The sequence below is a fragment of the Tachypleus tridentatus genome, chromosome 9 (assembly GCF_004210375.1).
Source record: "Tachypleus tridentatus isolate NWPU-2018 chromosome 9, ASM421037v1, whole genome shotgun sequence".
Classification (NCBI taxonomy): domain Eukaryota; kingdom Metazoa; phylum Arthropoda; class Merostomata; order Xiphosura; family Limulidae; genus Tachypleus; species Tachypleus tridentatus.
The window spans coordinates 166,044,689-166,111,978 of NC_134833.1; the positions used below are offsets into that span (position 1 = coordinate 166,044,689).

Consider the following 67,290-nt stretch of genomic DNA (forward strand, 5'->3'; position numbering starts at 1 on the left):
GAAGTGTCTAATCTTCTAGTAACAACAATATTAAAAATAATGAGAAAAATTTAAAAGATATGTATAAGATGATATTAACAGTTACAAAGTTCATTATTTACACTACACATGTGTAAGATGATGTTAACAATATCACAAAGTTCAGTATTTACACTACATGTGTGTAAGATGATGTTAACAATATCACAAAGTTCAGTATTTACACTACATGTGTATAAGATGATGTTAACAATATCACAAAGTTCAGTATTTACACTACATATGTGTAAGATTATATTAACAATATCACAAAGTTCAGTATTTACACTACATATGTGTAAGATCATGTTAACAATATTACAAAGCTCAGTATTTACACTACATGTGTGTAAGATCATGTTAACAGTATCACAAACTTCAGTATTTACACTACATGTGTGCAAGATGATGTTAACAATATTACAAAGTTCAGTATTTACACTACATGTGTGTAAGATGATGTTAACAGTATCACAAACTTCAGTATTTACACTACATGTGTGCAAGATGATGTTAACAATATTACAAAGTTCAGTATTTACACTACATGTGTGTAAGATGATGTTAACAATATCACAAAGTTCAGTATTTACACTACATGTGTGTAAGATGATGTTAACAATATCACAAAGTTCAGTATTTACACTACATATGTGTAAGATTATATTAACAATATCACAAAGTTCAGTATTTACATTACATGTGTGTAAGATGATGTTAACAATATCACAAAGTTCAGTATTTACACTACATGTGTGTAAGATGATGTTAACAATATCACAAAGTTCAGTATTTACACTACATATGTGTAAGATGATGTTAACAGTATCACAAAGTTCAGTATTTACACTACATGTGTGTAAGATGATGTTAACAATATTACAAAGTTCAGTATTTACACTACATGTGTGTAAGATGATGTTAACAATATCACAAAGTTCAGTATTTACACTACATGTGTGTAAGATGATGTTAACAATATCACAAACTTCAGTATTTACACTACATGTGTGTAAGATGATGTTAACAATATCACAAAGTTCAGTATTTACACTACATGTGTGTAAGATGATGTTAACAATATCACAAAGTTCAGTATTTACACTACATGTGTGTAAGATGATGTTAACAATATCACAAACTTCAGTATTTACACTACATGTGTGTAAGATGATGTTAACAATATTACAAAGTTCAGTATTTACAGTACATGTGTGTAAGATGATGTTAACAATATTACAAAGTTCAATATTTACACTACATGTGTGTAAGATGATGTTAACAATATTACAAAGTTCAGTATTTACACTACATCTGCAGTGTTTGGATATCATGTATAAATCATACGTTTTGACAAACACTAGTTTGCATTAATCATAGTTCATTATAAATATGAACACAGCCATGTTTGCAACATGTAATGGTTTAGTTTTTAGACCACTTAACAGTCTCCAAACATGCTTGCTCTTTCTGCTAGTGTAGCAATATAATGTTAGAGTAATACAGATATTCATTCTGTAGGTTTCCATTCATTCTCATGGAAAGAAAGCTACATGTAACATAATGTAGTCATGAAAGACGTAATAACCCATATAACAAAACATTTTGCTTCTTATAATTATCGTGGCCTAGTAGTCTATATAGCTTGGCTTCAAGTACCATATGGTTAGTTTTGGTTATTTTTAGTAACAATGGTATTACAATGTGGTTGATGACAAAATCAAACCATTTTTTATTTCAGACTTTGTAAAATAAATAATCACTGTTATTATCCTGAGGAATTGATACTTTTAGATTAGAAGTTCATTTATCAAGGTTAACATTCACTTTAGTCTAGTGAACACCATGTAAAAAGTGGATTCTCTCATTGTCTCCAAATTTGACATGCATTTCACAAAATATAAAATTTACTTTCATATCTGTCGTGTTAGGACAGCATGACGTGTTTTAGTAGCTGTAGCAGAAAGTTAAAGTTTCCCTGTAACTGTATGTGACCTATTCAGTTAACAGTTAACTCTACACATGATGTTTTAAACTATGTTTTGTATCTTTCTGATAATAGAGAGTTTTCAGATGGATGTCAGGATACCTATATATCACAAAGTAAATTATACACCAGACCTGTTGATCTAAACACATTGTGTTGTATTTCAGTATAATGTAGTGAAGCATGATTTACATTCAGTGTTATTATAGACAAATAAACACTATTTATACTTCTACCAACAGGGGGAGCTGATTCATTACAACAAAGATCTTTACAAACTATTTTAAAGTTTGGTATATCACAAAGTAAATTGTACACCAGATCTGTTGATCTAAACACATTGTGTTGTATTTCAGTATAATGTAGTGAATCATGATTTACATTGTGTTATTATAGACAAATAAACACTATTTATACTTCTACCAACAGGGGGAGCTGATTCATTACAACAAAGATGTTTACAAACTATTTTAAAGTTTGGTATAGTGAAAGAGGAACGACAAGAGAACTGTGATGAAGGAAAAACTGAGGTAATTTTTGTTTGAAACTTTTACAGTTTTTATTAACAACTGTTATGAAACTTAAGAGATGTCTTTCTGGACTGTATGTAACTAAAACAGAATCAGTGTTGAAGTGTTTCAAATCATTAGACTTACATGTATTGTAATATTAAAAAACTGAGGTAATTTTTGTTTAGAACTTTTATAGTTTTTATTAACAACTGATATAAAACTGTAGAGATTATTTTAATATTTTATTCAATAAAACACAACTAAACTTGAAAAGTTAACTGGAGACTATGATCACTGTACTCAAGTGTACTAGTACATAATACTTATAATTAAAATAAAAGTTAGTCATACTGTTCGTTACACTGTTTTTATTGTATTGTAAGCATTAGATGTCCACAGATGTCACATTTTTCTTGTTTTATTAATAATGGCTGTGAACAGATGTTACACTGTACTCATTATATCATTAATATTAACTGTCCTTAGTTTTGTTATTTTTACTGTCATGTAATATCTGGAATTAAGGTCTTTAGTAAAATAAAAACATCAGAAAATGGAAGATGTTTTACATACATCATGTCATTTTATTTTTGTTGTCAGTAGGTTATTCTCATACAACTATTTTGTTTAGGTATTTCTTGAGAAAATGTTAGGTTATTAGATATTTCTTGTCGTCATTACTTGTACGTTTCTCTAAAAGTATACGTAACACATATGAAACAGCTTTTGTTTAAATTCTATAAACTTTGTTTCTGTACTTATTGAAAAAAAGATCAAAATAGGTTTAATTTTGTTTGTTATATATAACATGGTAGACTTTTATCATCATATTTTAAACTAGTTCACTGCAAATGATGTGTATATGTTTATATTAACCTGTTGAATGTGTTTTATTTTAGGATATCTTTGTCACAGTTAAAACAGAACAGCCTCATGACCTACCAAAAGATGAGGTCATTTCAAAATTTAGTGTCAACAGTGATGATGATTTGGATAATTCAGAATATGGTGTTATCAGTGTGAAAACTGAATTACAACAATGTACTGAATCTAGGTTGGAAAGTACATCTGGTATGTATATATGTCTCCTACAAACTGTAAATTCATTGTAACTTAAAAGACTATGTTAGATACTTGGTAATTTTTAAAAGTTACTGAACTATGTACACAGATTATTTGTTGTGTATTAGATCTGTGTTTATTGTGTTTATGTTACACCTTTATTTAATAATTATTGTCTGAAATGTTAGGAAGTGATCAAGTAACAAAATATGTCACTAGTAAGTTAGTGGAAATGGCTGTAGTGAACAGTCATTATTTCCATAAAATGAAATGGAAGGAAACTTTCTAGCTTTGCAGTTTTTCTTATAATTGTAGTTCTTTATGTATAGACTTTAATAGTAATGGTTTCCATGGGTTAATATTTCAATCTGTATATAAAATACATTGTGATGACTTAGTTCCTCAATATTTACACCATTTAGGTTCCAGGACTTTGTGGTGGTCATGAACCCTCTGTCTTTTACTTTTTTTATGTTGAAACACTTGCTTACACTGCATCTTGTAGAAGAGATGTGTCTCAAGCTTGCTGGACTGCTGGTTAAGGAGCTCGACTCATATTTTGTGGCTTTGAATCTATGTAACCAAACATTCTTCTTTTCTCAGCCTTTGGAGTGTTATATTGGGATGATAAATCTCTTATCATTGGTAAAAGTGTAGCCCATGAATTGGTGGTGGGTGGTGTTGAATAGCTGTCCTTTGTAGACTATCTGTGCTAAATTATGGATGGCTGGTGTAGATAGTCATCCTATAGGTTTATGTGAAATTCAAAAGGAACCAAACAAAACCCAAACTTGATAAAAGAACTACATATTTATGAGATATTTAATCTTTCAAGATCTATACATTTATAGTTATTTATTTAACTTAAATTTAGGTTTTTGAACAGGAACTTTAAAGAACTGATGTTGGTCAACATGTTTTAAACAAAACATTAGAAGATTTTGTGATATTCAACTTGTTACAGTTACGAGAGATCTTTTAAAATTAATCCTGCAATTACGAACTGAAAGTAAAGTAGTTTGTTGTAACACTGTATCATCATATCTCCACAATGAAGACTTAGTCTAACATAAACCTTTTGCTTGAACATGGTATATTAGTTCCATTTTATGTTTTTTAACAAATATTTAAAATTGGGAGGAAAGTATTTCTGAAGTGTTAAACTATGAAAATAGCATCATAATCATGAACCACAATAAGGTGGATCACAAAGAATTGACATATCTCTAATAAGAAAATTCAGGCAAAAAAACATTAAATATTTAGTTCAAACAACACTTTAAAACATATCTCAAGACAGAAAATGTCCTCATAAGGTCGAAACATTGTTCTCTGCTTTATTTTAATAAAAGTTTTAATACCCATATTAACCGTCCTGAGATACATTTTTACTTCAAGTGGGTTTCTTGTCATTACAAAACACTTTGGAACCTTTACTCTTGACTGCTAACACTGTACAAACATATAAAAATGTACCAAAGCTCGACTTAGAAAGAGAAGAAACTCTGCTAAAAACAATCTGTTTGTAATTATTATTTTTATTCTTTCCATCCTATGATAAAAACGTTATATTACAGCTAAACCTTTTGTAGAATACTAAATAATGTACAGTAAAGGTATTGAAAACGTAATTTATTCTTTCTACATTTTATGTAAGCTAAAACATCATCATAATTTTGGTGTAAATGATATTATAGTTTCACTTTGTACTTAGATTTGTTACAAATATCTGTTGTTCCTTTGACCATCCTTGCATGGATCAAAGTCCATCTTACTACATTTGTTGGCTCACGTTCAAAATTTTACTGAACTTTGATTGATGAAGGTCAATAGGTTTGTAGATTATAATTGAAATTTTAAAGTTTTGGTATTATAAATAATTTAGTTTTTTAATTTGAGAGTAAATATTTAAAAACACACACCTAAACATCAATTTTTGTTTGCCATGTGGTACATTAAATGTATTGCTGGTTTAAGTAAGATGTTCAAATAAAAAGTCTATAATATCTTACAAAATCATAACTCAGATCTGTGGTATTCATAGTAAGTTATTAGTTTTTGATATTCAAATGTAAAAATAAATCATTTAAAAAATTTTGTTTCACATATTCCACTTGTGAAATCTTATTAGGCTTAACAATCTACAGCAAGTAGCACAGAAGTATAAAGGTGATAGATATAATGATTAGCTATACTTAATTATTTACTGTTCTGTGTTTTAAGAAAAATAAGTTTAAAAACTTATAAATAGTACTGAGGTATGTACATAAATAATATATCATAACTAAAATATGACTGTATTTTATAAAATAATCGACTAAAACACAGCCAAAACAGGCCACTTTGCAAAGACTAAAGGTCAGTTTTATATTATTGGATAAGATAACATGTGCAAATGGGCCTCATCATTGTAACTTTTGTAATGTTAGCCAGACATGGCTGAAAGGTTAATAAAATGAAAATAATATATTTCTGTATTGATGTATACAGAATAAATATTTGTTCTTGACATATACTTTTTAGTCATTCTAGAGCAAAAAAGCATATTTTTTATGGTGGTTGTTTTATGGTGGTTTTTTATGGTCAGAATGTAAAAATTGGAAAGCCATGAGAAAAACATTTGGTAAAAAAACTGATATTTTACATATGAAAACCTTGTAATGTTTACTGATAATCTGAAAACTCTTTGTAAAGTATGATTTTTAATTTAAAAGTTATATCATGAAAACTATAACAGACAAAGAATGGTTACAAGGGATCGAGCCCGTGCTGAAAGAGTTAAAAAACTTAAGTACAAGGTAAAACAGAAATTACTAACCAATTATAAATGAACACTAGATGGCCATAATGTGTATGTATCAATGTTTTGTACACGTTACAGTTAATGTCAGTAAGGAACCAACCTCTACATTATGTGTGAAGTGATAATCAGTACACATAACAGTAAATTTTATTACACATTTGTAGATTTATTACTTTTAAATACACAAGGGTTTATTTAAATTGGTGATTTAGATGTATATACCTTACTTGAAATAGCTGTTCTTCTACAGGTAGTTTTATACATGCTTAGTTGGGACTATGTCTTAGTCTAGGTATTTATTTGATTATTTCTGTGCATTATATTACTAGAATTTATTTAAACAGAGACTATAAATGCTCACTATATTCTCCAACAAATATCCATGATGATCTGTAGCTGTAGCTTAACATTGTACATCTGGAATTAATGTGGTCAAATAGCTGATAACTACAGTAAATCATCATGTACTTTATCAGTTAGCTACTAGCTATGTTTATTATCATTACAATGTATATAGTTAGCATACAAGATAAATATAAAATTGGGAATTAAAGAAAAGAGGAAAGGTGAGAAAAAATGTGGAAACTGTCACACCAAACAGTGGAAACTGTCATACCAAATAGTGGAAACTGTCACACCAAACAGTGGAAACTGTCACACCAAACAGTGGAAACTGTCATACCAAATAGTGGAAACTGTCACACCAAACAGTGGAAACTGTCATACCAAACAGATATTTTAAAATATTTACTTAGGAAATTTAACATTCAAATAATATTAAGATTGAATGTAGTTTTATAAAATAATGTTACATACACACTTTAACCTACCAATAGAACTAGTTTAAATTATGTGTGTTGTATCAGATATTTTTATTTCAGATATAAAGACCTGTGTGAACTCCTGTTGTGGAAGCAGTTATCCTGATTATCATCTTTTAAAACAAGAAGATCTATTTAAAGATGTGAAATCTTCAAGATTAAACATTGATGTTTGTGGAAAAACAAATTTAAATGGAAGTAACATAAAACAACCTAATATACATGAAGATGATGAAAAAACATACAGTTATGTAACATGTGGAAAGGGAAGTGTAACATCTGATAATGTGAAACAACACAGGAGAATACTACGTGGAAAGAAACTGTATACATGTGAAATTAGTAGTAGACACATTAGGTTTGGTAGAAGTTTGAGAAACAACAAAGAAATACATAATGGGGAAAAACCATATAGTTGTGCAACTTGTGGAAAACAATTTGGATGTAATGGTAACTTAAAAAAGGCATGAACGAATACATACTGGGGAGAAACCTTTCAGTTGTGATGTTTGCGGGGAAACAACTTAGAAGTAATTTTAGCTTAAAAGTTCATGAACGAATACATACAGGGGAGAGACCCTACAGTTGTGTAGTGTGTGGAAAACAGTTCAGAACAAATAATGCATTAAAATATCATCATAGAATACACACTGGGGAGAAACCTTACTGTTGTTCAAGTTGTGGAAAATACTTTAGATCAACTAGTGATTTAAAAGTGCATCTAGAAAAACACACTATGGAAAAACATTATTGTTGTGCAGTTTGTCAAAAACAGTTTCAAACAAGTAGTCAATTAAAACGACACGAAAGAAGACATACAGAGGAGAAACCATACTGTTGTGACATTTGTGGAAAAGACTTTAAAACAAATAATGAATTAAAACAACATCAAAGAATACATACTGGGGAAAAACGTTATGGTTGTGACGTTTGTGGAAAACACTTTGGAACCAATGGTAATTTAAAAAGTCATGAACGAATACACTTTAAGGAGAAACCTTACTGTTGTGATGTTTGTGGAAAAGACTTCAGAACGAACGAGGAATTAAAAGTACATCAAAGAACACACACTGGAGAGAAACCTTATTGTTGTGCAGTGTGTGGGAAAGGCTTTAGAACAAGCAGTTCTTTAAGATATCATGAACAAATACACAATGAAGAGAAACCTTACAGTTGTGACTTTTGTGGGAAACTATTTGTAAAAAATTCTAGTTTAAGAAAACATGAAAAAATACATACGTGATTGTAATTTTACACTTTTGCGTTGTGTGATAAACAGTTTTCAATAAATGGTGAATAGGTATATCAGGAAGTGATGCGTAGAGTGAGAACCTTTACTTTTTACAATAAGTGAAAATTAATTCTTAAGTAATTATAACTGAAAAATGGATCAAAGAATACACTTTGGAGACAAATGATATAGTTTTACGGTTTATAGAAAACAAATTTGTTTACTGTGTTGGAAATATAGTTTGTAATGATCTGTAACTATTACTAAATGATATTATTGTTCAAAGTTTATTGAATCAGATGAGACATGATTAAGTTGTGCAGATCTGTGTATAGTTGATTATTAATATCTTTATATGGAATTATTTATGATTGATGTGATAGTGACAACAAAAGAAACATGAAGATAAAAATTACATCCAGATGGAGTCAACAGTCATTGATATTAAAGAAGAAAGTTAGTAGTTGAAGGTAAAGTTGTTTGTAATACTATACCATCATGTTTCCACAAGTTAATTTGTCTGTTGTAAACTTTTCTATTGAATACGATTTATACTTCCATTGTATAATTATAATACTATTTCAGTTCAGGCTGAAAAGTTTTATAAAGTGTGAAACCTGTATATAAAGATTGTGTCATAATTATTTTTACATTTTATATTTTAATATTTGTTGTGGTTTTATTAGACCATTAAAGTCAATTTAAAGATTTGTCAAAGAATGTCTGATACATTTGATTATATTACAGGAATGTCAAAATGTTTTGTTGTTTCTAATAAGGAAACACAAACTAACAAGAAAGTTTAAAACTAACAAGAAAGTTTAATAAAAGCAAATTTGGTGTGACTTTTGAACTTCAATCAGATGAGGATCTGAACTTTGAACAAACTATATTTGGTGAAATATATCAGATCTTTGGAATTAAAAAGAACAGGATAACAACCTTTCATTCATCTTCTAATGGTATGTTTGATAGCTACAATTATACACTGTTAAATCAGTTAGGTAATTTTGTGGATATGCATACTAAAATGTTGGATCAAGATAGTTATAATTTATTGGTTAAAAGTCCATGAAGCTACGGGACATTACACTTAGAAATGCCATTAGACCTTCTGTATCCTCATCCAGAGATTACTCACTCAGCAGAACTTTACAGAATATTTAGAAAGAATAAGGATTGCCATAAAGGTCACACTAGACGTTAACCTGAACCTCTTGAATTAAGTAGTGAAAGAATGATAATATTCTGTGTAATGCTGACAAGACTGGATGATGTCAAGGTGACTCGATATGGATGTACAAACATTGTCACAGTAAAGAACAAACTGAAACATTAATCAGGTGTTACTGGAGTACTGTATATTCTACTGAAAATAAATTGATGTGGTTTACAGTCTTGGGAGAGAGACAATCTGTGTTGTATGTTGTATACTGTGTTCAACTCTGGAAGTGCTTTTGTGAGAGAATGACCAGTTGGTTAAAGTATTTCTTACATCTACTGAAACATTAGGCTTCTGTCCTGTTCAGAACTACTTGTATGTTTGTACTATAGTATTTATGCTTCTAGTCTAGACCTGCTCATGTAATAGTCAGTTCCTACATGTTAGCTGCTTTGTAGAGATGTAACCAAGCCAACATGGCAAGTTACATAGCTTAGTGTGACTTTTGGCCATGTTGGATCTTTGAAAACACCATAGCAGCTGATCTGTCTCTAGTATAAACTATTAATCCTGTAAGTAAGTTTCAAACTTATGGATTACCAATATTACTTTCAACTTCGTGCTAAATTAGTGACTATGTCTTCTGGCACTTTGAAAATTGTTTGTTTCCTAAAGGAAAAGCAGATTTGTCCTAATGAAATTCCTTTAAAAGAAATCCATGATGCATTGGTACGTGGTATACATTCCTGTTGGAGGTAATGTAGATGTAAGATTGGAGATGTTGACAACTTTCTAAAGGGTAATGTAGATGTAAGATTGGACATGTTGACAACTTTCTCAAGGGTAATGTAGATGTAAGATTGGAGATGTTGACAACTTTCTCAGGGGTAATGTAGATGTAAGATTGGACATGTTGACAACTTTCTCAAGGGTAATGTAGATGTAAGATTGGAGATGTTGACAACTTTCTCGATGGTAATGTAGATGTAAGATCGGAGATGTTGACAACTTTCTAAAGGGTAATGTAGATGTAAGATCGGAGGTGTTGACAACTTTCTCAAGGGTAATATAGATGTAAGATTGGACATGTTGACAACTTTCTAAAGGGTAATGTAGATGTAAGGTTGGAAATGTTGACAACTTTCTCAAGGGTAATGTAGATGTGAGATTGGAGATGTTGACAACTTTCTCGATTGTAATGTAGATGTCAGATCGGAGATGTTGACAACTTTCTAAAGGGTAATGTAGATGTAAGATCGGAGGTGTTGACAACTTTCTCAAGGGTAATGTAGATGTAAGATTGGACATGTTGACAACTTTCTAAAGGGTAATGTAGATGTAAGATCGGAGGTGTTGACAACTTTCTCAAGGGTAATATAGATGTAAGATTGGACATGTTGACAACTTTCTAAAGGGTAATGTAGATGTAAGGTTGGAAATGTTGACAACTTTCTCAAGGGTAATGTAGATGTGAGATTGGAGATGTTGACAACTTTCTCGATTGTAATGTAGATGTCAGATCGGAGATGTTGACAACTTTCTAAAGGGTAATGTAGATGTAAGATCGGAGGTGTTGACAACTTTCTCAAGGGTAATGTAGATGTAAGATTGGACATGTTGACAACTTTCTAAATGGTAATGTAGATGTAAGATTGGACATGTTGACAACTTTCTAAAGGGTAATGTAGATGTAAGGTTGAAAATGTTGACAACTTTCTAAAGGGTAATGTAGATGTAAGATTGGAGATGTTGACAACTTTCTAAAGGGTAATGTAGATGTAAGATTGGACATGTTGACAACTTTCTAAAGGGTAGTGTAAATGTAAGATTGGAGATGTTGACAACTTTCTAAAGGGTAATGTAGATATAAGATTGGACATGTTGACAACTTTCTAAAGGGTAGTGTAGATGTAAGATTGGAGATGTTGACAACTTTCTCAAGGGTAATATAGATGTAAGATTGGACATGTTGACAACTTTCTAAAGGGTAATGTAGATGTAAGGTTGGAAATGTTGACAACTTTCTCAAGGGTAATGTAGATGTGAGATTGGAGATGTTGACAACTTTCTCGATTGTAATGTAGATGTCAGATCGAGAGATGTTGACAACTTTCTAAAGGGTAATGTAGATGTAAGATCGGAGGTGTTGACAACTTTCTCAAGGGTAATGTAGATGTAAGATTGGACATGTTGACAACTTTCTAAAGGGTAATGTAGATGTAAGATCGGAGGTGTTGACAACTTTCTCAAGGGTAATATAGATGTAAGATTGGACATGTTGACAACTTTCTAAAGGGTAATGTAGATGTAAGGTTGGAAATGTTGACAACTTTCTCAAGGGTAATGTAGATGTGAGATTGGAGATGTTGACAACTTTCTCGATTGTAATGTAGATGTCAGATCGGAGATGTTGACAACTTTCTAAAGGGTAATGTAGATGTAAGATCGGAGGTGTTGACAACTTTCTCAAGGGTAATGTAGATGTAAGATTGGACATGTTGACAACTTTCTAAATGGTAATGTAGATGTAAGATTGGACATGTTGACAACTTTCTAAAGGGTAATGTAGATGTAAGGTTGAAAATGTTGACAACTTTCTAAAGGGTAATGTAGATGTAAGATTGGAGATGTTGACAACTTTCTAAAGGGTAATGTAGATGTAAGATTGGACATGTTGACAACTTTCTAAAGGGTAGTGTAAATGTAAGATTGGAGATGTTGACAACTTTCTAAAGGGTAATGTAGATATGAGATTGGACATGTTGACAACTTTCTAAAGGGTAGTGTAGATGTAAGATTGGAGATGTTGACAACTTTCTCAAGGGTAATGTAGATGTAAGATTGGAGATGTTGACAACTTTCTCAAGGGTAATAAACACACCAATAAGGAAAAACATAAGAAAACCAGTAACATCCACATCACTGCTCTGAACTAGATAGTAATAAGAAGTTCAGTATTCATGTTCAACTCTTAAAAAAAAAAAAAGATTACGTATGCTACAATAGAAGGTCCTGTGCAAAGTGTAAAGAAGCCCACTTGCTGATACTGTAAAACCCTCATAAACCCAAGTAATGTAATGAAACGCTAAAATGATAAAATTCTAACTCTTATAAGATTTTTTACAAAACCTTTCATAGTTATCACAGTGTCTCAGATGTAGCCCCTTGTGTTAGGCGACACTATTATTCTTTTACTTTAATTAGGTGTTTGACAAAATTACACAGATGAAATAACATAAGTAAGGGCCAATCGGAAACAGACGTTAAAATCAATTTACGTTTCAAATTCTTATTTCCTCCACATCTGTGAAAGATCTTTGGCACAAACACAAAATAACACACAAGGTAAAATACAGTAATAGCAACTACAGTATACCAACAGATGACCATTGAAATGGTTAAACAGCGAGATTTCTGAAAGTGGTGATGAATAAATAAAACTTGGATTATATCATATATCCTTTCACATTCTATATAATTAAAGTTTGTATTCAAGCAAAGGAGTCTGAACAGACTGCAATACTGACAAAAATGGTTGGATTTTGATGTAATGTGTTCAGTTTCTACAAGTAAACGAGCGGACTTTTTAGCCGCGGCATAACGGCTCTGACTTTTTCAATTACGATTGTTTGTTTGTTTTTGAATTTCGCACAAAGCTACTCGAGGGCTATCTGCGCTAGCCGTCCCTAATTTAGCAGTGTAAGACTAGAGGGAAGGCAGCTAGTCATCACCACCCATCGCCAACTCTTGAGCTACTCTTTTATCAACGAATAGTGGGATTGACCGTCACTTTATATCGCCCCCACGGCTGGGAGGGCAAGCATGTTTGGCGCGACGGGGATGCGAACCCGCGACCCTCAGATTACGAATCACACGCCCTAACACGCTTCGCCATACCGGGCCTTCAAGTATGAACGTTTAGTTCATAGGTCCACCATTTCTTGACTGATTTAGGATCTAATTACAGTTTTGAACTCTGGGAGGCCAAACCCTTTCGACTGAGATATCTAACCATGCCTGAGGTATATATTAATTTATTCTAATCCTACCAAAAGGAATTTGAGGGTATGCTGGTAAGGATCCAGATGAGTAATGAAGTTGCACTTGCCTTATCCTTGCATACAAATACATGTCTAATAACAAAGAAATAAGGTCTCCAAGATTACTTTTCCCTAATCCCGTATAACGTAACGAGGTTATTGAGGATTCCTTGTTTCTACTGCATGCTGATGTTTCCTGTTATTTTACTTAGTTCATGAAAACAATTCCCATAGTGAGAACTTGTTAATAGTTATCATTTCTGTAGGGCAGATATTCAATTTGTTTAACATGATACAATAATATGCTCGTATAAAATGTCAACATGATTAAATGTAAATATAAATCGTATATATACTCAAACATTTTACTCTGTGGGATCCAGCATGGCCAGGTGGTTAAGGCATTTAACTCGTAATCTGAGAGTCACGGGTTCGAATCCCCATCACACCAAATATGGTTACCCTTTCAGCCGTGGGGGCTTTATAATGCGACAGTCAATCCCACTCTTCGTGGGTAAAAAGAGTTAGAGATGGTGGTGATGACCAGCTGCCTTCCATCTAGTCTTATACTGCTAAATTAGGAACAACTAACGCGGTTAGCCCTTGTGTAGCTTTGCGCGAAATTCAAAACAAACCAAACCCTCTGTGGTGTTTTTATTTTCTCTTCATGGTTTAATGGATGAAATCTCATTCTTTTCCTCACATACCAAACCTGACGGACCAATGTTCATACAAAATGTCTCGCATACCAAACCTGATGGACCAATGTTCATACAAAATGTCTCACATACCAAACCTGATGGACCAATGTTCATATAAAATGTCGAGAATTGCTTGTTTTGAATTTCGCACAAAACTACTCGAGGGCTATCTGTGCTAGCCGTCCCTAATTAGCAGAGTAAGACTAGAGGGAAGGCAGCTAGTCATTACCACCCACTGCCAACTCTTGGGCTACTCTTTTACCAAAGAATAGTGGGATTGATCGTCACATTATAACGTCCCCACGGCTGAAAGGGCGATCATATTTGGTGCAACCTGGATTCGAACCCGCGACCTTTGGATTATGAATCGAATGCCTTAACACACTTAGCCATGCCGGGCCCGTTGGGAATTGTAAAGTATTGATAATACAGGTGTTTTGATGTATATAGTTTTCTTTACGACAAACCATTGAGATAAGATGGGGTGTGATGGTCAGACATGTGGCTATTATATACGTATGCATGGATATACACTCACCCTGAATGTAATTGGAGCTTTGATTTGCTCAACATTGACTTTGCCCGTAGAGCTTCCAATATTGCTGTTATTTTTTATTAGCATCTGTGGATCTCTTGTCTACAGATGTTTTTACCATGACCTCCTTGGTTTCAACTACAATGTCTTGCAACTTCCAAATCTCTTCAAATTACTATGGGATAATGTTTGTTTGTTTGTGATGACGAAAAACCCACTTGAAGAAAAATGTGTCTCAGGACGGCTGGTGTGGGCATTAACACATTGCTAACCTTAATATGACATAAAAGGTCGAAACGTTGTTCTCCGCTTATCAATAAAAGTATTAATATTAATACCAGCCATCCTGAGGTACGCAATGTCTCGTCTTAGCTAATTTTCCTCCCTGTTGTGGAGAGACCTTACCTTCATCCATTCAGTTTCTATCTACTGGCAGTGTCATATGAGGACCAGAATATATTATAATGTGGATCAATTTGTGATCATCTGTCCACTAAAGATGGTGATTTCTCCCATGGTCTTTTTGCCAGTGGTACAATTGCGAGAATACCAGCTTAGAATATTTTAACCATATGACTGGTCATGGTATACGAAGGTGAAATTTTCATGCATCACTGTCGTCTTTATTGTATTTGACACCTTAATAGAAGTTCCATTCCGTGTCTTTGTCTTCTTAGGGTATAGATGCTCTTCAGAGATGCAAACACGTGTGTAGTGATATCTTCATTGTGCCACATGGCACCTGGCACTGATGCTGATGATCTGAAACTGTGTGTCCATGGTATTTCAGTGGAATCAAGGACTTTATTAGCTTGAAGAGACGACAGTACCAATCCCTTCACCAAATCTCAAGTCTCCCATGCTAGCCATATATCTTAATTTATGAGTTTGTTTATATTCAGAAAAAGTCAAACACTAAGTCTTCATGACAACTACATGTACCTTGGTGAAGACAAAGTCTTGTGTATACTGAAGTAGCCGTGATGCATCGAGATTGGCACGGGATTCCATTTTCTCACTGTCACTGGTGGAGGAATAAGTGAGGATTTTTGAAGTACCACTTTGAATCTTTTAGATTTAGTGAATCAAAGAGAAACTACTCATGACCAAACCTTGTCTTTAAAACTTGCAAACATGAGTTTCTGAACCAGTATTTCAGCGAATTATAATTATTCAAAGTATCAGCCATGTGCATATATTAAATGGGTGCATAATATCTGGTTATGCTTGTAGACTAGACACTTATAAAACCCTTCTGGGTTTACATTCAACCATCTACTACTAGCTGCTCTTGTTTCCATTACATGATTGGAACATGCACTATATATTCTACAGATAAGCTTCATCTATAGCTTACCACACAGATGTAACAAAGACAATACCCAGCTCTATAAGAAAGAAAGAAGCCGATATTTCTTAGATCATATACTGTCAAACTGACCAGGGTCAGGCATGCTAATCTTACGTTTGACCATTACCTCTTGACAGTATTCATTTTCCATTTAAATCATTTAACAATTACATTTTAAATCACAAGACTTCACCTCGTTCACGATGGCTTCTTATATTATACTTAAAGTCAGCATTTTCATGCGTCCCCAGTGGCTCAGTGGTATGTCTGCAGGCTAAAATATTCTAAAACTATATATTGATACCTGTGGTGGGCAGAGCACCACAGGTGAAACTTTGTGCTTAATTTCAACAAACAAAATGTTCATGTTTCAAAATTGCATATTGTAATAGAACAATGTTGTAGTGTGAAAGCAGATGATGAACCTAGTTTTGATCTCGGATATAATTTGTTTGTTTGGGAATTTCGCACAAAGCTACTCGAGGGCTATCTGTGCTAGCCGTCCCTAATTTAGCAGTGTAAGACTAGAGGGAAGGCAGCTAGTCATCACCACCCACCGCCAACTCTTGGGCTACTCTTTTACCAACGAATAGTGGGATTGTCCGTCACATTATACACCCCCACGGCTGGGAGGGCGAGCATGTTTAGCGCGACGCGGGCGCGAACCCGCGACCCTCGGATTACGAGTCACACGCCTTACGCGCTTGGCCATGCCAGGCCCTCGGATATAAACCAAATTCATTATGAAATCAAAAGATGAGAACCCAATTTTGACTTAAGGTATAAACCATACTTGAAAAATGCTAGTTTGCAGTAGCCACAATTGAATATAAATATGAATACAGCTTGTGGTTTCTACACGTAACGTAATATATACATAAAATAAACCAAAATGTAATATTGTTTGCTTATTTAAAATATCCCATCAGTCTGCCTGGCTGAGAATATTTTTACAAAAAGTCAATAAAACACTTAGTTTCCATTAGTGTATGTTTATTACGATATATCCATGCCATTACTTGCTAAAAACATCTTGGTAGGTCTCAATGTAATATTTCTAATGTGTATAACTTGATATGCTTGTATTTTTGTTTGCACATGTGTATGACAATGCACACTTTATCAAGCACTCTAGTAGTTTATATGCTTCTCTACAGCAGTCACTGTAATCGGCAACAAAACACATTTTATGAACAGAGAATATTCATTTTGTCCACTGCTCAGAGATTCATTGAAAAACTACAAGTATCTGCAAATTTGTCTTCACAGACAATGTAAAACAAGGCCTATACAGTATGAACTGAGATGTTAGGAATAGAGACAGCTCATCACATATTACACACTGGTTATGTCAAGTTTCCAGAAAGACATTTAACAGAGCTCCACTGGTTCCTCACACAAGTCTTTGACAACTTTCATTACTTACACGCTACGGCTTGTTTAGAGAGACTGGTGTTAGAGGGAAACTACCAATATATATTTTTAAGAACTGGTTGGTTCTGTGAAGCACATGTCTGTTCCAAATAATAGGGTTATGATCCTAAAGCTGATGTTGTTTACTAAAGAGTAACACTTTGTAACATGCTACGGTTTATTGGAGTATACTGACAAAAAGTCAAGATATCATTATGTCAAGTTGAACAACACAACGTAACCTGATAGTTAGCCAGTTAAATACACCTTTGTTTTACCCATCATTATGGAAAGTTGAACAACACAACGTAACCTGATAGTTAGCCAGTTAAATACACCTTTGTTTTACCCATCATTATGTCAAGTTGAACAACATAACGTAACCTGATAGTTAGCCACTTAGATACACCTTTGTTTTACCCATCATTACGTCAAGTGGAACAACATAACGTAACCTGATAGTTAGCCACTTAGATACACCTCTGTTTTACCCATCATTACGTCAAGTTGAACAACATAACGTAACCTGATAGTTAGCCACTTAGATACACCTTTGTTTTACCCATCATTATGTCAAGTTGATCAACACAACGTAACCTGATAGTTAGCCAGTTAGATACACCTTTGTTTTACCCATCATTATGGAAAGTTGAACAACACAACGTAACCTGATAGTTAGCCAGTTAGATACACCCTTGTTTTACGCATCATTATGGAAAGTTGAACAACACAACGTAATCTGATAGTTAGCCAGTTAGATACACCTTTGTTTTACGCATCATTATGGAAAGTTGAACAACACAACGTAACCTGATAGTTAGCCAGTTAAATACACCTTTGTTTTACCCATCATTACGTCAAGTTGAACAACATAACGTAACCTGATAGTTAGCCACTTAGATACACCTTTGTTTTACCCATCATTACGTCAAGTTGAACAACATAACGTAACCTGATAGTTAGCCACTTAGATACACCTCTGTTTTACCCATCATTACGTCAAGTTGAACAACACAACGTAACCTGATAGTTAGCCACTTAGATACACCTTTGTTTTACCCATCATTACGTCAAGTTGAACAACACAACGTAACCTGATAGTTAGCCACTTAGATACACCTCTATTTTACCCATCATTACGTCAAGTTGAACAACATAACGTAACCTGATAGTTAGCCACTTAGATACACCTTTGTTTTACCCATCATTATGTCAAGTTGATCAACACAACGTAACCTGATAGTTAGCCAGTTAGATACACCTTTGTTTTACCCATCATTATGGAAAGTTGAACAACACAACGTAACCTGATAGTTAGCCACGTAGATACACCCTTGTTTTACCCATCATTATGGAAAGTTGAATAACAAAACGTAACCTAATAGTTAGCCAGTTAGATACACCTCTGTTTTACCCATCATTATGAAAAGTTGAACAACACAACGTAATCTGATAGTTAGCCACTTAGATACACCTTTGTTTTACCCATCATTACGTCAAGTTGAACAACATAACGTAACCTGATAGTTAGCCACTTAGATACACCTCTCTTTTACCCATCATTACGTCAAGTTGAACAACACAACGTAACCTGATAGTTAGCCACTTAGATACACCTTTGTTTTACCCATCATTACGTCAAGTTGAACAACACAACGTAACCTGATAGTTAGCCACTTAGATACACCTCTATTTTACCCATCATTACGTCAAGTTGAACAACATAACGTAACCTGATAGTTAGCCACTTAGATACACCTTTGTTTTACCCATCATTATGTCAAGTTGATCAACACAACGTAACCTGATAGTTAGCCAGTTAGATACACCTTTGTTTTACCCATCATTATGGAAAGTTGAACAACACAACGTAACCTGATAGTTAGCCACGTAGATACACCCTTGTTTTACCCATCATTATGGAAAGTTGAATAACACAACGTAACCTAATAGTTAGCCAGTTAGATACACCTCTGTTTTACCCATCATTATGAAAAGTTGAACAACACAACGTAATCTGATAGTTAGCCAGTTAGATACACCTCTGTTTTACCCATCATTACGTCAAGTTGAACAACATAACGTAACCTAATAGTTAGCCAGTTAGATACACCTCTGTTTTACCCATCATTATGAAAAGTTGAATAACACAACGTAACCTAATAGTTAGCCAGTTAGATACACCTCTGTTTTACCCATCATTATGAAAAGTTGAACAACACAACGTAACCTGATAGTTAGCCAGTTAGATACACCTTTGTTTTACCCATCATTACGTCAAGTTGAACAACATAACGTAACCTGATAGTTAGCCACTTAGATACACCTTTGTTTTACCCATCATTACGTCAAGTTGAACAACATAACGTAACCTGATAGTTAGCCACTTAGATACACCTTTGTTTTACCCATCATTACGTCAAGTTGAACAACATAACGTAACCTGATAGTTAGCCACTTAGATACACCTCTGTTTTACCCATCATTACGTCAAGTTGAACAACACAACGTAACCTGATAGTTAGCCAGTTAGATACACCTCTGTTTTACCCATCATTACGTCAAGTTGAACAACATAACGTAACCTGATAGTAAGCCACTTAGATACACCTTTGTTTTACCCATCATTATGTCAAGTTGAACAACATAACGTAACCTGATAGTTAGCCACTTAGATACACCTCTGTTTTACCCATCATTATAGCAAGTTGAACAGCACAACGTAACCTGATAGTTAGCCAGTTAGATACACCTTTGTTTTACCCATCATTATGAAAAGTTGAACAACACAACGAAACCTGGCTAACTTTCAGGTCATTCCTTAAGTAATGTTTGATTTTAGGTCCAGGAAAAGAGCATATGTGTGTGTGTACCTAGTAAACATGTTGTTTATTTATGTACATATTCGTGTGTGTGGGTTTGTTTGTTTTTTGAATTTCGCGCAAAGCTACTCGAGGGCTATCTGTGCTAGCTGTCCCTAATTTATTAGTGCAAAACTAGAGGGAAGGCAACTAGTCATCACTACCCACCGCCAACTCTTGGGCTACTATTTTACCAACGAATAGTGGGATTGACCGTCACATTATAACGCTCCCACGGCTGAAAGGGCGAGCATGTTTGGTGTGACCGGGATTTGAACCCGCGATCTTCAGATTACGAGTCGAACGCCATAACATGCATAGCTATGCCGGGCCAGGTGTGTGTGGGTACCTAATAAACATGTTTTTGTTGACATATATGTACGTATGTGTGTGTGTGTACCTAGCAAACACGGTTTGTTCATATGTGTGTGTATGTGTGTACCTAGTAAACACGTTTTTGTTCATATATATATGTGTGTGTGTGTGTGTGGGTGTACCTAGTAAACTTTAATTTATCTACTAAATTGTAATTTCTCTTTTCATTTATTTACATACTGGTATGCACTGGTAAGAAAATAAAACAAATGTTTCGTATATCACAAAAGATATGTCGACTATAACGTACAGTTTAAACTTCACAGTGTACATAAAGTATATAAATATACGCAGTGTACATAAAGTATATAAATATATACAGTGTACATAAAGTATATAAATATACGCAGTGTACATAAAAAGTATATAAATATACACAGTGTACATAAAAGTATATAAATATATACAGTGTACATAAAAAAAGTATATAAATATACACAGTGTACATAAAAGTATATAAATATAGATCGGTGTACATAAAAGTATATAAACATATACAGTGTACATAAAGTATATAAATATACGCAGTGTACATAAAGTATATAAATATACACAGTGTACATAAAGTATATAAATATATACAGTGTACATAAAGTATATAAATATACACAGTGTACATAAAGTATATAAATATAGACAGTGTACATAAAGTATATAAATATATACAGTGTACATAAAGTATATAAATATATACAGTGTACATAAAGTATATAAATATACACAGTGTACATAAAGTATATAAAGATATACAGTGTACATAAAGTATATAAATATACACAGTGTACATAAAGTATATAAATATACACAGTGTACATAAAGTATATAAATATATACAGTGTACATAAAGTATATAAATATATACAGTGTACATAAAGTATATAAATATATACAGTGTACATAAAGTATATAAATATATTAATCACAACCTTGAAATCCACTTCGCGTATCAAATCATACTCGATACTCAATAATACAGAACATGAGAGACGATCATGATGCATCTTGTTCTTGGTCTGTTATTTGTGATCTTCATCTTGTTAAGGGATCTTTCATCGCTGTAATGGAACACCATCAGTGCCAAGTACATTTTTATAACAATTTTAACATTTCGAATTACTGATTTGAAATCTTTCTCAAAACATAACTTTGGAGAAGAACAGTTTTATTGACATATTTCCCTGTAATCTTCTTTGTAAAGCTTCACAGTAACAGTAATCTGTATTAATTCATTACCAAAGATATACTCGAAGTCTGCCTTGTGTATGCTGACCTGATATGCTGTGTCAGAGCACAGGTTAGATGCATACAGATCTTCCAGCTGACTTAGGAAATCAAACCGTTCGTGTACAATGTCATAAACAGCTTTTCTCTCTGCTGTTCCACACATTTTCTTCCTTGCACCCTAATATTCATTGAAATTATCCCCCTTTGACTCTACACATATTTTCAGAATAACATTTACGTAAATAAGAGCACCATTTTCGCATCCCTTACTGTGTGGACAATTAGTGATTGTCTAGCAAAAACCTATTAACATATTGTGGGAATCAGTTAGTGAAACTAGTTTACATGGGTTTATCTATTTTCATTTTGCTTTCTTTGTTCAGCTTTTGCTTTGTTTCGAATGTCGCGCAAAGCTACACGAGAGCTATCAGCGCTAGCCGTCCCTCATTTAGCAATGAAGACTAGAGGGAAGGCAGCTAGTCATCATCACCCACCGCCAACTTTTAGGCTACTCTTTTACAAATGAATAGTGGGATTGACCGTTACATTATAACGCCCCCACGGCTGAAAGGACGAGCATGTTTGGTATGACAGGAATTCGAACTCGCGACCATCAGATTACGAGTCGAGTGCCTTAACCACCTGGTCATGATATTACACGTCAACTTAGTAATTTCTGGTAACTGTCACAGTATTATTTCTATGAGAGCCCTTTGGTTATAGCCTGATCGTATTCCCTTAAATTTACCTATGCCATCCACAATCTTGCTATTAGAGACATTAATCTAACAGTAGATCTGTAGGCTAGTCGTTTGAAGTTAGTAATTTACACCAATTACAAATAAAATTTATAATATCCATGTTTGCAGTGTAGAAGTCATCAACGAATCCAAGGAAGTTCAAAGTTACAATAACTGATATCAAATAACATAAAACACTTTCACTCATATATAAACACACATTCAAGTCTGCAATACCAAAACTACGTTAGGAGTGTTAGATTCTGAGTGTGCCACTGTTCTTTAAATATACCCTCAGTAATATTCATCAAGACTGACACTACACCAAACAAAATATAAAAAAAACACATGACACAAAATACAATCAGAAATGGTTCAATTTTGATAATCTAACTGAAACTCCTTTTAAAATGTGTCGTCGCTCATTTGACGTGTTGACGATTTTCGTCGCGTAACATGATTTTGTAGGAAAAGTGGTTTAAATGTATAGTCTTCATACTACACAGTATAGAACGTAAATCTATTATTACATATAATATCTACCACCTTGAAACCTTCCACACCTCTATTATAGCACTCTTGTTCTTTGAAAGTCTCAAAGTTTTCATACACAGTTCATTCAAAATAATGTGTTGCCAATAATTACAGAAACTTGTAACATTACTTCCAGTTCACGTTTTCTTGGTCATCATTCTGGCATGTCCACGTTCGATCTTAGGTTATTTCTAGATCTACAACACTTTGCTTTACTTTGTTATTTCTCTGTTAATATTTGTAACATCTACTCACGTCGTGACTTCGATTACGTTGTTATATAAATATTGTCATTTCAATCCCCATCACTCGTCTTCATCAATAACTAAACTAATCCTACTACTTTAACCTATTAATTTTGTCTAGATTATTTTTTGTGAGCCACTAACCTCATCAACTCGGCAGTACGTTAGCCCTAGTTTGTTTTCAATATACCCTAATCTAAACTTAATGTTTCAATAACGTCCAAACGTCTTTGATTAACTTCTGAGTACGACATATTTTTAGTTATGTCTGGTTTCGATTTGTTTCTCAATTTCCTTTTTACATATAGTTTATAAATCTAAATCAGAGCTAGTTCATCACGTACTTTGTAAAACAGTATGTTTATTAGTATCACTATGTTATAAGCACAGAATTGGGTAACTTCCACTGATTCAACCTGTTCTTTCTCTTGTAACTCGCAAGTTTTCTTTTAATGGTAAACCCTGAATGGTTATGGTGTAAATGTTCACTTTCTTCTATTCATTAATCTCTGAATTTACCTTTGTATCATTAATTACCTGTAACATTTCTTCTATTAAAGTACTTTTAAACTGACCTATGACACCGTGTGTGTAGTTTGTACGTAAAGGTCATTCTTTGTCCCTAGGGACAACAATTTTAGCTAGTTTTAAGTATCTGCTGTTTCTTAATCATTTTAGTTTGATGATAAAATTAATGTACTTTAGAATTGGGATATTCTTAAGATATATTCACTGTTTCAGTTTAAATTTAATACAAGTGTTACGATGGGATATTCTTAAGATATGTTTACTGTTTCAGTTTAAATTTAATACAAGTGTTACGATGGGATGTTCTTAAGATATGTTCACTGTTTCAGTTTAAATTTAATACAAGTGTTACGATGGGATATTCTTAAGATATGTTCACTGTTTCAGTTTAAATTTAATACAAGTGTTACGATGGGATATTCTTAAGATATATTCACTGTTTCAGTTTAAATTTAATACAAGTGTTACGATGGGATATTCTTAAGATATGTTCACTGTTTCAGTTTAAATTTAATACAAGTGTTACGATGGGATATTCTTAAGATATATTCACTGTTTCAGTTTAAATTTAATACAAGTGTTACGATGGGATATTCTTAGGATATGTTCACTGTTTCAGTTTAAATTTAATACAAGTGTTACGATGGGATATTCTTAAGATATATTCACTGTTTCAGTTTAAATTTAATACAAGTGTTACGATGGGATATTCTTAAGATATGTTCACTGTTTCAGTTTAAATTTAATACAAGTGTTACGATGGGATATTCTTAAGATATATTCACTGTTTCAGTTTAAATTTAATACAAGTGTTACGATGGGATATTCTTAAGATATGTTCACTGTTTCAGTTTAAATTTAATACAAGTGTTACGATGGGATATTCTTAAGATATATTCACTGTTTCAGTTTAAATTTAATACAAGTGTTACGATATTGGGATATTCTTAAGATATATTCACTGTTTCAGTTTAAATTTAATACAAGTGTTACGATTTTAATTAATAACATGAGTGTTACGTTTAGTTATAATAACACCATTTGCACTAGAATTAAGTTTTTAGCTTATACTAAACGCTATCGTACTTAGATATAGTCTGTTTCAAAATACTCTTAAATACTTTTATGTCCTACTAAATGCATTGTATGGAAAGTGTGAGTGAAGAAAGACAAATATGAACACTTTGACTTCTTAATTAGTTACCAGACCCCCGCTTTAGCAACACATTTCAATTATATTTGAAACCATACAAAGTGTAGAACACTCAGTAATGATTATTAGTCACTCAAATGAGGCTTAACTTCGACTTTACAAGATATTACTAAGCATCTTATAATGTAGATATACTGCAGTAGCCATCTTGTACAACCCATCTCCAGATATTAAAGTATTTTTAACTATTTAGCCTGTTAACTTTATTCACCCACTTTTATCATCTCTATATTGTTTTATACTGTTATTATTACTTTATACAGTTCTAGATGAACCTGACGATGACCGAAGAAGGTCGAAACGTTGTTCGGTCCTCTACGTAAAAAAATTTTCTAAACACAAACGAGCCAAGCATATATTTTTACTTATATTTTGCTCCACAAGTGGGTTTTCGACATCACTCAGTTCTATTTTTATCTCACTTGAGTTTCAGGAACATTTCCTGAGACTTCAAGTCATGTCTTATTTGTTAACTGAATGTTACTTCTAACCTTCTCTTATTGTCATGACTGTTTGATTGAATGTAACTTCTTACCTTCTCTTGTTGTCATGATTGTTCGATTGAATGAAACTTCTTACCTTATCTTGTCGTCATGATTGTTCCACTGAATGTAACTTCTTACTGTCTCTTGTCTTCATGATTGTTCGATTGAATGTAACTTCTTACCTTCTCTTGTCGTCATGATTGTTCGATTGAATCTAACTTCTTACCTTCTCTTGTCGTCATGATTGTTCCACTGAAAGTAACTTCTTACCTTCTCTTGTTGTCATGATTGTTTCACTGAATGTAACTTCTTACCGTCTCTGGTTGTCATGATTGTTCCACTGAATGTAACTTCTTACCTTCTCTTGTCGTCATGATTGTCCGATTGAATGTAACTTCTTACATTCTCTTGTCGTCATGATTTTTCCACTGAATGTAACTTATTGCCGTCTCTTGTCTTCATGATTGTTCGATTGAATGTAACTTCTTACCTTCTCTTGTTCTCATGATTGTTCCACTGAATGTAACTTCTTACCTTCTCTTGTCGTCATGATTGTTCCACTGAATGTAACTTATTATCTTCACAATTTTACTTACAGTGTATCATTAAATATTTTGCTTTGAAGCAAAAAGATAATTGAATATTCCAAAGCTTCTCAACTTTACATGAAATACTGTACATAAATCTCATGAGTTATATTCACTGGTGATTTTATTATATTTTCCTTAACATACAATCATTGTATTTATATTTGTTTGACTCCTAAAGTTCTTATAACTGGAACAGACAAGAAATTTTTGTAAATAGAGAATCGTAAAGCCACAATAAAGATCTAAGAATGTGTCAAATTCTCACACGTTGAGTGCCAGTTGCACTTAACAGTTGACACCAGTATAAACAAATGACGTAGTGAGATTAGGCCTACTTAGACTAAGGAAAGCTGTATATCCTTGAACCGTAGTCTTTCTGACCCGCTAAATCAATAGTAATACTAAACAACCTGAGGTAAATGCTAGAAGCTTGCAATATGTGGATAAATCATAGTAATGAATAACGTAATCTGAAGTCCACTTGTTCACGATGTAGAACGTTCTAGAGTTGTCTGAGATAATATATACAACTACTATGTAGACTAGAGGTACAGATTACAGATCCTATTCTAGACTTTCTATATTCAACTTTGTTATATTTTGAGACCATGTACAAAACCTTCTAAATCAACATTGTTTGACGTTTCTTGGAGACCATGTACAAAACCTTCTGAAGTCAACATTGTTTGACGTTTCTTGGAGACTATGTACAAAACCTTCTAAAGTCAACATTGTTTGACGTTTCTTGGAGACTATGTGCAAAACCTTCTAAAGTCAACATTGTTTGACGTTTCTTGGAGACTATGTACAAAACCTTCTAAAGTCAACATTGTTTGACGTTTCTTGGAGACTATGTACAAAACCTTCTAAAGTCAACATTGTTTGACATTTCTTGGAGACCATGTACAAAACCTTCTAAAGTCAACATTGTTTGACGTTTCTTGGAGACTATGTACAAAACCTTCTAAAGTCAACATTGTTTGACGTTTCTTGGAGACCATGTACAAAACCTTCTAAAGTCAACATTGTTTGACGTTTCTTGGAGACTATGTACAAAACCTTCTAAAGTCAACATTGTTTGACGTTTCTTGGAGACTATGTACAAAACCTTCTAAAGTCAACATTGTTTGACGTTTCTTGGAGACTATGTGCAAAACCTTCTAAAGTCAACATTGTTTGACGTTTCTTGGAGACTATGTACAAAACCTTCTAAAGTCAACATTGTTTGACGTTTCTTGGAGACTATGTACAAAACTTTCTAAAGTCAACATTGTTTGACGTTTCTCGGAGACCATGTACAAAACCTTCTAATTTCAATTTTATAATTTTTTGAGATCACGTGCAAAACTTTCTAAATTCGACTTTAAATTTTTTTTAATGTAAGACCCGGCATGGTCAAGTGGTTAAGACAATCGACTCCTGATCCGAGGATCCCGGGTTTCAATCCCCGTCACACCAAAAATGCTCGTTGGTATATTAATACTCAAAAAGTTGGCGGCGGGTGGTGATGATTAGCTGCCTTTACTCTAGTCTTACACTGCTCACTTAGAAACGGGTGGCGCAAATAGCCCTCGAGTAGCTTTCCGCGAACTTCAAACCAAACTTTATTTACAAATATATTTAAATTCAACTTTGTGTTTAATTTCATGTAGATGATGTAAAAATGTTTCAAAGTTTGAATATTTTTGAGTTCGTGTACAAAACTAATCACATTTAACTTATTTTCTTTTTTTTTTGGAAAATGTACAAAACGTTTGAAATTCAACTTTTATTGCAATATTTTGAGATTCTATATAAAAGTTTCTAAATTCAAATTTGTTTAAAATATTTTATCACCAACAACGTGTAATAAGCTCCGTCAGTATATTAAATCTATTATTAACAACGTGTAATAAGCTCCGTCAATATATGAAACCTGTTTAACAACGTGTAATAAGCTCTGTCAGTGTATGAAACCTGTTTAACAACGTGTAATAAGCTCTGTCAGTGTATGAAACCTGTTTAACAACGTGTAATAAGCTCCGTCAGTATATGAAACCTGTTTAACAACGTGTAATAAGCTCTGTCAGTGTATGAAACCTGTTTAACAACGTGTAATAAGCTCTGTCAGTGTATGAAACCTGTTTAACAACGTGTAATAAGCTCCGTCAGTATATGAAACCTGTTTAACAACGTGTAATAAGCTCTGTCAGTGTATGAAACCTGTTTAACAACGTGTAATAAGCTCTGTCAGTGTATGAAACCTGTTTAACAACGTGTAATAAGCTCCGTCAGTGTATGAAACCTGTTTAACAACGTGTAATAAGCTCTGTCAGTATATGAAACCTGTTTAACAACGTGTAATAAGCTCCGTCAGTGTATGAAACCTGTTTAACAACGTGTAATAAGCTCCGTCAGTATATGAAACCTGTTTAACAACGTGTAATAAGCTCTGTCAGTGTATGAAACCTGTTTAACAACGTGTAAAAAGCTCCGTCAGTATATTAAATCTATTATTAACAACGTGTAATAAGCTCTGTCAGTGTATGAAACCTGTTTAACAACGTGTAATAAGCTCCGTCAGTATATGAAACCTGTTTAACAACGTGTAATAAGCTCTGTCAGTGTATGAAACCTGTTTAACAACGTGTAATAAGCTCCGTCAGTGTATGAAACCTGTTTAACAACGTGTAATAAGCTCTGTCAGTATATGAAACCTGTTTAACAACGTGTAATAAGCTCCGTCAGTGTATGAAACCTGTTTAACAACGTGTAATAAGCTCCGTCAGTATATGAAACCTGTTTAACAACGTGTAATAAGCTCTGTCAGTGTATGAAACCTGTTTAACAACGTGTAAAAAGCTCCGTCAATATATGAAACCTGTTTAACAACGTGTAATAAGCTCTGTCAGTGTATGAAACCTGTTTAACAACGTGTAATAAGCTCCGTCAGTATATGAAACCTGTTTAACAACGTGTAATAAGCTCTGTCAGTGTATGAAACCTGTTTAACAACGTGTAATAAGCTCTGTCAGTGTATGAAACCTGTTTAACAACGTGTAATAAGCTCCGTCAGTATATTAAACCTGCTTAACAACGTGTAATAAGCTCCGTCAGTATATGAAACCTGCTTAACAACGTGTAATAAGCTCCGTCAGTGTATGAAACCTGTTTAACAACGTGTAATAAGCTCCGTCAATATATGAAACCTGCTTAACAACGTGTAATAAGCTCCGTCAGTATATTAAACCTGCTTAACAACGTGTAATAAGCTCCGTCAGTGTATGAAACCTGTTTAACAACGTGTAATAAGCTCTGTCAGTATATGAAACCTGTTTAACAACGTGTAATAAGCTCCGTCAGTATATTAAACCTGTTTAACAACGTGTAATAAGCTCCGTCAGTGTATGAAACCTGTTTAACAACGTGTAATAAGCTCCGTCAGTGTATGAAACCTGTTTAACAACGTGTAATAAGCTCCGTCAGTGTATGAAACCTGTTTAACAACGTGTAATAAGCTCCGTCAATATATGAAACCTGCTTAACAACGTGTAATAAGCTCCGTCAGTGTATGAAACCTGTTTAACAACGTGTAATAAGCTCCGTCAGTATATGAAACCTGTTTAACAACGTGTAATAAGCTCTGTCAATATATGAAACCTGTTTAACAACGTGTAATAAGCTCCGCTAGTATATGAAACCTGTTTAACAACGTGTAATAAGCTCCGTCAGTATATGAAACCTGCTTAACAACGTGTAATAAGCTCCGTCAGTATATGAAACCTGTTTAACAACGTGTAATAAGCTCCGTCAGTGTATTAAACCTGCTTAACAGTGTTAATGAAGCTTTGTTAACAGTTTTGTTAGCGTATATGCACGTGCTAGAGAGTTTTTATATATTTAAGGTAAGGCTGAATTTAATGTTTACGGTAATCTGGATTTTGTAAAAATACCGAACTACAAAACAATCGTTTATTGAACAAAGTGACCTGTAGGATCCATAAATATGGTATATCATAGTGTAGAAACCACTTGAAGTTATCTGAACACTTTATGGTTGTCCAGAATCCACTACCATAAATGTTGGAAATAGTGGTTGACCTTCAGCGTTCACCTCCAAAATCCATCAGTATTAGTAATGTTTCAGTTTTGATGTAATTAAAGTGAAGAGAGCTAAGTGTACTTTAGATTCTAGTGACGCTTGTGACGATGAATGGAAGGGAGACGGTCTGTGTCGTGAAGAGTTGAAGGTTGGCGGTAGGACTGTAAAATAGCAACAATTCATATTAAAACAACACGAGATAGTAGCTGTTATCAACAACACAACACAATATAGTGGCTGTTATGAACAACACAACACAATATAGTGGCTGTTATGAACAACACAACACAATATAGTGGCTGTTATGAACAACACAACACGATATAGTGGCTGTTATGAACAACACAACACAATATAGTGGCTGTTATCAACAACACAACACAATATAGTGGCTGTTATGAACAACACAACACGATATAGTGGCTGTTATGAACAACACAACACAATATAGTGGCTGTTATCAACAACACAACACAATATAGTGGCTGTTATGAAAAACACAACACAATATAGTGGCTGTTATGAACACCACACCACGATATAGTGGCTGTTATGAACAACACAACACGATATAGTGGCTGTTATGAACAACACAACACAATATAGTGGCTGCTATTAACAACACGATATATTGGCTGTTATTAACAACACAACACGATATAGTGGCTGTTATTAACAACACAATATGAGATATTAGCTGTTATCAACAACACAACAAGAGATATTAGCTGTTATTAACAGCACACTGTGGGTTAGTGACTGTTATTAATAACACAATATGAGATATTAGCTGTTATTAACAGCACACTGTGGGTTAGTGACTGTTATTAATAACACAACAAGAGATATTAGCTGTTATTAACAGCACACTGTGGGTTAGTGACTGTTATTAATAACATTATAGTTTTTATTTCATTTCTATCACTTGAACCTACATGTTTTTCTAACATCATGACCATAGAATAGTGAGATGTACAAACAATAAGCGAATTTCTAACTTCTATGAAATATTAACTCAAAGAGACCACTTCAAGGAAATTTTTCATATGTTTAAACGATTTTTGGTATTTCTATGAAACTTTATCAGGGATAGACCATGAGATGGTTTTTATCATTAAAAGAAATTCATTTTGAATTTATACAAAATGTCCAACAAGATGAACTACTGAATAATTCTCATGTTCAAATAAATGGATTGAAAACTTCTGACAATGTTTACTGTTGGAAGTAGTAACTTACTTTTCTCAAAAAACTTCTCGCTTGTAGAGATGGCAAACGCATGGACAAACATTCACCTTGAGAAGGGTCACTATCGGAGCTCGCCTCTTCCATCTGGTCAGCAGTGCCCAGATGAGGAAGATGAAGTTTCTTTTGTAATTGGTTCGTTGTTTTAATTTTATTCTATCAAAAGTTTAAAAAAGAAATGTTGAGAAAACACCAACTTAACAGCACCCACCGCCATATCTCAGGTTACTTTAATTAGATGGTGGGTATTTTACCATCACTACAGCATGCATGTATCTTTAGGATGTAGTTTTACAAATATTGAACATGAAACTAAAGTAAGTTAGTTGTCTAGCAACCACTGACATCTTATGATTCAGAGAAGATTATGCTTTAATAACACACCTCAAACTTAACCTTAAAATTGATGACTTGCAAAGCTCTCTTGACCTAAAATTATTCTAAATTTACACAATTAAAAGAATTTGTAATATAATTTATGATACTTTTAGTTTTACCACTTCACTCAATATTCAAGTAAACTAGTTATTAATGATGGTGTAACTTTTATGTAAAGTGTTTTCTCAGCCCAAACGAGCCGTTTTTGCATATAAATTTCTCAACAAGTGGGTTTCTCGTCATCACTGATCACTAACACTAGTCCTTAATAACGATAGTGGTTCTCAAAATTTCAAATAGAACGTTTGAAAAAAAAAACAACAGACTTGTTCTTGAAATACAAAACCATCTATCTCAGTGGCTGCTGAAATACAAAATTAAAAATTAATTCATTTTGTTTTCCTGTTATTATTATGCTTTCACAATACTACAGAAAATACGACTATAAATACTGTCAAACCTAGACAGGCCTATTAAACATCTACCATGCAGGTCAAAGGACAAATTTTATTTCGAATTTTGAAAGATAACAATAAAATTTAACAGTTTTTATTGCAACTATACAAATCCTTTTCATAGCCATTCAAGCACCGAAGCCTACATCAAAAATGGCAAAACCATCTGCGTCAAACTTTATACGCAGCTCTAGTTGAAGACTTCAAATTATAATTTGTTCATCTGACTAAACTTGCCTCCATACATTTGCACGTTCCACATATTATTAGCTCGTTTATAAATATGTTTGTAATATTAATTTTAAATTTCACTAAAAACTGTAAATAAGAGAATTCAAAAAGGGATGATCCTTATTTTAAGTTTCTTCAGATATTTTCATCTTAAAAATTCAGACTTCATTTATTCCATCATGAATCCATTGTATGTGCTGCACGACTAACTACACAGGGAAGAACAACAACACTTGGATCACACGAACTGACTGTTTTAAAGTTGTTCATTTACTATGTATGTGACAGATGTGTTATCTGTAGAGGGAAGAACTACAACACTTGGATCACACGAACTGACTGTTTCAAAGTTGTTCCTTTACTGTGTATGTGACAGATGTGTTATCTGTAGAGGGAAGAACTACAACACTTTGATCACATGAACTGACTGTTTTAAAGTTGTTCATTTACTGTGTATGTGACAGATGTGTTATCTGTAGAGGGAAGAACTACAACACTTGGATCACATGAACTGACTGTTTCAAAGTTGTTCATTAACTTCAGAATAAGCATGTTTGGATCGTGCACCACAACTGTGACAATTCCACATTAACTACACCTGTTTTTGTAATGTTAAACAATTAGTAATGTAATCAACTGGTAAATCTTACCCTTAACTGTCTTTCAGGATCAGATCCAGCTGTGTCAATACTGAGTTCAATAGTTGGGACAATGCTTCTCGGGGAGTCAGTCTCTTCAGTATATCGGACCTTCTCCTTTGTCCGTGAATCCTTTAACTCTTGAAGACACACCTGGTGTCGTTCAGATATGCTAACAGACGTAATAGCTAAAGTGAACTTTTGTGGCCATGTGATTCAAATATAAATACAACAGACTTAACAGCTATCAGTTATATTAAGTTTGTTACACTTATAATTTTCATGTTTCTCTACATATCCTAAACATGGTTGTGACTAAAACAAATGTTTTTGTTAACAGCAATATTCAGCAAAAACGAGATTTTCTCACATTCTAATGTTCATAGGTGTGTGATTATATTGTAAGCTGTAGATAACAGTACATGGTTATTTGTAGCAATAGTTCTGAAGAGTGTTTATACTGTCAACTGTATAGAGCAGTTATTGGTTATTTTAGCAATAGTTCAGAAGTGCATGTATAGTTTAAACTGTAGACAACAGTAAAAAGTCAAATGTAAGATTGAAAAGAATATTGTATCTCAGGATGGCTGTTATGGGTATTAATACTTTTACCCAAATTAGCAAGTAACAATATTTTGACTTTCTAAGGTTATCATTGGTGTTAGTACTCATACCAATCATCCTGAGTATACATTTTTACTTCAAGAGAATTTCTTATCATCACAAATGAAGTGAACATTACATGTGTAAGACTAGCTTTACAAAATAATTAAATCTGAAAATATACAGTAAACACCATCTGTATCAGCCACCTGTACAAAACAAAATAAACACCATCTGTATCAGCCACCTGTACAAAACAAAATAAACACCATCTGTATCAGCCACCTGTACAAAACAGAATAAAGACCATCTGTATCAGCCACCTGTACAAAACAGAATAAACACTATCTGTATCAGCCACCTGTACAAAACAGAATAAACACCATCTGTATCAGCCACCTGTACAAAACAGAATAAACACTATCTGTATCAGCCACCTGTACAAAACAGAATAAAGACCATCTGTATCAGCCACCTGTACAAAACAGAATAAAGACCATCTGTATCAGCCACCAGTACAAAACAGAATAAACACCATCTGTATCAGTCACCTATACAAAACAGAATAAACACCATCTGTATCAGCCACCTATACAAAACAGAATAAACACCATCTGTATCAGTCACCTATACAAAACAGAATAAAGACCATCTGTATCAGCCACCTATACAAAACAGAACAAAGACCATCTGTATCAGCCACCTGTACAAAACAGAATAAAGACCATCTGTATCAGCCACCTGTACAAAACAGAATAAACACCATCTGTATCAGTCACCTATACAAAACAGAATAAAGACCATCTGTATCAGCCACCTATACAAAACAGAATAAACACCATCTGTATCAGTCACCTATACAAAACAGAATAAAGACCATCTGTATCAGCCACCTATACAAAACAGAATAAACACTATCTGTATCAGTCACCTATACAAAACAGAATAAACACCATCTGTATCAGCCACCTATACAAAACAAAATAAACACTATCTGTATCAGCCACCTATACAAAACAGAATAAACACCATCTGTATCAGCCACCTATACAAAACAGAATAAATACTATTTGTATCAACCACCTATATAAAACAGAATAAACACTATCTGTATCAGCCACCTATACAAAACAAAATAAACACTATCTGTATCAGCCACCTATACAAAACAGAATAAACACTATCTGTATCAACCACCTATACAAAACAGAATAAATACTATTTGTATCAGCCACCTATACAAAACAAAATAAACACTATCTGTATCAGTCACCTATACAAAACAGAATAAACACTATCTGTATCAACCACCTATACAAAACAGAATAAATACTATTTGTATCAGCCACCTATACAAAACAGAATAAACACTATCTGTATCAGCCACCTATACAAAACAAAATAAACACTATCTGTATCAGCCACCTATACAAAACAGAATAAAGACCATCTGTATCAGCCACCTATACAAAACAGAATAAATACTATTTGTATCAACCACCTATATAAAACAGAATAAACACTATCTGTATCAGCCACCTATACAAAACAAAATAAACACTATCTGTATCAGCCACCTATACAAAACAGAATAAACACTATCTGTATCAGCCACCTATACAAAACAGAATAAATACTATTTATATCAACCACCTATATAAAACAGAATAAACACTATCTGTATCAGTCACCTATACAAAACAGAATAAACACCATCTGTATCAGCCACCTGTACAAAACAGAATAAAGACCATCTGTATCAGCCACCTATACAAAACAGAATAAACACTATCTGTATTAGTCACCTATACAAAACAGAATAAACACTATCTGTATCAACCACCTATACAAAACAGAATAAACACTATCTGTATCAGTCACCTATACAAAACAGAATAAACACTATCTGTATCAACCACCTATACAAAACAGAATAAATACTATTTGTATCAGCCACCTATACAAAACAGAATAAACACTATCTGTATCAACCACCTATACAAAACAGAATAAATACTATTTGTATCAGCCACCTATACAAAACAGAATAAACACTATCTGTATCAGCCACCTATACAAAACAAAATAAACACTATCTGTATCAGCCACCTATACAAAACAGAATAAACACTATCTGTATCAGCCACCTATACAAAACAGAATAAATACTATTTGTATCAGCCACCTATACAAAACAAAATAAACACTATCTGTATCAGCCACCTATACAAAACAGAATAAACACCATCTGTATCAGCCACCTATACAAAACAGAATAAATACTATTTGTATCAACCACCTATATAAAACAGAATAAACACTATCTGTATCAGCCACCTATACAAAACAAAATAAACACTATCTGTATCAGCCACCTATACAAAACAGAATAAACACTATCTGTATCAGCCACCTATACAAAACAGAATAAATACTATTTGTATCAACCACCTATATAAAACAAAATAAACACTACTATTTTAAGCCAAGATATAAACTACTGTTATCAGTGGTCTATATAAATCACAGTGTATGTTGTCAGTACCGAAGGTCTGTGAAGAATGGATTACGTAGAGCCTCTGCTGTGGAAATCCTCTCCTCTTCATCATAAATTAATAATAACATCAGAAGATCACGTGCATTAGGAGACACGTGGGGTATGAGAGTATGTAGACCCACCCCTGTTTTCTTGGGGAACTTCACACGAACAGGTGGCTTCCTGGAATAAATATTATTCATTTTAATTATTTACAAATCAAGTTAAGCTAATAGCAGTAGAGTGTCTCATGCTATTCTCAGAACCAATCAAATAACTTTAATATGATCAAAATGTATTAAGGGCAGATGCTGTTTAATAAACTTACTTCTGTAACATAAGGTCAAGAACCAATTTCTTCTTAAGGTAGTAGAGATAACAATATTCTTATTCCAAGTTCTACTGTAATTCAAACGTAACCAGATACATGAAGAAACCCATTCTCGTAAACCTAACAACGAATCTCTCAATATTCGAGAGTAGCTTGCCCTTTCTCCAAATACAAACAAAACAGAAAACAGATATCCAATTATTTCTGTTCTTTAGAGTAAAGTACAAGCAAAAAATATAAATAAGTTACAAGCAACATGTTAAACATTAATGCAGCTAATCCTCTATTTTACAAGGAACTCAAAACATACCGTTTTCTTAATTTAGCCAAAACACGAGGTCGAGGTGATCCAATCACGTCATGTATTTTCGCTATTTGGTCCATTTCACTACTTCCGGGAAATAAAGGTTTGTTTCTACAAAACATATGTCTATTTAGAACTTACATATTCATATTCTGTGTGTTGAGATGATTTACAACACTATCCAAATCTGTTATTCATATTCTGTGTGTTGAGATGATTTACAACACTATCCAAATCTGTTATCCATATTCTGTGTGTTGAGATGATTTACAACACTATCCAAATCTGTTTTATTATTATTATTTATTTTGTCAGAAAGTGCAGAAAATTTAATTTCAAGATGAAATCCAACAGTAGTCACTACACTCAATAGACACTAAACAGCACGTGCAAGAGCTGTGTACAGTAGACACTACACACCAAGTACAAGAGCTGTGTACAGTAGACACTAAACACCAAGTACAAGAGCTGTGTACAGTAAAAACTAAACACCAAGTACAAGATCTGTGCACAGTAGACACTAAACAGCACGTGCAAGAGCTGTGTACAGTAAACACTAAACACCAAGTACAAGATCTGTGCACAGTAGACACTAAACACCAAGTACAAGAGCTGTGTACAGTAGACAGTAAACACCAAGTACAAGAGCTGTGTACAGTAGACACTAAACACCAAGTACAAGAGCTGTGTACAGTAGACACTAAACACCAAGTACAAGAGCTGTGTACAGTAGACACTAAACACCAAGTACAAGAGCTGTGTACAGTAGACACTAAACACAAAGTACAAGAGCTGTGTACAGTAGACACTAAACACAAAGTACAAGAGCTGTGTACAGTAGACACTAAACATCAAGTACAAGAGCTGTGTACAGTAGACACTAAAAACCAAGTACAAGAGTTTTGTACAGTAGACACTAAACACCAGATACAAGAGCTGTGTACAGTAGACACTAAACACCAAGTACAAGAGCTGTGTACAGTAGACACTAAACACCACGTACAAGATCTGTGCACAGTAGACACTAAACACCACATACAAGAGCTGTGTACAGTAGACACTAATCACCACGTACAAGAGCTGTGTACAGTAGACACTAAACACCAAGTACAAGAGTTGTGTACAGTAGACACTAAACACCACATACAAAAGTTGTGCACAGTAGACACTAAACACCAAGTACAAGATCTGTGCACAGTAGACACTAAACACCACGTACAAGATCTGTGCACAGTAGACACTAAATACCAAGTACAAGAGCGGTGTACAGTAGACACTAAATGCCAAGTACAAGAGCTGTGTACAGTAGACACTAAACACCAAGTAAAAGATCTGTGTACAGTAGACACTAAACACCACGTACAAAATCTGTGCACAGTAGACACTGAACACCAAGTACAAGATCTGTGCACAGTAGACACTAAACACCAAATACAGGAGCTGTGTACAGTAGACACTAAACACCAAGTACAAGAGCTGTGTACAGTAGACACTAAACACCACATACAAGAGCTGTGTACAGTATACACTAAACACCAAGTCCAAGAGTTGTGTAAGTAGACAGTAAATACCAGGTACAAGAGTTGTGTACAGTAGACAACTAAACACTGAGAAGAATAACTGTAAACCATGATAGTTTGCCAATGAAGGGATATCTTTACTTTTATCAGTATTACAATAACGTATTACTTTATTTCCTTGTTATCTTAAATCTAATACATATTTAACGATATATAGAACGTATCAGTTCCATTGAATCGTTTTAAAAAATTAGACAAATAATATGTTTGTTTGTTTGAACGGGTTAGACGTTATTTCCAGTGAAGTGATTTATTGACGTTGTTGCTATAACAACAGTCATGTTTCCTAAAAGCAACCCTAGGTGTTTTATGCATGATATTTGTTCTTTTTTTTTTTTTTTCGTTTTACAGACGAAACTAAAGCTGACGAAGCTAAATTTTCCAAAACTTCACGTACACTAGTTTTCAGTACTAGATATGGTTAGTGGAAAGGTTTTTATTGTCCCTGTGAAGTCGTTTTTGCTTCTTTCTTTCTTTCTCGAGCTATATCTCTATAAACAACAAGTAGAATTTCTGAATAAATACATACATTAGGTATATATGTATTATACAAGATGAACACAAGAAAAAATATAGGGGCAGATAATTTTATTTCAGTTTCTCCAACTTTCAAAACTCTCCCACAAATATGTTGTTAAAGTGAATATTGTTATACAATTCAATTATAATCAACCATAACTAAAAAGAAGAAATGAGAGACAAATATACAGAAGAATCAATTACGCCATAAGTATGGAATATTTCGTACAACCAGTTATTAGGCTTAAAGAAGAGATAAATACACCAGAGGTACAGACGACATTATACAACTTATTAGGCTTAAGGAAGAGATAAATACACCAGAGGTACAGACGACATTATACAAGTTATTAGGCTGCGTAGGAGAGGTTAGTATGGAAAATACGCAAACAACAAGTGACTATGTTTCATAATTTCAGGAATATATTGTTAATTAACAAATGAAAACTTAATTTTTTACTTCTATTTTCTTACGTTAAAATTTCAAAGAACACGCATCCCGCTGCCCAGATGTCCATTTTGTAAGTGTAGTAGCCGTTGGTCAGCAGGCATTCAGGTGGGCGGTACCTATAAATAATAACAGAACAAAAGGGACAATTTTTGAAAGACTTGTGTTTTGAGGTAAAGGGGTTATGTTGTCGACATTGTCACCTGTTAACTTCATCGCTCAGTTGAATATCTCTCTTGCTGTCTCTTAATATTTAATATACTATAGCCTGACTCCAACCAGAATATCATCTGCTTTCCCAGACTATATTTCATGAAGTTATATTATGTTCTGGGTACCGATATAAACCATGTTCTTTAGGAACATACATATTTTATCTTTAGTGATTTATTTGGGAAATAAAATAAGTTTGCTTGCTAGTTTCGATGTAAGCACAAAACTATACAATAGGCTGTATGTGTTCTGTCAACTAAAGGTATCAAATCTGGTATCTAGTGTAATTAGTTCAAAGAAACTCCATGGTATTACTGGTGGGCAGTAAGGTAGGATGGCGACTGTTAAATAGAAACATACGAGTTTCTGCAAGGTTACCTTTTAATTTTAGTATTTTTCAAATAAAACCGTCATCTAATTCCTCTGACAATACATTGTATCGCTGCTGCGTTAGGTTGTCCAGAAACAAGAATGATAAGAATGATTTAATATTTCCTTGAAAGTCCTACACTTTAAAAACAAATACTTAATGAGTTAATGTTTCAAGACAAATCCAGGCCTTTAATAGCAAGATACTGATCTAAGTTTCAATAAAAATTCTGACCTTTAATAACAAGATACTGATCTAAGTTTCAATAAAAATCCTGACCTTTAATAGCAAGATACTGATCTAAGTTTCAATAAAAATCCTGACCTTTAATAACAAGATACTCACTGACCTAACGTTTCAGTCAAAGTAGCTACGTGTTTTGACTCACAACCTCGTAACTACGTGTTTTGACTCACCGCCTTGTAACTACTTGCTCTGACTCACCAACTTACAACTAGGTGTTCTGACTCACCACCTTGTAACTACGTGTTCTAACTCACCACCTTGTAGCTATATACTCTGTGTATGGAGGAGTAGTGTACATTGAGCGACAGCTACCGAAGTCAGCCAACTTGAGAAGGCTGTCCTGTAAGATAATCAAAAAGTAACTATTACTGTGATGTTAAGATAACAGGCCTGCAGAGAAAATAACCACTATCATAATGTTAAAATAATAGGCCTGTAGAGAAAGTAACCATTACTATGATATTAAGATAACAGGCCTGCACAGAAAGTAACCATTACCATAATGTTAAAATAATAGGCCTGTAGAGAAAGTAACCATTACTATGATATTAAGATAACAGGCCTCCGGAGAAAGTAACCATTACTGTAATGTTACTAATAAGCAGGGGCGTAGATTTTACACCCGATGGGGGATGATTTTGCAACCACCTATGTGGACTGTTCAATTTGCAAATTGGTAATCTCTGATTACGTGAACCTGAAAGCTGTAAACATGCAGTCACAGAGTAATGTTGTTGCCACGATACTTGCATGTATATTTAGGCCTACTGACTGATACTTACGAACTATCGCTTAGATCTAGATCGAAAAGCTTAGAAGCACGCCTAATTAAAGATGAACATTTCGGTTACTGAAAAGCCTACATCTAGGCCTAATTATGTAATTCTATTGGTAAGAACACGAGAATCACAAGAACAAACACATAATTTGTAGACCTGTGATGCAATAAAACAATTCAACAGACCAAACTGTAGGGGAGAATGATTGTATGCACCATACCCCCACCTAAAATGAAGGGGGAATGTATACCCCCCATCCCCCCAGGATCTATGTCCCTGCTAATAAGGTTTACTAATAAGGTCGAGTAGTTGAAAATATTCACTTCAATAATGGTAGGAATTTATAAAATACATTGATGGTACAAATGTCTGAAAAAAGAATAAAATGATTGTATTAGATAACAGATATTGAGTATAATTTCAAAAAGTGTTTCTTTCCTTACCCTAATTAAAATATTTTCAGGCTTGATATCTCTATGAAAGATCCCATTGCTGTAACGATATACAAATAACGGTAACAATAAAAGATAGATAAATCAAATTTTTGTTTTGAAATTACTTAAATATAGGTAGATTATAAATCTAAGGTCTATTCCAAGAACATTTTATTTCACATTCCATACACTGGAGTACCTCAAGAAAGAGAGTTAATAAAAATTGTGTTCATTTATCATTAATTGTATATTGTCCATTTTTTGTGAAGGTTTAAAAAATTGCTTGGACTATTTTTTCTCACTAGAATCAAATTAGCTACGAACGAATAAATTAAAACTACATTAATCCTTTACTGTCCTTTTGTTATAAAATTATTGGCATGTAAACTTCTGTATTAATAAAAGGTTCCAAAAGGTAACGCTGGTTACCTGTGAATATAATCCAGAGACTTGAAGAGCTGAAACATATAACTCTTTACCCTGAATTCTGGTAAAGGTCGTTTTCGTGCTATAAATGAAAGAACAGCATAAACTCAGCTACACATACTTAGGGTTAGATACCAGTTGATGAGTACAACTAACTATTTCAATCAGTTGAAACATTTAACAGCTTATGGTATTTATATCCTCTCTGGTATGTATCTAATACAGCCTTATTCCAACAATGCGAGTCATTAAGTGTTTACATTATTCTAACAAATAAGACACCAATTCAGTAAGTGATAACATCATCCCAATACATAAAACACCGTTTCAGAAAGTGTTGACCTCATTACAACAAATAAGACGCCATGTCAATAAGTGTTAACCACATCCCAATAAATAAGACATCACGTCATTAAGTGTTAACTACATCCCAATAAATAAGACATCATGTCAATAAGTGTTAACCACATCCCAATAAATAAGACATCATGTCAATAAGTGTTAACTACATCCCAATAAATAAGACATCATGTCAATAAGTGTTAACCACATCCCAATAAATAAGACATCATGTCAATAAGTGTTAACTACATCCCAATAAATAAGACATCATGTCAATAAGTGTTAACCACATCCCAATAAATAAGACATCATGTCAATAAGTGTTAACTACATCCCAATAAATAAGACATCATGTCAATAAGTGTTAACTACATCCCAATAAATAAGACATCATGTCAATAAGTGTTAACCACATCCCAATAAATAAGACATCATGTCAATAAGTGTTAACCACATCCCAATAAATAAGACATCATGTCAATAAGTGTTAACTACATCCCAATAAATAAGACATCACGTCATTAAGTGTTAACTACATCCCAATAAATAAGACATCATGTCAATAAGTGTTAACCACATCCCAATAAATAAGACATCACGTCATTAAATGTTGACCTCATTACAAAAATAAAGAACTGTCATTAAGAACACTTTGTTAATTCGCAAATTACAGTTAAACCGAACGTAACTAGTTCCAATAATTGACTTAAAAAATATAATGTTCTATCTACAGATATAACTTAATCATGGGTTGGCCTACTCGTTGAAACTTAATCAAATTTTGATGAAACTTCGGAGAATGGATGGCAACTACCTATTGTGGAGATACAAGTGTAGAGGACAACGTTTCGAAAGTCTTCCGCCTTTCGTGTTCAGGTCAATGTGTGTGCAAACGCAAACAAACTTGGCAGGGGTTTAGTTTAGAGATAGAGAGAAGTCTGAAAAATTCTCTCCCCATCAGGGGTGGTCAGGAACGTTGTGGTTCCTCTTCGTCCCCTCACGTGAAAGATCATTTAACTTTACGTGGAGTTTACCTGTATTTTTCTTCGACTTGTTTAGGGTGATGAAGTGCGGTGGGGTATTATAAACATGACTGGTGAGAAAGAGGAGTGAGACAAAGGCGGCACAAGAGAAGTGAACCAGGCCGGAGCCCGCAGTCCGAAAAGCCGATGAGATATAAAACGGCCCGATTCAAGAATATTGTCTTGACTGGGATCTAAAGATCCAATGCCTGAGATTTGGATGTGGGGGAGGGAGAAACGGGAGTGCCCCGAGAAAACCCACTTTCACAAGACAGGTGCCGAAAGTTTTACCTGTCTTGTGCCCGAATCTGAAAAGAAATACATATAAATATAAACAGTCACCAGCCAAACCATTCACATAACAACTATCGACGCGTCAGTTAAAACAGAGAACCAGTCCACAATCATTCAGAAGACACAAATGGAAATTGCGAGAAGAAACAAATCATCTCAGACCGATGAAGAGCAATTCATCATGAAGAACAACCACCACCACGCTCACGTTTTTCACCATCACCACTGGGCATCAGGTGTGAACTAGACCTCAACCTGAAATTCTACAAAACCACAGTTGGTAGTTTTCCTCGTTACAGCCAACCAGCCACTTCTATACTTTTGCCTTTGTCCATTTGCTTCCTTTTTCATTCCAATATGTAATAATAACCATGATTTTCTTCCCAGCTACTTCCGGGCACGGTCTGGGTAGATTTGTCGGCGCCCAGGACGTGAAAGTGGGTATTCTTGGAGTACACCCATTTCTCCCCACACCTACGTCTCTGGCATTGGATTGCTAGATCCCAGCCAAGGCAACATTCTTGCCTGGTCCTGAAAGGAGCCGTTTGAATTAATGTTTCCTAGTCGTCAGGCTATTTTGACCACGGGCTCTGGCCTGGCTTACTTTCCTTATTTCCAGCTCTCCATTCTCACGCGTCACTTCACTCTCCACCTCACTTCTTCACCTTCAACAAGTCAAAACAAAATAAAGACAAACTCCCACGTAAAGTTAAATAATCTTTCACGTAAGGGGACGAAGAGGAACCACAACGTTCCTGACCACCCCTGATGGGGAGAGAGTTCTTCAGACTTCTCTCTCTCTCTAAACTAAACCTCTGCCAAGTTCGTTTGCATTTGCACACACATTGACCTGGAGACGAAAGGCAGAAGACTTTCGAAACGTTGTCCTCTACAGTTGTGTCTCCACAATAGGCAGTTGCCGTCCATTCTACGTAGTTTCATCATGAATACTCAGCCTAAACAATTTTTCAAAGAATTAATCACATTTTGTTTGGTTAGAAAATATGAGCATGTGTTCCTCAATCTCCGAATTAAATTACACCTTAACGATGGCCCAGCATGGACTGGTGGTCAGAGCGCTCGACTAGTAACTAGAGATTCGCGGGTTTGAATCCCCTTTATACCAAACATGCTCGCCCTTTCAGCCGTGGAGCGTTATTAGTGATGGTCAATCCAAATATTTCCTGGTAATAGAGTAGTCCAACAGTTGGCGGTAGGTGGTGATGATTAGCTACCTTCCCTCTAGTCTTGTCGTGTTTAATTAGGAACGGGTAGCTTTGCTCGAATTTCAAACAGTCTTAACGACATTTTAAACAATACATCAGTTGACGAACAAGTTTTGTTGTGGTTTCAGTTTGAGAATTAACAGTTTATTAATGCGTTCTAATTCCATGCTAATTATTATGACATGTGATATGTTCTATGTTATGTTCTAATCACATAACAACAAGCATGAGAACATGTCATTAAGTTATATCACAAAAACAAACATGACAACATGTCATAACCTTCCATCCCACAGAAACAAATATGTTATTAAGTTCCAACCACATGAATGTGCTTTTTTATATAAATGTTGTTTAACAATGTTCCTCAGATACACCTCGACTCTGAATAACTTAATTTTGTTCGACGAAGCAATCAATCTCTGACTTTTGAATTATTGTTGTATAACAATCAATAGATTTAAAAATTAATGTTTTTACTTACAGAATATGCTATTTCCTTCACACAAAAAGGAAACATATGAATTTAGTTACATTTTCTCACACAAAGTGCTGCACACCTGCTGAACTTTATATGATTTTAGTTACATTTTCCCATACAAAGTGCTATACAGCTGCTGAACTTTTTATGATTTTAGTTACATTTTCTCATACAAAGTGTTGTACACCTGCTGAACCTTTTATGATTTTAGTTACATTTTCTCATACAAAGTGCTGTACACCTGCTGAACTTTATATGCTTTTAGTTACATTTTCTCATACAAAGTGCTGTACACCTGCTTAACTTTATATGATTTTAGTTACATTTTCTCATACAAAGTGCTGCACACCTACTGAACATTTTATGATTTTAGTTACATTTTCTCACACAAAGTGCTGTACACCTGCTGAACTTTATATGATTTTAGTTACATTTTCTCACATAAAGTGCCGTACACCTGCTTAACTTTATATGATTTTAGTTACATTTTCTCATACAAAGTGCTGCACACATACTGAACATTTTATGATTTTAGTTACGTTTTCTCACACAAAGTGCTGTACACCTGCTGAACTTTTATGATTTTAGTTACATTTTCTCATACAAAGTGCTGTACACCTGCTGAACTTTTTTATGATTTTAGTTACATATTCTCACACAAAGTGCTGTACACCTGCTGAACTTTATATGTTTTAGTTACATTTTCTCACACAAAGTGTGGCACACCTGCTGAACTTTATATGATTTTAGTTACATTTTCTCACACAAAGTGCTGTACACCTGCTGAACTTTATATGACTTTAGTTACATTTTCTCACACAAAGTGCTGTACACCTGCTGAACCTTTTATGATTTTAGTTACATTTTCTCATACAAAGTGCTGTACACCTGCTGAACTTTATATGATTTTAGTTACATTTTCTCACAAAGTGCTGTACACCTGCTGAACCTTTTATGATTTTAGTTACATTTTCTCACACAAAGTGCTGTACACCTGCTGAATTCTTTTATGATTTTAGTTACATTTTCTCATACAAAGTGCTGTACACCTGCTGAACCTTTTATGATTTTAGTTACATTTTCTCATACAAAGTGCTATACACCTGCTGAACTTTTTTTATGATTTTAGTTACATTTTTCACATAAAGTGCTGTACACCTGCTGAACCTTTTATGATTTTAGTTACATTCTCTCATACAAAGTGCTATATAGCTGCTGAACTTTTATGATTTTAGTTACATTTTCTCACACAAAGTGCTGTACACCTGCTGAACTTTATATGATTTTAGTTACATTTTCTCACACAACGTGCTGTACACCTGCTGAACCTTTATGATTTTAGTTACATTTTCTCATACAAAGTGCTGTACACCTGCTGAACTTTTTATGATTTTAGTTACATTTTCTCACACAAAGTGCTGTACACCTGCTGAACTTTATATGTTTTAGTTACATTTTCTCATACAAAGTGCTGCACACCTGCTGAACATTTTATGATTTTAGTTACATTTTCTCACACAAAGTGCTGTACACCTGCTGAACTTTATATGTTTTAGTTACATTTTCTCATACAAAGTGCTGTACACCTGCTGAACTTTTTATGATTTTAGTTACATTTTCTCACACAAAGTGCTGTACACCTGCTGAACTTTATATGTTTTAGTTACATTTTCTCATACAAAGTGCTGCACACCTGCTGAACATTTTATGATTTTAGTTACATTTTCTCATACAAAGTGCTGCACACCTGCTGAACTTTATATGATTTTAGTTACATTTTCCCACACAAAGTGCTGTACACCTGCTTAACTTTATATGATTTTAGTTACATTTTCTCACACAAAGTGCTGTACACCTGCTGAACTTTTTATGATTTTAGTTACATTTTCTCACACAAAGTGCTGTACACCTGCTGAACTTTTTATGATTTTAGTAACATTTTCACATACAAAGTGCTGTACAGCTGCTGAATTTTTTTTGATTTTAGTTACATTTTCTCATACAAAGTGCTGCACACATACTGAACATTTTATGATTTTAGTTACATTTTCTCACACAAAGTGCTATACACCTGCTGAACTTTATATGATTTTAGTTACATTTTCTCACACAAAGTGCTGTACACCTGCTGAACTTTATATGATTTTAGTTACATTTTCTCACACAAAGTGCTGTACACCTGCTGAACTTTTTATGAATTTAGTTACATTTTCTCATACAACGTGCTGTACACTTGCTGAATTTTTATGATTTTAGTTACATTTTCTCATACAAAGTGCTATACAGCTGCTGAACTTTTTATGATTTTAGTTACATTTTCTCACACAAAGTGCTGTACACCTGCTGAACTTTATATGTTTTAGTTACATTTTCTCATACAAAGTGCTGTACACCTGCTGAACTTTTTATGATTTTAGTTACATTTTCTCACACAAAGTGCTGTACACCTGCTGAACTTTATATCTTTTAGTTACATTTTCTCATACAAAGTGCTGTACACCTGCTGAACATTTTATGATTTTAGTTACATTTTCTCATACAAAGTGAGGCACACCTACTGAACTTTTCATGATTTTAGTTACATTTTCTCATACAAAGTGCTGCACACCTGCTGAACTTTATATGATTTTAGTTACATTTTCTCACACAAAGTGCTGTACACCTGCTTAACTTTATATGATTTTAGTTACATTTTCTCACACAAAGTGCTGTACACTTGCTGAACTTTTTATGATTTTAGTTACATTTTCTCACACAAAGTGCTGTACACCTGCTGAACTTTTATGATTTTAGTAACATTTTCACATACAAAGTGCTGTACAGCTGCTGAATTTATTTTGATTTTAGTTACATTTTCTCATACAAAGTGCTGCACACCTACTGAACATTTTATGATTTTAGTTACATTTTCTCACACAAAGTGCTATACACCTGCTGAACTTTATATGATTTTAGTTACATTTTCTCACACAAAGTGCTGTACACCTGCTGAACTTTATATGATTTTAGTTACATTTTCTCACACAAAGTGCTATACACCTGCTGAACTTTTTATGAATTTAGTTACATTTTCTCTCACAAAGTGCTGTACACCTCCTGAACTTTATATGATTTTAGTTACATTTTCTCACACAAAGTGCTGTACACCTGCTGAACTTTTTATGATTTTAGTAACATTTTCTCATACAACGTGCTGTACACCTGCTGAATTTTTTATGATTTTAGTTACATTTTCTCATACAAAGTGCTATACAGCTGCTGAACTTTTTATGATTTTAGTTACATTTTCTCACACAAAGTGCTGTACACCTGCTGAACTTTATATGATTTTAGTTACATTTTCTCACACAAAGTGCTGTACACCTGCTGAACCTTTATGATTTTAGTTACATTTTCTCATACAAAGTGCTGCACACCTGCTGAACATTTTATGATTTTAGTTACATTTTCTCATACAAAGTGCTGTACACCTGCTGAACTTTATATGATTTTAGTTACATTTTCTCACACAAAGTGCTGTACACCTGCTGAACGTTATATGATTTAGTTACATTTTCTCATACAAAGTGCTGCAAACCTACTGAACAGTTTATGATTTTAGTTACATTTTCTCACACAAAGTGCTGTACACCTGCTGAACTTTATATGATTTTAGTTACATTTTCTCACACAAAGTGCTGTACACCTGCTTAACTTTATATAATTTTAGTTACATTTTCTCATACAAAGTGCTGCACACCTACTGAACATTTTATGATTTTAGTTACATTTTCTCACACAAAGTGCTGTACACCTGCTCAACTTTATATGATTTTAGTTACATTTTCTCACACAAAGTGCTGTACACCTGCTGAACTTTATATGATTTTAGTTAATTTTTCTCACACAAAGTGCGGCACACCTGCTGAACTTTATATAATTTTAGTTACATTTTCTCACACAAAGTGCTGTACACCTGCTGAACTTATATGATTTTAGTTACATTTTCTGACACAAAGTGCTGTACAGCTGCTTAACTTTATATGATTTTAGTTACATTTTCTCACACAAAGTGCTGTACACCTGCTGAACTTTTTATGATTTTAGTTACATTTTCTCACACAAAGTGCTGTACACCTGCTGAACTTTTTATGATTTTAGTTACATTTTCTCACACAAAGTTCTGTACACCTGCTGAACTTTTTATGATTTTAGTTACATTTTCTCACACAAAGTGCTGTACACCTCCTGAACTTTATATGATTTTAGTTACATTTTCTCACACAAAGTGCTGTACACCTGCTCATCTATTTATGATTTTAGTAATATTTTCTCATACAAAGTGTTGTACACCTGTCGAATTCTTTATGATTTTAGTTACATTTTCTCATACAAAGTGCTGTACACCTGCTGAACTTTATATGATTTTAGTTACATTTTCTCACACAAAGTGCTGTACACCTGCTGAACTTTTTATGATTTTAGTAACATTTTCTCATACAAAGTGTTGTACACCTGTTGAATTCTTTATGATTTTAGTTACATTTTCTCATACAAAGTGCTGTACACCTGCTGAACTTTATATGATTTTAGTTACATTTTCTCATACAAAGTGCGACACACCTACTGAACTTTTCATGATTTTAGTTACATTTTCTCACACAAAGTGCTGTACACCTGCTGAACTTTATATGTTTTAGTTACATTTTCTCACACAAAGCGCTGCACACCTGCTGAACATTTTATGATTTTAGTTACATTTTCTCATACAAAGTGCTGCACAACTGCTGAACTTTATATGACTTTAAGTACATTTTCTCAAACAAAGTCCTGCACACCTGCTGAACATTTTATGATTTTAGTTACATTTTCTCATACAAAGTGCGGCACACCTACTGAACTTCTCATGATTTTAGTTACATTTTCTCATACAAAGTGCTGCACACCTGCTGAACTTTATATGATTTTAGTTACATTTTCTCACACAAAGTGCTGTACACCTGCTGAACTTTTTATGATTTTAGTTACATTTTCTCACACAAGTGCTGTACACCTGCTGAACTTTTATGATTTTAGTAACATTTTCTCATACAAAGTGCTGTACAGCTGCTGAATTTTTTTTTCATTTTAGTTACATTTTCTCATACAAAGTGCTGCACACCTACTGAACATTTTATGATTTTAGTTACATTTTCTCACACAAAGTGCTATACACCTGCTGAACTTTATATGATTTTAGTTACATTTTCTCACACAAAGTGCTGTACACCTGCTGAACTTTATATGATTTTAGTTACATTTTCTCACACAAAGTGCTGTACATCTGCTGAACTAATTATGAATTTAGTTACATTTTCTCACACAAAGTGCTGTACACCTCCTGAACTTTATATGATTTTAGTAACATTTTCTCATACAAAGTGTTGTACACCTGTCGAATTCTTTATGATTTTAGTTACATTTTCTCATACAAAGTGCTGTACACCTGCTGAACTTTATATGATTTTAGTTACATTTTCTCACACAAAGTGCTGTACACCTGCTGAACTTTTTATGATTTTAGTAACATTTTCTCATACAAAGTGTTGTACACCTGTTGAATTCTTTATGATTTTAGTTACATTTTCTCATACAAAGTGCTGTACACCTGCTGAACTTTATATGATTTTAGTTACATTTTCTCATACAAAGTGCGACACACCTACTGAACTTTTCATGATTTTAGTTACATTTTCTCACACAAAGTGCTGTACACCTGCTGAACTTTATATGTTTTAGTTACATTTTCTCACACAAAGCGCTGCACACCTGCTGAACATTTTATGATTTTAGTTACATTTTCTCATACAAAGTGCTGCACAACTGCTGAACTTTATATGACTTTAAGTACATTTTCTCAAACAAAGTCCTGCACACCTGCTGAACATTTTGTGATTTTAGTTACATTTTCTCATACAAAGTGCGGCACACCTTCTGAACTTCTCATGATTTTAGTTACATTTTCTCATACAAAGTGCTGCACACCTGCTGAACTTTATATGATTTAGTTACATTTTCTCACACAAAGTGCTGTACACCTGCTTAACTTTATATGATTTTAGTTACATTTTCTCACACAAAGTGCTGTACACCTGCTGAACTTTTTATGATTTTAGTTACATTTTCTCACACAAAGTGCTGTACACCTGCTGAACTTTTTATGATTTTAGTAACATTTTCTCATACAAAGTGCTGTACACCTGCTGAATTTTTTATGATTTTAGTTACATTTTCTCATACAAAGTGCTGTACACCTGCTGAACTTTATATGATTTTAGTTACATTTTCTCACACAAAGTGCTGTACACCTGCTGAACTTTATATGTTTTAGTTACATTTTCTCACACAAAGTGCGGCACACCTGCTGAACTTTATATGATTTTAGTTACATTTTCTCACACAAAGTGCTGTACACCTGCTGAACTTTATATGATTTTAGTTACATTTTCTCACACAAAGTGCTGTACAGCTGCTGAACTTTATATGATTTTAGTTACATTTTCTCACACAAAGAGCTGTACACCTGCTGAACTTTTATGATTTTAGTAACATTTTCTCACACAAAGAGCTGTACACCTGCTGAACTTTTTATGATTTTAGTTACATTTTCTCACACAAAGTGCTGTACACCTCCTGAACTTTATATGATTTTAGTTACATTTTCTCACACAAAGTGCTGTACACCTGCTGAACTTTTTATGATTTTAGTAACATTTTCTCATACAAAGTGTTGTACACCTGTCGAATTCTTTATGATTTTAGTTACATTTTCTCATACAAAGTGCTGTACACCTGCTGAACTTTATATGATTTTAGTTACATTTTCTCACACAAAGTGCTGTACACCTGCTGAACTTTTATGATTTTAGTAACATTTTCTCATACAAAGTGTTGTACACCTGTTGAATTCTTTATGATTTTAGTTACATTTTCTCATACAAAGTGCTGTACACCTGCTGAACTTTATATGATTTTAGTTACATTTTCTCATACAAAGTGCGACACACCTACTGAACTTTTCATGATTTTAGTTACATTTTCTCACACAAAGTGCTGTACACCTGCTGAACTTTATATGTTTTAGTTACATTTTCTCACACAAAGCGCTGCACACCTGCTGAACATTTTATGATTTTAGTTACATTTTCTCATACAAAGTGCTGCACAACTGCTGAACTTTATATGACTTTAGGTACATTTTCTCAAACAAAGTGCTGCACACCTGCTGAACATTTTATGATTTTAGTTACATTTTCTCATACAAAGTGCGGCACACCTGCTGAACTTTATATGATTTTAGTTACATTTTCTCATACAAAGTGCTGTACACCTGCTGAATTTTTATGATTTTAGTTACATTTTCTCATACAAAGTGCGACACACCTACTGAACTTTTCATGATTTTAGTTACATTTTCTCACACAAAGTGCTGTACACCTGCTGAACTTTATATGTTTTAGTTACATTTTCTCACAGAAAGCGCTGCACACCTGCTGAACATTTTATGATTTTAGTTACATTTTCTCATACAAAGTGCTGCACAACTGCTGAACTTTATATGACTTTAGGTACATTTTCTCAAACAAAGTGCTGCACACCTGCTGAACATTTTATGATTTTAGTTACATTTTCTCATACAAAGTGCGGCACACCTGCTGAACTTTATATGATTTTAGTTACATTTTCTCACACAAAGTGCTGTACACCTGCTGAACTTTATATGTTTTAGTTACATTTTCTCACACAAAGCGCTGCACACCTGCTGAACATTTTATGATTTTAGTTACATTTTCTCATACAAAGTGCTACACAACTGCTGAACTTTATATGACTTTAGGTACATTTTCTCAAACAAAGTGCTGCACACCTGCTGAACATTTTATGATTTTAGTTACATTTTCTCATACAAAGTGCGACACACCTGCTGAACTTTATATGACTTTAGTTACATTTTCTCATACAAAGTGCTATACAGCTGCTGAACTTTTTATGATTTTAGTTACATTTTCTCACACAAAGTGCTGTCCACCTGCTGAACCTTTTATGATTTTAGTTACATTTTCTTATACAAAGTGCTGTACACCTGCTGAACTTTATATGATTTTAGTTACATTTTCTCACACAAAGTGCTGTACAACTGCTGAACGTTATATGATTTAGTTACATTTTCTCATACAAAATGCTGCACACATACTGAACTTTATATGATTTTAGTTACATTTTCTCATACAAAGTGCGGCACACCTACTGAACTTTTGATGATTTTAGTTACATTTTCTCATACAAAGTGCTGCACACCTGCAGAACATTTAATGATTTTAGTTACATTTTCTCATACAAAGTGCTGTACACCTGCTGAACTTTATATGATTTTAGTTACATTTTCTCACACAAAGTGCTGTACACCTGCTGAACGTTATATGATTTAATTACATTTTCTCATACAAAGTGCTGCACACCTACTGAACTTTATATGATTTTAGTTACATTTTCTCATACAAAGTGCTATACAGCTGCTGAACTTTTTATGATTTTAGTTACATTTTCTCACACAAAGTGCTACACACCTGCTTAACTTTATATGATTTTAGTTACATTTTCTCACACAAAGTGCTGCACACCTGCTGAACATTTTATGATTTTAGTTACATTTTCTTATACAAAGTGCTGTACACCTGCTGAACTTTATGTGTTTTAGTTACATTTTCTCACACAAAGCGCTGCACACCTGCTGAACATTTTATGATTTTAGTTACATTTTCTCATACAAAGTGCTACACAACTGCTGAACTTTATATGACTTTAGGTACATTTTCTCAAACAAAGTGCTGCACACCTGCTGAACATTTTATGATTTTAGTTACATTTTCTCATACAAAGTGCGGCACACCTGCTGAACTTTTTATGATTTTAGTAACATTTTCTCATACAAAGTGCTCTACAGCTGTGAATTTTTTATGATTTTAGTTACATTTTCTCATCCAATTGCTGCACACCTACTGAACATTTTATGATTTTAGTTACATTTTCTCACACAAAGTGCTCTACACCTGCTGAACTTTATATAATTTTATTTACATTTTCTCATACAAATTGCGACACACCTACTGAACTTTTCATGATTTTAGTTACATTTTCTCACACAAAGTGCTGTACACCTGCTGAACTTTATATGTTTTAGTTACATTTTCAAAGAAAGCGCTGCACACCTGCTGAACATTTTATGATTTTAGTTACATTTTCTCATACAAAGTGCTGCACAACTGCTGAACTTTATATGACTTTAGGTACATTTTCTCAAACAAAGTGCTGCACACCTGCTGAACATTTTATGATTTTAGTTACATTTTCTCATACAAAGTGCGGCACACCTGCTGAACTTTATATGATTTTAGTTACATTTTCTCATACAAAGTGCGGCACACCTACTGAACTTTTCATGATTTTAGTTACATTTTCTCACACAAAGTGCTGTACACCTGCTGAACTTTATATCTTTTAGTTACATTTTCTCACAAAAAGCGCTGCACACCTGCTGAACATTTTATGATTTTAGTTACACTTTCTCATACAAAGTGCTGTACTCCTGCTGAACTTTATATGATTTTAGTTACATTTTCTCACACAAAGTGCTGTACACCTGCTGAACGTTTTATGATTTAGTTACATTTTCTCACACAAAGTGCTGCACACCTACTGAACTTTATATGATTTTAGTTACATTTTCTCATACAAAGTGCGGCACACCTACTGAACTTTTCATGATTTTAGTTACATTTTCTCATACAAAGTGCTGTACACCTGCTGAACTTTATATGATTTTAGTTACATTTTCTCACAAAGTGCTGTACACCTGCTGAACTTTATATGATTTTAGTTACATTTTCTCACACAAAGTGCTGCACACCTGCTGAACATTTTATGATTTTAGTTACATTTTCTTATACAAAGTGCTGTACACCTGCTGAACTTTATGTGTTTTAGTTACATTTTCTCACACAAAGCGCTGCACACCTGCTGAACATTTTATGATTTTAGTTACATTTTCTCATACAAAGTGCTACACAACTGCTGAACTTTATATGACTTTAGGTACATTTTCTCAAACAAAGTGCTGCACACCTGCTGAACATTTTATGATTTTAGTTACATTTTCTCATACAAAGTGCGGCACACCTGCTGAACTTTATATGATTTTAGTTACATTTTCTCACACAAAGTGCTGTACAACTACTGAACTTTTATGATTTTAGTTACATTTTCTCATACAAAGTGCTGTACAGCTGTGAATTTTTTATGATTTTAGTTACATTTTCTCATCAATTGCTGCACACCTACTGAACATTTTATGATTTTAGTTACATTTTCTCACACAAAGTGCTCTACACCTGCTGAACTTTATATGATTTTAGTTACATTTTCTCACACAAAGCGCTGCACACCTGCTGAACATTTTATGATTTTAGTTACATTTTCTCATACAAAGTGCTACACAACTGCTGAACTTTATATGACTTTAGGTACATTTTCTCAAACAAAGTGCTGCACACCTGCTGAACATTTTATGATTTTAGTTACATTTTCTCATACAAAGTGCGGCACACCTGCTGAACTTTATATGATTTTAGTTACATTTTCTCATACAAAGTGCGGCACACCTACTGAACTTTTCATGATTTTAGTTACATTTTCTCACACAAAGTGCTGTACACCTGCTGAACTTTATGTGTTTTAGTTACATTTTCTCACACAAAGCGCTGCACACCTGCTGAACATTTTATGATTTTAGTTACATTTTCTCATACAAAGTGCTATACAGCTGCTGAACTTTTTATGATTTTAGTTACATTTTCTCACACAAAGTGCTGTCCACCTGCTGAACCTTTTATGATTTTAGTTACATTTTCTTATACAAAGTGCTGTACACCTGCTGAACTTTATATGATTTTAGTTACATTTTCTCACACAAAGTGCTGTAGAACTGCTGAACGTTATATGATTTAGTTACATTTTCTCATACAAAATGCTGCACACCTACTGAACTTTATATGATTTTAGTTACATTTTCTCATACAAAGTGCGGCACACCTACTGAACTTTTGATGATTTTAGTTACATTTTCTCATACAAAGTGCTGCACACCTGCTGAACATTTTATGATTTTAGTTACATTTTCTCATACAAAGTGCTGTACACCTGCTGAACTTTATATGATTTTAGTTACATTTTCTCACACAAAGTGCTGTACACCTGCTGAACGTTATATGATTTAATTACATTTTCTCATACAAAGTGCTGCACACCTACTGAACTTTATATGATTTTAGTTACATTTTCTCATACAAAGTGCTATACAGCTGCTGAACTTTTTATGATTTTAGTTACATTTTCTCACACAAAGTGCTACACACCTGCTTAACTTTATATGATTTTAGTTACATTTTCTCACACAAAGTGCTGCACACCTGCTGAACATTTTATGATTTTAGTTACATTTTCTTATACAAAGTGCTGTACACCTGCTGAACTTTATGTGTTTTAGTTACATTTTCTCACACAAAGCGCTGCACGCCTGCTGAACATTTTATGATTTTAGTTACATTTTCTCATACAAAGTGCTACACAACTGCTGAACTTTATATGACTTTAGGTACATTTTCTCAAACAAAGTGCTGCACACCTGCTGAACATTTTATGATTTTAGTTACATTTTCTCATACAAAGTGCGGCACACCTGCTGAACTTTATATGATTTTAGTTACATTTTCTCACACAAAGTGCTGTACAACTACTGAACTTTTTATGATTTTAGTAACATTTTCTCATACAAAGTGCTCTACAGCTGTGAATTTTTTATGATTTTAGTTACATTTTCTCATCCAATTGCTGCACACCTACTGAACATTTTATGATTTTAGTTACATTTTCTCACACAAAGTGCTCTACACCTGCTGAACTTTATATAATTTTATTTACATTTTCTCATACAAATTGCGGCACACCTACTGAACTTTTCATGATTTTAGTTACATTTTCTCACACAAAGTGCTGTACACCTGCTGAACTTTATATGTTTTAGTTACATTTTCTCACAGAAAGCGCTGCACACCTGCTGAACATTTTATGATTTTAGTTACATTTTCTCATACAAAGTGCTGCACAACTGCTGAACTTTATATGACTTTAGGTACATTTTCTCAAACAAAGTGCTTCACACCTGCTGAACATTTTATGATTTTAGTTACATTTTCTCATACAAAGTGCGGCACACCTGCTGAACTTTATATGATTTTAGTTACATTTTCTCACACAAAGTGCTGTACACCTGCTGAACTTTATATCTTTTAGTTACATTTTCTCACACAAAGCGCTGCACACCTGCTGAACATTTTATGATTTTAGTTACATTTTCTCATACAAAGTGCTACACAACTGCTGAACTTTATATGACTTTAGGTACATTTTCTCAAACAAAGTGCTGCACACCTGCTGAACATTTTATGATTTTAGTTACATTTTCTCATACAAAGTGCTGACACACCTGCTGAACTTTATATGATTTTAGTTACATTTTCTCATACAAAGTGCTATACACCTGCTGAACTTTTATGATTTTAGTTACATTTTCTCACACAAAGTGCTGTACACCTGCTGAACTTTTATGATTTTAGTTACATTTTCTCATACAAAGTGCTGTACACCTGCTGAACTTTATATGATTTTAGTTACATTTTCTCACACAAGTGCTGTACAACTGCTGAACGTTATATGATTTAGTTACATTTTCTCATACAAAATGCTGCACACCTACTGAACTTTATATGATTTTAGTTACATTTTCTCATACAAAGTGCGGCACACCTACTGAACTTTTATGATTTTAGTTACATTTTCTCATACAAAGTGCTGCACACCTGCTGAACATTTTATGATTTTAGTTACATTTTCTCATACAAAGTGCTGTACACCTGCTGAACTTTATGATTTTAGTTACATTTTCTCACACAAAGTGCTGCACACCTGCTGAACTTTATATGATTTTAGTTACATTTTCTCACACAAAGTGCTGCACACCTGCTGAACATTTTATGATTTTAGTTACATTTTCTCATACAAAGTGCTGTACACCTGCTGAACTTTATATGTTTTTAGTTACATTTTCTCACAAAGCGCTGCACACCTGCTGAACATTTTATGATTTTAGTTACATTTTCTCATACAAAGGTGCTACACACCTGCTGAACTTTATATGACTTTAGGTACATTTTCTCAAACAAAGTGCTGCACACCTGCTGAACATTTTATGATTTTAGTTACATTTTCTCATACAAAGTGCGGCACACCTGCTGAACTTTATATGATTTTAGTTACATTTTCTCACACAAAGTGCTGTACAACTACTGAACTTTTTATGATTTTAGTAACATTTTCTCATACAAAGTGCTCTACAGCTGTGAATTTTTATGATTTTAGTTACATTTTCTCATCAAAGTGCTGCACACCTACTGAACATTTTATGATTTTAGTTACATTTTCTCACACAAAGTGCTCTACACCTGCTGAACTTTATATGATTTTAGTTACATTTTCTCATACAAAGTGCGGCACACCTACTGAACTTTTATGATTTTAGTTACATTTTCTCACACAAAGTGCTGTACACCTGCTGAACTTTATATGTTTTAGTTACATTTTCTCACACAAAGTGCTGCACACCTGCTGAACATTTTATGATTTTAGTTACATTTTCTCATACAAAGTGCTGCACACCTGCTGAACTTTATATGATTTTAGTTACATTTTCTCAAACAAAGTGCTTCACACCTGCTGAACATTTTATGATTTTAGTTACATTTTCTCATACAAAGTGCTGCACACCTGCTGAACTTTATATGATTTTAGTTACATTTTCTCACACAAAGTGCTGTACACCTGCTGAACTTTATATGATTTTAGTTACATTTTCTCACACAAAGTGCTGCACACCTGCTGAACATTTTATGATTTTAGTTACATTTTCTCATACAAAGTGCTGCACACAACTGCTGAACTTTATATGACTTTAGTTACATTTTCTCAAACAAAGTGCTGCACACCTGCTGAACATTTTATGATTTTAGTTACATTTTCTCATACAAAGTGCGACACACCTGCTGAACTTTATATGATTTTAGTTACATTTTCTCATACAAAGTGCTATACAGCTGCTGAACTTTTTATGATTTTAGTTACATTTTCTCACACAAAGTGCTGTACACCTGCTGAACTTTTATGATTTTAGTTACATTTTCTCATACAAAGTGCTGTACACCTGCTGAACTTTATATGATTTTAGTTACATTTTCTCACACAAAGTGCTGTACACCTGCTGAACGTTATATGATTTTAGTTACATTTTCTCATACAAAGTGCTGCACACCTACTGAACTTTATATGATTTTAGTTACATTTTCTCATACAAAGTGCGGCACACCTACTGAACTTTTGATGATTTTAGTTACATTTTCTCATACAAAGTGCTGCACACCTGCTGAACATTTTATGATTTTAGTTACATTTTCTCATACAAAGTGCTGTACACCTGCTGAACTTTATATGATTTTAGTTACATTTTCTCACACAAAGTGCTGTACACCTGCTGAACGTTATATGATTTAGTTACATTTTCTCATACAAAGTGCTGCACACCTACTGAACTTTATATGATTTTAGTTACATTTTCTCATACAAAGTGCTGCACACCTGCTGAACTTTTATGATTTTAGTTACATTTTCTCATACAAAGTGCTGTACACCTGCTGAACTTTATATGATTTTAGTTACATTTTCTCACACAAAGTGCTGTACACCTGCTTAACTTTATATGATTTTAGTTACATTTTCTCACACAAAGTGCTGCACACCTGCTGAACATTTTATGATTTTAGTTACATTTTCTCATACAAAGTGCTGTACACCTGCTGAACTTTATGTGTTTTAGTTACATTTTCTCACACAAAGTGCTGCACACCTGCTGAACATTTTATGATTTTAGTTACATTTTCTCACAAAGTGCTGCACACCTGCTGAACATTTTATGATTTTAGTTACATTTTCTCATACAAAGTGCTGCACACCTGCTGAACTTTATATGATTTTAGTTACATTTTCTCACACAAAGTGCTGTACACCTGCTGAACTTTTATGATTTTAGTTACATTTTCTCATACAAAGTGCTCTACACCTGCTGAATTTTTTATGATTTTAGTTACATTTTCTCATCAATTGCTGCACACCTACTGAACATTTTATGATTTTAGTTACATTTTCTCACACAAGTGCTGTACACCTGCTGAACTTTATGATTTTAGTTACATTTTCTCACACAAAGTGCTGCACACCTGCTGAACATTTTATGATTTTAGTTACATTTTCTCATACAAAGTGCTGCACACCTGCTGAACTTTATATGATTTTAGTTACATTTTCTCAAACAAAGTGCTGCACACCTGCTGAACATTTTATGATTTTAGTTACATTTTCTCATACAAAGTGCTGCACACCTGCTGAACTTTATATGATTTTAGTTACATTTTCTCATACAAAGTGCTGCACACCTACTGAACTTTTCATGATTTTAGTTACATTTTCTCACACAAAGTGCTGTACACCTGCTGAACTTTATGTGTTTTAGTTACATTTTCTCACACAAAGTGCTGCACACCTGCTGAACATTTTATGATTTTAGTTACATTTTCTCATACAAAGTGCTGCACACCTGCTGAACTTTTATGATTTTAGTTACATTTTCTCACACAAAGCTGCACACCTGCTGAACTTTATATGATTTTAGTTACATTTTCTCATACAAAGTGCTGCACACCTACTGAACTTTTATGATTTTAGTTACATTTTCTCATACAAAGTGCTGTACACCTGCTGAACTTTATATGATTTTAGTTACATTTTCTCACACAAAGTGCTGTACACCTGCTGAACTTTATATGATTTTAGTTACATTTTCTCACACAAAGTGCTCACACCTGCTGAACATTTTATGATTTTAGTTACATTTTCTCATACAAAGTGCTGTACACCTGCTGAACATTTATGATTTTAGTTACATTTTCTCATACAAAGTGCTACACAACTGCTGAACTTTATATGATTTTAGTTACATTTTCTCAAACAAAGTGCTGCACACCTGCTGAACATTTTATGATTTTAGTTACATTTTCTCATACAAAGTGCTGCACACCTGCTGAACTTTATATGATTTTAGTTACATTTTCTCACACAAAGTGCTGTACACCTGCTGAACTTTATATGATTTAGTTACATTTTCTCATACAAAGTGCTGCACACCTGCTGAACTTTATATGATTTTAGTTACATTTTCTCATACAAAGTGCTGCACACCCTGCTGAACTTTTATGATTTTAGTTACATTTTCTCATACAAAGTGCTGCACACCTGCTGAACATTTTATGATTTTAGTTACATTTTCTCATACAAAGTGCTGTACACCTGCTGAACTTTATATGATTTTAGTTACATTTTCTCCACAAAGTGCTGTACACCTGCTGAACTTTATATGATTTTAGTTACATTTTCTCATACAAAGTGCTGCACACCTGCTGAACTTTATATGATTTTAGTTACATTTTCTCATACAAAGTGCTGCACACCTGCTGAACTTTTATGATTTTAGTTACATTTTCTCATACAAAGTGCTGTACACCTGCTGAACTTTATATGATTTTAGTTACATTTTCTCACACAAAGTGCTGTACACCTGCTGAACTTTATATGATTTTAGTTACATTTTCTCACACAAAGTGCTGCACACCTGCTGAACTTTTATGATTTTAGTTACATTTTCTCATACAAAGTGCTGTACACCTGCTGAACTTTATATGATTTTAGTTACATTTTCTCACACAAAGTGCTGCACACCTGCTGAACATTTTATGATTTTAGTTACATTTTCTCACACAAAGTGCTGCACACCTGCTGAACATTTTATGATTTTAGTTACATTTTCTCATACAAAGTGCGGCACACCTGCTGAACTTTATATGATTTTAGTTACATTTTCTCACACAAAGTGCTGTACACCTACTGAACTTTTATGATTTTAGTTACATTTTCTCATACAAAGTGCTCTACAGCTGCTGAATTTTTTTATGATTTTAGTTACATTTTCTCATCCAATTGCTGCACACCTACTGAACATTTTATGATTTTAGTTACATTTTCTCACACAAAGTGCTGTACACCTGCTGAACTTTATATGATTTTAGTTACATTTTCTCTCACAAAGTGCTGCACACCTGCTGAACATTTTATGATTTTAGTTACATTTTCTCATACAAAGTGCTAACAACTGCTGAACTTTATATGATTTTAGATTTTTTATTTTCTCAAACAAAGTGCTGCACACCTGCTGAACATTTTATGATTTTAGTTACATTTTCTCATACAAAGTGCTGGCACACCTGCTGAACTTTATATGATTTTAGTTACATTTTCTCATACAAAGTGCTGCACACCTACTGAACTTTTATGATTTTAGTTACATTTTCTCACACAAAGTGCTGTACACCTGCTGAACTTTATGTGTTTTAGTTACATTTTCTCACACAAAGTGCTGCACACCTGCTGAACATTTTATGATTTTAGTTACATTTTCTCATACAAAGTGCTGCACCTACTGAACTTTTATGATTTTAGTTACATTTTCTCACACAAAGTGCTGCACACCTGCTGAACTTTATATGATTTTAGTTACATTTTCTCATACAAGGGTGCTGCACACCTACTGAACTTTTATGATTTTAGTTACATTTTCTCATACAAGGTGCTGTACACCTGCTGAACTTTATATGATTTTAGTTACATTTTCTCACACAAAGTGCTGTACACCTGCTGAACTTTATATGATTTTAGTTACATTTTCTCACACAAAGATGCTTCACACCTGCTGAACATTTTATGATTTTAGTTACATTTTCTCATACAAAGTGCTGCACACCTGCTGAACATTTTTATGATTTTAGTTACATTTTCTCATTCAAAGTGCTGCACAACTGCTGAACTTTATATGATTTTAGTTACATTTTTTCTCATACAAAGTGCTGCACACCTGCTGAACATTTTATGATTTTAGTTACATTTTCTCATACAAAGTGCTGCACACCTGCTGAAATTTATATGATTTTAGTTACATTTTCTCACACAAAGTGCTGTACACCTACTGAACTTTTATGATTTTAGTTACATTTTCTCACATACAAAGTGCTCTACCTCTCTGTGAATTTTATGATTTTAGTTACATTTTCTCATCCAAAGTGCTGCACACCTGCTGAACATTTTATGATTTTAGTTACATTTTCACACCAAAGTGCTCTACACCTGCTGAACTTTATATGATTTTAGTTACATTTTCTCATACAGTGTGGCACACTTACTGAACTTTTTCATGATTTTAGTTACATTTTTCTCCACAAAGTGCTGTACACCTGCTGAACTTTATTATGTTACAGTTACATTTTCTCACACAAAGTGCTGCACACCTGCTGAACATTTTATGATTTTAGTTACATTTTCTCATACAAAGTGCTACACAAACTGCTGAACTTTATGAGACTTTAGGTACATTTTCTCAAACAAAGTGCTGCACACCTGCTGAACATTTTATGATTTTAGTTACATTTTCATACAAAAAAGTGCGGCACACCTGCTGAACTTTATATGATTTTAGTTACACATTCTTATACAAGGTGCTGTACACCTGCTGAACGTTATATGATTTAGTTACATTTTCTCATACAAAGTGCTGCACACCTACTGAACTTTTATATGATTTTTAGTTACATTTTCTAATTTCAAAATGCTGCACACCCACTGAACTTTATATGATTTTAGTTACATTTTTTCTTACAAAGTGCTGCACTTCTCACTGAACTTTATGATTTTAGTTACATTTTCTCATACAAAGTGCTGCACACCTGCTGAACATTTTATGATTTTAGTTACATTTTCTCATCTAAAGTGCTGTACACCTGCTGAACGTTATATGATTTAGTTACATTTTCTCACATACAATGTGCTGCACACCTGCTGAACTTTATATGATTTTAGTTACATTTTCTCATACATGGTGTGGCACACCTGCTGAACTTTTCATGATTTTAGTTACATTTTCTCATACAAAGTGCTTAACACCTGCTGAACTTTATATGATTTTAGTTACATTTCTCATACAAAGTGCTGTTTTCCTGCACTTAACTTTATATGATTTTAGTTACATTTTCTCACACAAAGTGCTGTACACCTGCTGAACTTTATATGATTTTAGTTACATTTTCTCACACAAAGTGCTGTACACCTGAACTTTTTTATTGATTTTAGTAACATTTTCTCATACAAAGTGCTCTACTGCTAATAATTTTTATGATTTTAGTTACATTTTCTCATACAAAGTGCTGCTTTTTTCCTACTGAACATTTTATGATTTTAGTTACATTTTCTCACACAAAGTGCTGTACACCTGCTGAACTTTTATATAATTTTAGTTAGTTTTTTCTCATAACAAAGTGCTGTACCACCTGCTGAACTTTATATGATTTTAGTTACATTTTTTCTCCACAAAGTGCTGTACACCTGCTGAACATTTTATGATTTTAGTTACATTTTTCTCACATAAAGTGCTGTACACCCTGCTGAACCTTTTTTATGATTTTAGTTATATTTTCTCAGCCTAAGTGCTGTACACCTGCTGAACATTTATGATTTTTAGTTACATTTTCTCATACAAAGTGCTCTACACCTAATGAATTTTATGATATTGGTTACATTTTTCTCATCCAATTGCTGCACACCTGCTGAACATTTTATGATTTTAGTTACATTTTCTCATACAAAGTGCTCTACACCTGCTGAACTTTATATGATTTTAGTTACATTTTCTCATACAAAGTGTGGTACACCTACTGAACTTTTCATGATTTTAGTTACATTTTCTCACACAAAGTGCTGTACACCTGCTGAACTTTTATATGATTTTTAGTTACATTTTTTCTCACACAAAGTGCTGCACACCTGCTGAACATTTTATGATTTTAGTTACATTTTCTCAGCCTGAGTGCTACTACAACTGCTGAACTTTATATGACTTTGATTTTATTTTCTCAAACAAGTGCTGCACACCTGCTGAACTTTTTATGATTTTAGTTACATTTTCTCATACAAGGTGCGGCTTGCCAGCTGAACTTTATATGATTTTGGATTACATTTTCTCATACAAAGTGTTGCACACCTACTGAACTCTTTTCATGATTTTAGTTACATTTTCTCACACAAAGTGCTGCACACCTGCTGAACATTTTATGATTTTAGTTACATTTTCTCATACAAAGTGCTGTACACCTGCTGAACGTTATATGATTTAATTACATTTTCTCATACAATGTGCTGTACACCTACTGAACTTTATATGATTTTAGTTACATTTTCTCATACATGGGTGTGGCTTTACCTGCTGAACTTTTCATGATTTTAGTTACATTTTCTGATACAAAGTGCTGCACACCTGCTGAACTTTATATGATTTTAGTTACATTTTTTCACACAAGGTGCTGTACACCTGTTTAACTTTATATGATTTTAGTTACATTTTCTCACACAAAGTGTTGTACACCTGCTGAACTTTATATGATTTTAGTTACATTTTCTCATACAAAGTGCGGTACACCTGCCTGAACTTTTCATGATTTTAGTTACATTTTTTTCATACAAAGTGCTGCTTTTACCTGCTGAACATTTTATGATTTTAGTTACATTTTCATACCTGAAGTGCTGTACACCTGCTGAACGTTATATGATTTTAGTTACATTTTCTCATACAAATGTGCTGCACACCTACTGAACTTTATATGATTTTAGTTACATTTTTTCTCATACCATGGTGTGGCACACCTGCTGAACTTTCATGATTTTAGTTACATTTTTTCACACAAAGTGCTCTACACCTTATGTGAACTTTTTATGATTTTAGTTACATTTTCTCATCCAATTGCTGCACACCTGCTGAACATTTTATGATTTTAGTTACATTTTCTCATACTGGGGTGCGGTACACCTGCTGAACTTTATATGATTTTAGTTACATTTTCTCAACAAGTTTGACAAAGTGCTGTACACCTACTGAACTTTTATGATTTTAGTTACATTTTCTCACACAAAGTGCTGTACACCTGCTGAACTTTATGTGTTTTAGTTACATTTTCTCACACAAAGTGCTGCACACCTGCTGAACATTTTATGATTTTAGTTACATTTTCATACAAAGCCCTGATTACTGCACAACTGCTGAACTTTATATGACTTTGGGTACATTTTCTCAAACAAAGTGCTGCACACCTGCTGAACATTTTTTTATGATAGTTACTTTTTCTCATACAAGTGTTGCGCACACCTGCTGAACTTTATATGATTTTAGTTACATTTTCTTACACAAAGTGCTGTACACCTGCTGAACTAAGTTATATGATTTTAGTTACATTTTCTCCTTCTAAGGGTGCTGTACACCTGCTGAACTTTATATGATTTTATTTTACATTTTCTCATACAAATTATGGCACACCTACTGAACTTTTATGATTTTAGTTACATTTTCT

General features: G+C 33.6%; 2 protein-coding genes across 2 annotated transcripts in view; one reads left to right on the plus strand and one right to left on the minus strand.

Moving 5' to 3' along the window:
• LOC143227570 (uncharacterized) overlaps positions 1 to 9,154 on the plus strand; it is a 434,192-nt gene extending 425,038 nt beyond the window's left edge. Inside the window, exons 7-9 of the mRNA XM_076458998.1 lie at positions 2,435 to 2,535; positions 3,417 to 3,588; positions 7,264 to 9,154. Of these exons, the coding sequence (XP_076315113.1) occupies positions 2,435 to 2,535; positions 3,417 to 3,588; positions 7,264 to 7,673 (683 nt within the window). The 3' untranslated portion in view covers positions 7,674 to 9,154. The remainder of the gene's footprint in view (positions 1 to 2,434; positions 2,536 to 3,416; positions 3,589 to 7,263) is intronic.
• A 21,214-nt stretch (positions 9,155 to 30,368) lies between these two features.
• Positions 30,369 to 42,392, minus strand: LOC143226880 (MAPK/MAK/MRK overlapping kinase-like). Its single transcript, XM_076458411.1, has 9 exons — positions 42,252 to 42,392; positions 41,832 to 41,880; positions 40,864 to 40,949; positions 39,807 to 39,899; positions 37,240 to 37,344; positions 36,608 to 36,781; positions 33,472 to 33,631; positions 31,752 to 31,913; positions 30,369 to 30,673 (listed from the first exon to the last, which is right to left on the minus strand). The coding sequence occupies exons 1-9, from the start codon at positions 42,287 to 42,289 to the stop codon at positions 30,602 to 30,604; spliced, it is 939 nt and encodes a 312-aa protein (XP_076314526.1). The 5' UTR covers positions 42,290 to 42,392; the 3' UTR covers positions 30,369 to 30,601.
• Between the last annotated feature and the right edge of the window lie 24,898 nt (positions 42,393 to 67,290).

Coding starts and splice junctions, on each gene's coding strand:
- LOC143226880 (XM_076458411.1), bottom strand. CDS start 42,289: ATGTTTCAGCTCTTCAAGTCTCTGGATTATATTCACAG. Junction 37,345..39,806: donor GTGTTCTTTGAAATTTTAAC/GTAAGAAAATAG, acceptor TATGTTTTGTAG/AAACAAACCTTTATTTCCCG. Junction 30,674..31,751: donor CGAGAAGTTTTTTGAGAAAA/GTAAGTTACTAC, acceptor GCTATTTTACAG/TCCTACCGCCAACCTTCAAC.